This window comes from Malania oleifera, chromosome 3 (genome assembly GCF_029873635.1).
Source record: "Malania oleifera isolate guangnan ecotype guangnan chromosome 3, ASM2987363v1, whole genome shotgun sequence".
Classification (NCBI taxonomy): Eukaryota; Viridiplantae; Streptophyta; class Magnoliopsida; order Santalales; family Ximeniaceae; genus Malania; species Malania oleifera.
In genome coordinates this window covers 115,866,910-115,927,857 of record NC_080419.1, presented here as the reverse complement: position 1 = coordinate 115,927,857, position 60,948 = coordinate 115,866,910, and the positions used below count along the sequence as shown (strand labels likewise).

The following is a 60,948-nucleotide window of genomic DNA, read 5'->3' as shown; positions in this document are numbered from 1 at the left end:
AACCCCCATTGAATAACCCATATATTTTCTCCCAAAGATATATTCAAAGATAAGATGGGAGAAACTTAGGTTTTATTTCCTCAAGGTGATTGACCTTTGAAATATTAAATACAAGTTGGCTCTCAAGTAATATATATGGATGTGAAATATATGCTCAAGCCAAACTTGAATAACCCATGAAAATAATTTTTCAAAACTTGAATAACCCATAAAAATAATTTTTCAAAAATAAGATAAAGGAGTAGGAGAAATATAAACTTTGATTTTCAAAGCAAGGAGGCTTTCAAGCAATATATTATAAGCATGAATATAAGCTCAAGCTCTCCAATAAATCCTTCAAAAAGTTTTTCCCAAAAATATTTTTCAAATGGAAGAGTATGGGGAATTTTAATATTTAAAAGCATAAGAAGAAAGGCCTTCAAGCAATATATTTATGAATGAAATATAGGCTCAAGCCTCTTTAAAATCAAACCCCCAAAATATTTTTCTTCAAAAGAAATTTTCAAGAAGAGTGGGAGAAATAGAAATTTAAATCTCAAATGGGGTGTAAAAAAATGGATGGGAATAAAAAAAAAATTATATGAGCAAGTATGCTCCCAATAATTTTCCCCACCTTCTCCAAGTGTTTTGGGTCCATATTTATAGGCAAAAACCAATTATGACTGTTAACTAGCCGTTGAGCATTTTTAATATTATTTTATTTCAAAAACTGATTGTTTTATGCCTTGAATTTCAAAATCCTGAGAGGTTCGGTTGACTGGCCCTAAGGCAATTTTCCATTTCAGCGAGAAACGGCATGCCAAGCTTAAGATCCGGTCGGGCGGATGAATAGTGCCGATTGACTGGCCTTCAAGCATTATAAATGCGCCAGTCGGCTAGGCCTTTATATTCTGGCCAATTTGAATTGGTCGGTCAACTGATGCTAATCAGACCTTAAAAGACTGTTCGGTCAGGCAATACAAATTCGCCCATATAGACTTGTTGGTCGACTAGGCTAAAACCTTCATGTGAAGGCTGATCTATCGGGCCTCTATAAATTTGGTTGTAACACCCCAAAAAATAATATGCATATAAGTGGATATATATATATATATATATATATATATATATGGACATATTTAATTAGACGGCGCTCAAAATAAACCCCTTAATGATGGAACAATAAGTATATTTTAGAAAAGAATGGAGAAGGTTTGGTTTAAGATCAAACCGTAGACGGTTTTGAGTTACCGAGACCCAGTAAAGGTAAAACAGTTAAAAAAAAAGGGTTTGGTAAAAGACTAAACCGTCGACGGTTTCACAAAACCCCTGTGGGATAGTGTTTATATAAATAGGGGTCAGCTCATTTTATTTGAATAAAATCTCATATTCTCTCTCTCTCTCTCTCTCTCTCTCTCTCTCATTTCTACCCCAAATCTCCACCAAATCGACGATCAGACGCTATATCAAGGTTTCAACTTCAATTCTCGACATTTTAATCAGAGTAAATTTGTAGTTTGGGGGTCTTAGACTCCACTCTGAGGCTAAGGTAAGAAAACAAGTTATGTTAGTTATTTTAAGGAAATTGTATCTGTTAAATTATAGCATGTGATTTTGGGATTACCATATATGAATTTCTAGATAATTCAGGATATGAAATTATGGGTATGGAGACTTATGATTTTACATGGGATATATGTATTTAGGAAAAACCTAGGTTTCGTGCTCCAATTGCTGCAGATATTATTTTAGGATCCCTGCAGGCGTATCTTCAGTAAGCAGGTAAGGGGAATAAATTATGTTAGATATTTTCAGAAGTTTAACTAATTAAAAATAAAGCATGTGATTATACAAATATTATATATGATTTTTTAAAATTATTAGGCTTATGGAAATAGAAAGTTTGAATTAATTAATATGTATGTTTTGGGAAAAATTAGTTGTTGAATTTAAGTAGGTCTCCAGAGTTGAATATATAATTATTTTCAGTAGAAGAATATAGTTATTCTAGACATAATATTATAAATGAATTATCTCTCAAATTGTATGACATGATTAAATAAATATAATACAACATAAATAAACTCGTTAGCATATTTTATGAATTTGTACAGTAAAGTATAATTTTATACAGTATAATGACATGATAGTTTTTACCCAGAGATGTGATTTTATACGGAGTTATGAATATATATAGAATTGTGTTTTATGTGGAGTTAAGAATATATATATATATATATATATATATATATAGTTGTGGGTATTGTGAAATCATGAAATATGGTTTAATTTAGAAATTATGCTATGACTGTTCAGCCGGCTTTATATCGTGTTCAATATACTATGACAGCTTAGCCGACTTTATGTTGTGATAGTTCAGTCGACTGAGTGTCGTGACAGTTCAGCTGACTTTATGACGTGATCAGTTGTGAATGACGGCTATCTATAGAAATATGAAGATGAGTATAATTCCCTCCTTGTATACAGACCAGCATGAGGTTATCCTCCTCGTATACCAGTCAGCATAAGGATGAGTATAACAGAGTCAACCCTTCCTATATACAGGCTAGCATGAGGTTATCCTCCTCGTATACCAATCATCATGAGGATGAGTATAGCAGAGTCAACCCTCCCTATATACAGGCCAGCATGAGGTTATCCTCCTCGTATACCAATCATCATGAGGATGAGTATAGCAGAGTCCCTCCCTGTATACGAGCCAGCATGAGATTATCCTCCTCGTATACTGGTCAGCATGAAAATGAGTATAGCAGAGTCCCTCCCTATATACGGGCCAACATGAGGTTATCCTCCTCATATACCGATCAACATGAGGATGAGTTTGGTAGAGTCTCTCCCTGTATACGAGCCAGCATGAGGTTATCCTCCTCATATATAAGTCAGCATAAGGATGAGCAGTACATGATGATATGAATAACTAATCGGGGAAGATTCTATTAGGTATATATATATATATATAATAGATGGTCTACGTACACGAAGGAATCTATCTCGATAAAGTATGAGTATAGTAGTATTCTCTCCTCATATACGGGCTAGCCTGAGGTTGTATCCTCCTTGTATACGGGTCAGCATGAGGATGAACAATGTAGAGTATGATGATACAACAGATTATTACAAAGTCATGTTATGAAAGATTAATATAGAATTATGTTATGATAGTTTTGTGCAGCAATATGGAACAACAGTGTTATATAGAGTTATGATTATATATATACAGAAATGTGATTCTATACTAAGTTATGAATACATACAAAAATATGATTTTATACCGAGTTACAATTATAAAGGCATGTATGTAGATTTATGAGAATAGAGTATTTAGTGAGCTAAAATACGTTTTGAAATGGAAATATGTATTTTAGATATATATATATATATATATATATATATATATATATATATATATATAAAAGTGTGAGTACAGTATTAATGATATTTCAGTAAACGTGAGAACAATATTAATGATATTACAGTAAAAGTGCATTAATAAATGGTTATATCTTGCTTACATGACAACTCATGTCACGCCCCGAACTCGGAAATGGGCCCCAGGGTGTGATTTAGTAACCTAACTTGTTCCTGTATCATACAATCATCCATGATATTATACAATGTAACGGTTTGACCTCATAGGGTTCATGTATACCCTACACACAATCACATACACCATATACGCAGCGGAATAAATCAACTAATACATTCATAAATCATACTAGAGTTTATACAAAACAAGATCTAGTTCCCCCAAAACACATAACAAACCCCGGGTGTCTACATAACCCAAAATGACAACCTGTCAAAGGACCAGTACTTACACAAGTACTTCTACATAGCTAACTAACCACCACGCTCTTGAACCGCTAGGATGCTAGTGTCGGCTACTCGAAGGACCTGAAAAACATTTGTATGATAGGGGTAAGACACCTCTTAGTAAGGGAGAAACAGATTATATCAATGTGTGGATACATGAGTGTTATTTCAATAATAAAACATATATTTCACAATATCAATATTTTCATAAATACAGTTTTAGTATACATATGACACGAAAGCAATACGATTTGGTGTTGTTACACCCTTCGGCCTACGCCAGACTGTCTGCTGGTATTTCACACCGTTTGGAAAAATTTGGACGATTTGGTGGTATTTCACACCCTTCAACAAAAGTCGGTGCACCCAGTAACCTAGCATGGCATAAGCCCCCACAGTGTTGAACCGGTGCAGGTCTGGTGTTCTCATACCCTTCAGTAAAAATTGGCTGATTTGGTGGTATTGTGCACCCTTCGGCAAAAGTTAGACAACAAAACTTGCAGTTTTATTCCAGCTCGGTTCAATATCGCAGCCTACGGCGTTTTAATCACGCCCGCTTTGATACGTTCCCATCGGTATTATTCTACCAAGGCATTTTCACAAAACTTGGAACATTTTGGAACTTACATCCCTATATCTCATTTGAATAATTCACAGCCTACGGTAGTTAACCGGCACACTTTACTACAAAATACATTATTCAAATTCATCATCTCATTCCACACTCATTTGGGTAAACAAAAAATCACATATTAAGTATTCCAAAAATACAATTTAAAATAATCAAAAACATGGTCATCTCTATATCACAGTTTATAACAATATAAATTTTTCCAACAAAAATGGAGATGATACCCGAAACTCCCAATTTTTCCTAAAATTGTAAACCGAAAATCTCGTAATTTCACCCTATAGATTTTCCCAAATAAGTAACCAAAACATATGTAGAATTGTAAACTACAGTTTTACCGATTTAGATTACAAAAACTACTAATATAAATAGAAACCTCTTACCTTTCCTAAAAACCAAAACACGTACTTAATCGGTCCAAAACAATGACACGGGACCCCAAAACCTGCCCAAACCCGGTCCATCAACTTGTTTTGCCACCCCTAGTTTGGGTTGTCCCGTTTATTAACGAGTGATTAACATATAAACTCAAACCCGTCCTTTTAATTAACGGGTTATAAACAGGTACCCATTAAGAACCCATTTAAAAATATAATGTATTTATTTTTAATTTTTTTTTTAATTTCATATAAAGTGACCTAATTTTTTTTTTTTTTAAAAAAAAACAACACTCTTTTATTTTATTTATATTAATCTTAAAAAAAGTATATAAAATGTAGAAAATAGAACATCTCTTTAATTAATATTTCCAATGTACCCGACGGGTACCCAACCTAAATCCACCTAACTTATTTATTAAACGGGTCGAGTTTGGGTTGACCAGTTTATAAATAGATCACCTTATGCTAAATCCAAACTCGATTTAAATGGGCGAGTCACGAGTCGCTCGCCATATTTTGACCCATTTTGTCATCCCTATATGAGTACTTTAATTTAATATAATTTAATTTATGAATATTCCCAAATTCCAAGTCCTTGGTTCCCCGTCTTCCCAGTTCCCACTAGCTTAGTTGTCTACGTCAATTGGTACTTCATAAAATACAAAAAATGGTATAAAAAGCTCACATTACGATATCTCTATTACTATTTTAATTGAAGTAATTCATTACCTAACTTATTAAAGATATGACACTAATCAGGTAAGCAAACTTCCCATTATAAGCATGCAACAACATACTGTTAGAAAATTTAATACAAATATAACTAAAAAAAGAAGAAGAACAACTTAGAATTAAAACAAATATAAATAAGATTCATGCTCCCAAGGCATTACGGGCAATCTAGTAGGTGTTAGGGCGTAATGGATGAATCTAGCAACACGAACACAATCAAAATCACACAGAGAACACAAAAGAAATACGTGGTTCGGCCAAACACGGCCTACGTCCATGGGAGAGAGGGAATCTCATTATAATATCAATAAGAGAGATACAATAGAGGAGGAGTAACATAGCTCAACTCAACTCTCAGCACAAACCTCTCTGCCTCACACACAGCTCTCTGTTCTTCTTCACTTTGTATATTTTTCTCAGACACTTTCAACTTTACAAAGCAGTGTACATATATATATATATATATATATATATATATCAGAGAGGAACATTGAGATGGAGCAGCAATAAAAGGAATATGCATGCTCGAGGATGTGCATGCACCACAATGCTGCAACTTCCCAAGAAGAATAAATGCACCCACATGGGTGGATCAACAAATCACACCCTCCATACATGTGGAGGCAACCAAGTGTCCGCTACTTTGATGCTGTAACATTGTGACCTCGCCCTAGACTCAAGGAGTCCGCACTCCCTCGAGAGACTGCCCGCACCCCCTTGTTGAGGTGCACATGTAGGGATCAACTTCTGGATGATTTCAGTAGATCTAGGAGACCTATTGAATCTGAGCATAACTCCAATTTCTCTCTAGCCACTGTCTTTGTTAACATATCTGCTGGGTTTTGACTACTAAGGATCTTCTCAACTGCTAATACCCCTTCATCTAAAAAAGATCTGATGAAATGATAGTGGATTCCAATGTGCTTGGTCTTTGAGTGGAATGCTGGATTCTTCTCCAAGTGTATAGCACTCTGTCTGTCACTATACAAAACACTTTTCACCTGCTTGAAACCCAACTCTGTCAACAAACCCTATAACCAAATCATCTCTTTGCTCACTTCTGTCATGGTCACATACTCTGCCTCTGTAGTGGATAGAGCAACGATTTTCTATATTTGTGATACCTAACTAACGGCAATAGCACCTACTGTGAATACATATCCAGTAGTGCTTCTTCTATAATCTACCTCACCAGCAAAGTCTACATCTACGTATCCCTGCAATGTTAGATCACTTTTTCCAAAGCATAAACATTTGTTAATTGTACTTCGGAGATATCGAAATATCCATTTTACTGCTTCCTAGTGGATTTTTCCTAGATTTGACATGAATCTGCTAACGGTTCCCACTACATGATTGAGATCTGGTCTCGTGCAAACCATAGCATACATTAAGCTTCCTACAGTTGAAGCATATGAAATTTTGTCCATTTCTTTCTTCTCTTCCTTTCACTCTAGAGACTGAGTCTTTGATAACTTGAAATGATCGGCTAATGGGGTGCTAACTACCTTAGCATCACTTATGTTGAACCTTTTGAGGATCCGCCTGATGTACTCGGCCTAAGATAACTACAAAGTTCCCTTCTTCTTGTCTCTAGTAATTCTCATTCCAAGCATCTATTTTGCTAGACCCAAGTCTTTCATTTCAAATTCAGTGGACATCTACCTTTTTAATTTTTTGATCTCGTCTATATCTGATCCTGCAACAAGTATATCATCAACATAAAGTAAAAGAATTATGTAAGTTGATTTATACCTCTTGAAATAGCAACAATGATCAGCGTTGCATTTTCGGTAGTCATTCTTTTGCATGAAGCCATCAAATTTCTTATACCACTGCCTTGGAGTCTGCTTCAAACCATACAGACTCTTATTCAACATGCAAACAAGTTTTTTTTTGCCTTTCTCTGCAAAACCTTCAGGTTCGTGCATGTATATCTTTTCCTCTAGATCACCATGGAGGAAAGCAGTTTTTACATCTAACCGCTCAAGGTGTAAATTCTCTACTACAACAATGCTCAAAACTGTCCGAATGGTTGTGTGTTTCACAACTGGTGAGAAGATTTCTGAGTAGTCAATACCTTCTATTTGTTGGAAACCTTTGACCACGATTATTTCTTTGTATCTTCTCGAACCATCATGCTCTTCTTTTATGCGGTACACCCATTTGTTTTGAAGAGCTTCTTTTCCCTTGGGTAATCTAACTTGCTCCCAAGTCCTATTGTCAATGAGGGATTTCATCTCATCTTTCATGGCAAGTTCCCACTTACTAGCCTCATCCACCTGACATGCTTCATCATAGCACTCTAGTTCACCTGCATCAGTTAGTAACAAGTAATCCAGATATCTCTTATTTGGTACATGTGGTATGGAAAACCTCCTCAGTGTCGGAGTAGGAGTCGAAGTTGGAGTCTGTGGTGTTTTAAATCACTCCTCTATGATAGATTCCCCTGTATGGGAATTATCGATAGTATGTTATTCCACTTTGCTATTAGTGAAATCATCTAACTTTACAATATTAGGGTTATATAGTGCATGATTACTTGATGATGTCGCATCTTTGTACATAACCTTTTCATTGAAAACAACATCTCGACTTTTGATTATTTTCTCGTTTTGATCATCCCAGATGCGGTAACCAAAATCATCTTCACCATATCCAAGAAGTGTGCATTTTTGAGATTTTGGATCAAGCTTGCCCCTAGCTTGATCACTAATATGTACACAAGCAACGCAACCGAAAACTTTTAAATGTGAAAGTCTTACCTTTTTTTTGCTCCATACCTCCTCTGGTAACTGGAACTACAATGGTACTGATGGACTTCAGTTGATTAGATAAGTAGTTGTGTTGATTGCTTCTGCCCAAAACTGCTTTGGTAAATGACTCACACTAAAAATGAGCAGCTCAGAAGCTATCCCAAGTATAGGAGTTTTGTCGTGTAATATTTAGCCCAAAGGCCAGATCGTCTCCTCAAGGAATGCAGTTTAATCTCAAATTTTGCGTAGTTCCAATCGAAAATGAAAAGTCACTGAACACAATTAAGATTTGGGTTTTCTGGTTTGTTTGAGATTCTTTTGATAAATTAAATGAACATGCAACTTAAATTTTAAATCCTAACACGCACTGAATTTAACAATGAGAAACACTGAGAAACAAAAATCCTACGTCTAACAATTGAACAAGAATTGAAACATGCTTTTGAACGTTAGAATAAAAACTAAAGACGATAACTTTCATACGTAATTAAAACACGCAATTCTAAAAACTCAACCAATCACAAACTCAAACAAGAAAGAATAAAAAAAACAAATTTTTGCAATTAAGAACTTAACCAAAATTAGAACTTTAACAACTAAACAATAAAATAACCACAATGAAAATTCAGATTTTAATTAAACTAAACTTAATTTAAAGAGAATCCAACAACATTTAAATTTTAAAGAAGACAATCAACCCGAACTCTAATCAATAGAAAAATTAACTCAAGCAAGATTGAATCTAACACTAGTATTAATTAAGAAGAAAAAGAAAATCAACTAACTTAATTAAAAATAAGCAACAATTATTCAAAATTTCATAACCTCAACTCAAATCCAACTAAAAAAAAAAAACAAATATTCCACATATCATTTAAATGCAAACATAAAAAGAGAAAGGAAGAAAAGAAAAAAAACTAGAGGGCGAAGCATATGGCTGGCCCGTGGAGCAGCAGCAAAGGAAGGGGAGGTGCAGCAAAGCAGCGACAATGTTGGCTTGGATGGTAGCTGCAATAGAGAGCTTGGCTGGAGGAAGAGGAGCAACCGCAGCAACGCACACAGCAATAGCAGGTTCTGGGCAAGCTGGGGCAGCAAAAGAGTTCTCACGTCCTTTAGCAGCAGCAACAACTGGGAGGCTTCTCGGGTTCGTGATAGTAGCAATAGCAACTAGGGGACTTCTCTTCGTGACAGTAGCGACAACAACTGCGAGGCTTCGGTTGTAGCTAGAGGGAAAGACAAACCAGGGAAAAAAAAAGAGAAAAGAGGAGAGCAGGGAGACGAGAAGAGAGAGTTAGAGAGAAGATAAGAAAAAGGAGAAATGAGGGTTGGTGGCTTGGCTATGGCTTCAGGTCTGAGGGAATTTGCAGTGGGGGAGCAGCGAAACAAGAGGAAAGGAGAGGGAAAGGAGAAGAGGATAGGGAGAGAGAAGAGAGGTGAGAAGGGAAGAGAAGAGAGAGAAGGACTGGGAGCAGAGAGAACCGAGAGGGAGAAGGAGGATAGGGAGAGAGAAGAAAGGAGAGAAAGGAAAAGAAGCTATGAGTAAGAGAGGGAGTTGGGGCCTGAGAGAGAGGAAAAGAAAATATATAAAGGGAGAGGGGGGCTAGCCCTACCCAGCAGCGCACGATGAAGAAGACCCAGGACTCGTCTGCATGGCCGGGTCAAATCAATGTGTATATATATTTTTTTTCTTTTTTCCTTTCCTTATTTCTTCTCTTTGTTTCCCAGCAGACAAGGGCGATTTTGACCATTTTAGAGCCTGTATCGCTCAAACCTTAAACACTAAAGTTGTAGATAATCTTCTCATATTTCTCTAGAATTTTGAATCGTCTTGATCGGAGCTTAGGAGAAAAAATTATGTGCGAATTACGAAGCGGTGCCAATTTTATCTCTCGATAATTGCCCTACGATAAAAAAATACAAAAAATTCATAAATTACTCAATAAAACCCAAATATTATAAATAGGATACAATATTAAATTATTAAGAGTAATTAGGTATTTAATTAAAAATATAACCCTTAATGTATGAATTAAAACACCTAATTACTCAATTTAAGCGCATAATCAGTAAACCTGCTTGTAATCGCATACTTCTGGCTCTCTCAGTCAAGGTTATGTTCATACATTCTGCTAAGCCGTTGTGTTGGGGTGTACTTGGCACGGTTCTTTCAAGTCCGATCCCATGCTCGTAGCAAAACCTTTTGAATTCTCTATCTTCAAATTCACTACCATTGTTTGATCTCAGCTTTTTGATTTTTAAGGCTGTTTCATTTTCCACCATGACCTTCCATTTCCTGAAAACATCATACACTTCATATTTATGTCTTAAGAAATAAACTCATACCTTTCTGGAATGGTCGTCAATAAAGGTGATGAAATAGGATTTCCCGCCAATGGATGAAACTGGACTTGGTCCCCAAACATTGGTGTGCACCAGCTTTAATTTTTCTTTCTTTGGAGTTTTGTCGAATGTCTGAAAGCTGACTTTTTTTGTTTGCCGAGGATGCAGCTTTCACATTGGTCAATATTAGCTGACTAGAGACCTAGTATTTTTCCCTTTGAGTTCATGATTCTCAAACCTTTCTCACTTATGTGACCGAGTCTCTGGTGCCATAGGTTTGAATCTTCATTCCCTGCAGCAACTGAAATTGACGTGCAAGCATCTGTGGTCATATAAAGAGTACTAGTTTTCTTACCGCGCAAGCATGTCATTGCGCCTTTGGAAATTTTCCAACTATCACCACAAAAGGTTGTAGAGTAACCCTCACTTGCAAGTTGTCCAACAAATATTAAATTTTTCTTGAGATCAGGGATATATCTGACATTAGTCAAACTCCAGGTGGTACCTGTCAAATTTATTTTTGCTTCTACTTTTCCTACAATTTCACAAGGTTTGTCATCACCAAAATAAACATTGCCAAGATTTTCAGGTACATACCTGTTAAGCATTTCTTTATTGCCTATTGCGTGAAACGAGGCTCCAGAGTCTAATACACAAGACTCTCCATTCCTTTCCAAAGAGCATAACAGTGCATCTCTTTCTCCTAAAGAAGAGGCGACATTTGCTTTGGTCTTATTTTATGGCTCCTTCTTCTGGGATCGACATTGATTTTTGTAGTGGCTAATCTTGCCACAATTGCAACACTCGATCTGCCTTTTGTTCTGAGTATTGTTGGAATTTCCTAGAGCTCTTGATTTGAACCGTCTGCTTCTAGATCTTCCACGATTTTAATTTCTATTTTGATTTCTGCTCCTGGTCAGTTTCTCACCTTATGTGACCAAGGCACGCCCTTGGAGGTTAACAATTGGCTTTCTTTAGGTGTTAGTATCCTATAGTGAAATCATCACTTATTCCAAATTCAAAGTTTCCTTACCAACAAGCAATGCTGTGACAAGACTATCATAAGAAGGTGGTAGAGATGTCAGGAGAAGAAGTGATTTATCTTCTTCTTCAACTTTTACACCAAAGCTCATTAATTGGGTAATGATCTTGTTGTTGTCATTTATGTGGTCAAAAATATTTACCCCTTCTTCCATTTTTAGTTGATAGAGTTTCTCTTTCAAAAATAGCTTGTTTGTTAGAGATTTTGACATGTATCTCTGTTCTAATTTATTTCATAGCTCAATAGGTGATGATTCATCTAAAACAGAATATTTAACTTCATTTGACAAGTATAAACGAATAGTACTAACCGTTTTCATTTCCATCTCTACCCAATCATCATCTTTGATATTTTCTAACTTCTTCCCGATTAGCAATTTGATCAAATCATGCTGAATCAAGATATCCTTGATAGTACTCTGCCATAAACTGAAATTGTTACCACCATCAAATTTCTCCACGCTGAACTTGGATAAATTGTCATTCATTATAAAATAATAACTTAGAGGCCGATTTTGGAAAAATCGACTGCACCAATGCGTCTGGAATGATCAAAATAGTTAGGAATAAGTCTAAACTAATATATGTGGGCCCCACTGGTGATGTGGACAAAAATTGGAATTCTAGGGTGTGTCAGCAAACGCTTCTGCATGTAGCTTCTCTATTGCAAAATGGACTCCAAAGCAGAAAAGTTAAGATGTGACCATTTTTTTTTTCAAACTCCTTTGTTGTTTAATAATAATAAAACCTTTTGTGACTTGCTGGGGAAGATTCAATCTTCTCTTCACCTTTCTCCGTCACTACTTAGTGAAAAAAAAAATGGAGGTCTTCGTAGGACCTCACTAGGCAACCACTCTCGCGGCTGAGAGATCCGACACGATCAACACAATCAGCAGCTGCGCGCGATCTTTGCGGGGAAGCAACTCGAGGAGCTGGTATGGCAGTGCGTGAAGCCTTTGCGACAACTGTCCCAACTTCGTTTCGACATCGCCGAACCCGAAGGTAAGCATAGATTTTTTTTTTCATTTAAAATAATGCTCCTTATCCTTTCCAAGCTCTGATACCAGTTGTTAGGGGGTAAGGGGATGAATCCAGCAACACAAACATAATTAAAATCACACAGAGAACACAAAAGAAATACGTGGTTCGACCAAACTCGGCCTACGTCCACGGGAGAGAGGGAATCTCACTATAAGATCAATAAGAGAGATACAAGAGAGGAGGAGTAACACAACTCAACTCAACTCAACTCTCAGTACAAACCTATCTGCCTCACACACAGCTCTTTATTCTTCTTCACTCTGTATATTTTTCTCAGATACTCACAGCTTTACAAAGCAGTGTGCACATATATATATATATATATATATATCAGAGAGGAACATTGAGATGGAGCAGCAATAAAAGAAATATGCATTGCTCGAGGATGCGCATGCACCACAACGCTGCAACTTCCCAAGCAAAATAAATGCACCCACATGGGTGGGTCAACAGTAGGAGCATTAAGGGTTAGAGTCCTGGTTGATGCACGCAGTTGATGCTCCCAGTTTGATGCAGTGCAACTGTGTTTTGGGGTACGCGCCCTGCGATGTGTCATGGGAAGCGAATTGCCTAAATGTCTAACCTAACTGTGACTAAGTTGTGTCCGCATCCGATTAACTGGGCAGCAAACCAGAGAGAAAGGCCGCCACCCCGTGGGTTTGGTGCTGCATCAGGGGGTCTGAAGGGCTCGTCGATGGCAGGAGTTCCCATACCATCGAAAAAAAAATATAAATAAGATTCATAATTAGCTAGAGGTACATATATCTCACTTTTTTTTTAAGAGATTCAAATCCTTTCTAATTTTTCGGCTTAACCCACAAATCGGTGCATCAAAATTCCACTTTGATTGGTTTGTCTGCCACAAGATACAACAACCTGATTTGAATCGTATAACTTTCTCTAATTCTGCACAAAACAGAACAATCCAAAACTCCACAAAAAAAAAAAAAAATCATTTATTAAGTTATCAAACTCTTTAAACTTGAATGGTGATGAAAATAATGTGAAGAGGTTGGTGTGTAGAAACTATGTTTGTATAAAGTCAAGACTATTTAGGTTTATTTATAGGTACGCTAAATTTTTCATTACCCATGTATTTAATAAATAGAATGTATCTAAAATGAATTCTATATACCTAAAATCAAAGTGCACTCACATAATTGACTTATGGATTAATGAAATACGTTAATTAAAAATTCATTTAAATGTACATATATCTCTCAATCTAAGATTCATGTCCTATCCAAAATTACATTCACTCCATATATAAATTAATAATATTAAAATATTGCCCCCCGGACATTGGATCAGTGGAAAGGGCGTGCTGGGGATTGCCGCTTGACGGTGAGGTCCTTGGTTCGATTCTTATTGCTTGATCAAATTTCGATTTATTCCTGAAGGGCTGTGGAGGCGGCTTCCGTAGGAGTGGGCATAGTCTGTGCACCCCAAAGACGCTGCCATAATTGGATGAGCTGGGAGAGCTACAACACCCGATGTAATCTTAAAAAAAAATAAAAAATAATATTAAAATATTAGAATACATTAACACATAAATTGACTCCTTTCTTGGTAGGGCAACAATTTATACTTTTAAATTTTTTATTAAAAATCTATGAATTATTGTTATCATAGATTGCAATATGACATAATGTAAACATAATACTCAAAGCATGGATATAGATAGGGGTGAGCATAATTCGGGGAAACAAAAATTAACCGAATTAACTAACCAATTTTGGTCTGGTCGGTTCAGTTCGGTTCGGTTAAGAGAAATTTTAATTCAGTTAATCGAATTAACCGATTTAATAATTAATTAACATTTAAATTTAAATTAATATGATATATATGATATGTCTACATAAGTTATTGACGCATAATGTTTGTCTACATAGGTCACATCCCCATGCTTTGGTGTTTATATATATATATAATAAAAGAAAGTATATTAGTTTGGGAAAACATTTACAATATTATGTTTTTAATAATTAATTTCAAACTATTCCGGTTAAATTTGATCAACCAAATTACCCGAAAAGGTAATTCGGTCAGGTGCGGTGCGGTGAGCTCCCTTTGTTCGGTTGGTTCTGTAGTGACTTGGAGAAATTATGGTATTTAAATAATGAAAGAAGGGGGACAAGGAAATTGTATTTTAATATTTAAACAGGGTCTTGTCGATGAACGCAGGGGATTCGTCGACGAGCACACATGAGGGGATCGTCGACGGGGACGTGTCTCGTCGACGAGAAGATACCGAGAGATATATCGCAGTTCTGAATTTCGTTGACGAGGAGTAAGCATTTTTCGATGAATTTCCTTCTTGACCTCGTTGACGAAGGTCAGTGTATATCCTAAACTTCATTTTTGGCTAAAAATTCATGCACAAACTTCTCTTTCTTTCTCCTCTTTGGTTCCCCACCCTTCTCTCTAAGTTTCTGGGTTCGTTCTTCGTCGGATCGAGATCCGAAGCCGTCATGACACTCCTGGGGAAGTTATCTTCAAGTCTGTTGGAGTGGATCGTCAGTAGGGCTAACTTGGACTCCATCCCAAGTTTAGAGTAAGACTTTTTATTCAGTATTTGACTTTCTTGTAGTTGTAGAAATTGTAGTAGTCAAGAAAATACTAAAGTTTTGTTCTGGAAAATTTTGATTTCTGGGTGTTGAACAGGGAGGCTTGCAGGTGCAGGACTGGTATATTTTAGGGGGTCTTCAAGAATCAGGTAAAGGGATAAACTAAACTAGTTGTTTTCATGAAAATATATGTATAATCTTACAACATTTAATTTCAGGAAAATAAATATATATATACATTAGCATTATGTTTCGGAAAATACTGCTCTAAATAATGATATGATTTAAATATGAATAATACCCATTTTGTGTGGCATGAGTAAAATTTATTATGGTTAATTGTTTTTGGGAAAATGTTTAAATGATGCAAAGTTTTTATATGATATGTCGGCGTACGTGCCGAACCTTTTATATAATATGCCAGTGTACGGGCCGAGCCTTTTATGTGATATGTCGGCGTACGAGCCGTGATTGATAACATACGAAATGCCAGCATAAGGGCCGAAGATTTTCATGTTATGTGATGAAATGATATGATGATATTAACTTGACAATTATTATTATGAAATAGCCATGTATCACAATTTGAAAATATGTTATATGTTATTAGAACCTGGTTGGCTTGTTTAGGCTTACACGAGTACGGTACCGTAGCAATATGATCACGATCATGATATGTTAGTACTACCGCTAGTCGTTCGGAGCAGCGGGAGAATAGCAGTCGATGTGGTTTATTGTAGTGTTGGCGGGTGTACGAACCAGTAGAGGTAGACCCATCGTACTTACAAACTTTTTATTTTGATTCGGCAGTGGTCGGCCAGCCATTGTCGGATCCCGCCTTCAGATCGCATAACCCAGTCATGTGGGAGTAAGACATGACACCAGCCAGCTAACCTTCTAGGATGTTTTCTACTATTTTTCTATGAGATAAAATATGTTTATGAAAATTCATTATGTTCCACCACGATATGATTATATACATGTTTATCCCAGATATGACATAGATAATTATACCAAGTATGTTTATGTACGATTATATGTATAACTCATGTTGCCACACATTGATATTAGTTTATCTTCCCTTACTGAGAGGTGTCTCACCCCAAATTATATGAACATTTCAGAAACCCCAGATAGAAGAGCGGATAAAGCTTCGCAACGCTAGTGTTTGATAGTCCTACCTTACCTGAAGGGTAAGTACTTGTTAGGGTCAGACGAATTTTTGGGTGGTGACCCTAGGACTATTTTGGATATTTTTGAGATGTGTATATTTATATGACGATTGTAGTAAACTCTGGTATTGGGTGGTATGATATTTTGATTGTATATGATTTCATGTTTCTTACTGCTTAGGTAATGGTGATGAATTTCAGGTTACCTTTGGTACCCTTGGGTCCAGGTGGGTTATGGTTTACCAAGATATTATTATTATGTGGAAAAAAAAAATCTATATGATAAATTAAGCAAGTTGTTACAGGTTTGGTTAACAAAAATCATTAATCGAAAATTTCAATTAATTCGGTTAATTAACCGAATTCGGCCGAATCAACCGTTTGCTCATCTCTAGATATAGATACCAAATTAAATTTTGTCATTGCAAATATTTTGAAAAAAGTAGATATATCTTTAAATTTTTTTTTTCTTAAAATTGATTTCAAAACAACTAGAAATATCTCATAATTATTATTTTAAACGAGTTTTCATGTTTTACAATTGTTTTATAATAAACTCGTTTTTAATATTGTGCAATATTTTTTTCTTATTACACATAACTAAGTAGTCATTGATCTAGATATCCTATTACATTCGTCAAATATTTATTTCAAAAATATTTTTATTTTTTTACTCTTGCAATGGGTAATATCAGCACTAACTTAACGGTCAAAAACTATTAATTAATCAAAATCACACGTTGTCCCAAATACATTTGCTTTTATAAATAATGATTTTATTGCCCACACTATTTTAAGCTAACAAAAAAAAAGTTCCAATAGAATGATTTTTAAATAATTTTAAGTAAAATAATATTATTTCTAAAACAGACTCATTATATGGGAGAAGTAGACCAGTCAACGGTCCTCCCTGATTTTTAACATTAGTTGAACCCGCACGTAACTGCTATTACAATCCCTCCTTCCATCAAACGCATAAAAATTCCCGGTTTTAGCGCAGCATTTGAACCATGAAGCGCCGGTTTGACTTTCGAACCATGGTTAAGCCAACCCGCGTGCGCCGCATCCGCAGCCAGAGAAGGAAGCACGCAAGGATATAGCGCCGCGCCACGCGTCAGATCCTGATTCCACCACGTTGACAGATTCAACGAGCACCTCTACCCCATCCTTCCTTTACCGGTAATCCTCTTCACTTCCGCCACCATTTTCATTTCCCCTTCTCTCTCTCTCTCTCTCTCTCTCTCTCTCAATGGCTACTGATATGCTAAGGATTTCAATCTCACCTTCGCCCAGACTAAGCTTCAGCTACAGAAAAAACTCAACCGCCTTCCGGCTTCACTCCAACATCCCTCTCCTCCGTAGACGGCGTCTGCAGATTTTCCGGCCAGTCTACTCCCGGAAATACCCCAACTTGATCGTCGCGAAGGCCATTGACCTCGGAACTTCGGTCGAAGGTTCGCCGCCGGAGCAAAAACGGCTGGAGAAATCGTCAGTGCTCCTAGATGTCACCGGAATGATGTGCGGAGCCTGTGTGTCCCGGGTCAAATCGGTGTTGTCCTCGGACGAGCGAGTGGACTCGGTTGTGGTCAACATGCTGACCGAGACGGCTGCGATTCGGTTGAGGCCAGAAGCCCTGGAGGGCGAAATGGCGGGGAATATCGCTGAAAATCTCGCTCGGAGACTGACAGAGTGTGGGTTTCCGGCGAAAAAGAGGGTTTCGGGGTTGGGCGTGACGGATAATGTGAGGAAGTGGAAGGAGATGGCGGCAAAGAAGGAGGCCTTGCTCGTGAGGAGTCGGAACCGGGTGGTTTTTGCTTGGACTTTGGTGGCATTGTGCTGCGGATCACACGCTTCACATATATTGCACTCTCTTGGGATTCATGTTGCTCATGGTAATGCATTATTTTTCAGAAATATAGTAACAAAGGCTGTTTATTTATTTATTTTTATTTGCTCGTAAAAACAAATTAAGTTTTCAACAATAGATGTTGATTTATTTCTATTTTTGTTTATATGCATATAGGATCGTTTTGGGAGCTACTTCACAATTCATACGTAAAGGGTGGCTTGGCTTTGGGGGCGCTAATGGGACCTGGACGAGGTTAGTGGGCATCTGTTTTCTCCCTAATTCATATGCATCGAGGAATGCAATTGGCAAAAAAAAAAAAGAAAAAGATTGAGGCCGGAGCACTTCCTGACCTGTTTAGGAGTTACTACAGATGTCAACTGACATATATTATCACTGTTGAAATCTCAAATTACATGCAATCTCGGAGCCTTAAAATGATTTTGGTTTTAGGTCACTGGAAGCTGCTCCAGACAAGCACTTGGATGGACTGTTCATTAATCGTTTATATTAATAGATTTTATTAGTCTTAATTGCTAAAAATTATGCTATCAGGAATGCAGGATGTAATGTGAATGGATAGATATATAGTACGTATTGAATTTCTTGAACATAATGTTTGCTTGTGTAATTAATGTCTCATCCACCAACTAATGCTCTATGAGTCAATAACAAATTCTCATTTTTTCCAACAATTTTGTTTGTGGAGTTGAAGGAAATCTTCTACTCATCATTGGTTTAACTGTTCTGTTCTTACCTATGGAACATGGTATCAGAGCTCTGGTTACCAAGAGGTCCTCGGTTCTAGTCTTATCGCCCGTTTTTATTCTGTGGTGTTATTTATCATTTGTTTATTTCTCCATGTGCTGTTGAGCTGCATGTGTGGGGGAGTGTTAAAGCTTGATATACATTGTTGGCTACAACCTAGCAACTTAAGCTTTAAGGTAAAGTGGTAATCTAACATCTTCTTATCAATTGGCCTTCTACGGTTCTACCCCTTTTGTTGTCCTTGCTTGGCACCCTCAGCTATTTCTTTGGAATATGTGCCTTGATTCTAAATAAAAGGGTCTTGGTGATAGCTGTTTCCTTTCACATTCTCTTTGGAGATCCAGTCACAACAAGAGAGTGTATGAAGATTCAGAGGACACACTTTAGGCCATGAATGATGAATTCTAGAGACGCTCAACACTCTCAGTTCTCATAGTCATCAATACGAAAGTTTTTTTCTCTTATTGTGCATTTCACTCTGCTGGATTGCCTTAAAATATTCTAAGTAACATATTTATTCGCATCATTTTGAGTGATAATTTTAATTTTTATTCCTGTTTGAATTGGATATATCTATGCAATTCAATTTTTGCCTTTAGCACAGGTAGCAAGTTGGTTTGTTCCTAAATCTGTTTTGAGATGTATTAAATTGCTCATTGATCTTTTTTGTTAGTATTTTCAAATGGCCCATTCAAATTGGTATGCTGATTAACTAAGAAAATAATATTTTTGGCAGACTTGCTTGTTGATGGTCTAAGGGCATTCACGAAGGGATCTCCAAACATGAATTCTCTCGTGGGATTTGGTTCCATTGCTGCATTTATCATAAGCGCGGTGAGGCCTTCCTAGAGCCCCTATCCTTGATTTTGTTTTTTCTCTGCATTACATAATAGTTTCATCTTGGTTTTTGTTGGAGATTTTTTGTTGTATTCATAAATTCTTGTCTCTTGTAGGTCTCCCTTATTAACCCAGGGCTCGAAGGGGAGGTGTCATTTTTTGATGAACCGGTGACTTGTTATCCCTTAACATTTGCTTTACTTCTCTGTGAAGTCTTCATGTGCTTTCTGGATGCCTATACAATAATATAAAATTTTTGTTATGTTATGAGATGTTATATCTTCAATTATAATTATATTAATATATGTATACGTATATACGCCATCACAATTTTTTCTTGCTTAAAGGATGTTATTTCATTGTTGAATAGATAGCAATTTGTGAATTCACTTTTTCTTTTTTTGGGGTGATCGTCCTGGCAGATATGCTTTTGGGTCTAAGTTTATGATTCATATAACTTTGCCTTCCTGTTACATTTTGTCTTTACTACGCTGTTGCTGCTAGATAGGGTAAGTTTTCAGAACAAAAGGAAAAACAATAAATTAAGCTGGAGATTTTTGAAGCATTGTTCAATTGCTTATGGATCTGGTGTGACATTTTATGCTCATAGCTTCTTAACAAGGCCTTTTCACGACGATGCTGTTAGTCTTTTCTTTTTGGCTTGATTCTCCACTAACACTTGATCTTGAGGATCACCCACTCATCGACACTAATAGCGCCACTAGGAATATTGGTATTGTCAGTTGCATCCTCTTTCTGTAATGTGAATCTTGGATTGCTATTTTTTTTTGTTGGATTATCAAAGAAATTTATTGACAAAGGAAGATAGAGATTACAATAGGGAGGAACAAAATTAGAAACTGTTAATGCAACAATGCCTGCCAATGACATTGCGCCAGCACAGAAGCAAGAAAAGAAACTCAACTCTGAATGTTTTGGAGATGTTCTTTGTCCTTTGAGGAATCTTAGCATCCATTCCTGTCAAATGCCCCAAATAAACATCAAAGTCGTGCACTTTCAATGAAGCTTTCCTTCCTTGCAACTGCTAAAAGCCACAAACTTTTGAAGAAAGAGACCTTCCAAAGCAGATAGGCAAACCCAATCCTCACCAAAAACTTAACAAACTACTCCCCATGGACCAAGAAAAGGCACAATACGACAAAATATGATAGCATTTGATAGCAAGGAACACAAATTTTTAGGAGAGGAAGTAGTGCTACTGATTGCCAAGAGAGAGAAGAGAGGGGGCATGAGGAGAAATCACATGATTACTTCATTTGATTTTCAAATAAAAAGCCTCCTTACAATAATTCAACCTTCTCATACACATATATATTGGAAAATTAAACTTAAAGAAATTACTGACAAATCCCTTACTAATTAAATTAAAAACCCCCAATACATTAAAAAAAAAAAAACTCACAAACATAATCCTAATTAATTAATCGTAAGTCTATTGGGTTAAAGACCTGATATCTTTCTTGGTTCTTCTAAATCTGCCTCCAAAGAGGGTCCATTTATTTTCCAGCTCCTTTGTCTGCATCACAAAGGTTTTTAGGGCAACAAATCATTACTGGTTATCATGTTAAAGACCACAAACCATGTAAAGTTCATTTTTTTTAAAGATATTTTAACTTTCTAAATGAAGGAATTCAAAGGCAAAAGATCACCACTAGATCTGTGTGTTAAATAACCAAAGAAAGACTCTCGTGAGAAAATTTCCATTGCATCCAGGATCCAAACATCTTCTATCCTGCCTTTGAGAAGTACAAACAGAATTAAGAATGGTCAACAATTAGATATGATCATTTGTTCTCTCATTCAAAATTCTTTTAAAGAATAAATTCCTAGAGATATTTCTCCCATCCCAAACAAAACAGTAGGAGAAAAGAGCATTATAACAATTAGAGAGGCAGTATGATTTAGTAAACCTGTTGGGAAAAGGAGCATCCTCTATCTGTGATCCTCCCAAAAAAATGAATATCCTGCCCATTGCTAATATGAAAATTTAGCTCTAAGGAGCTAAAGATGAAAGACTTGAGATATTAATTTCAAAGAGCTCCCATGAGTGGCATTAACACTGGAAACCCTCACCGTTTGGAAGGGCCCCATATTTAATAGTCACAAATCACAATATGCCAAAGGGACTGAGGCTCCAAAGAAAAATGCCAAAGCCATTCACCAACCAGAGCAATGTTTTGGACATCAAATTTCCTAGGCCCAGCTCCCTTGAATGCTAAGGCTACAAACTTTATCCCAAATAACATGGTTATCTTTCTTCCCATGGTTTCAAAATTCAAATAGCATCTGAGACCATTAAGTAACACCATTATGTAACAAGTTTTTTTTGGTTCCCGATTCTGTCCACCAGCTAAATCGACAGGAATAAAAGTCACAGCTGTCATGGCTGCTGTGGACTGCTAGCGTTAGGTAACGGCCACTCTGACGTCCACTACAAGACTGTTGTGGGCCTTACGGCAAAATATTTTTAAATTTTTTTTTACTTTTTGTTCTCTTTTTTTTGTTTCCCTTTTCATAAATTATTCTCGATAAGCTATGTGAAGGGAAAGGAGGGGAGTTTATAATGAGGATGATAATGATACGAAAAATTATTATTTTTTAATATTCACAAGATATGCATTAATTAACAATGATATGAACTTTATTTTGTTAAAAAAAAATATTGATTTTGATTATATTAATAATTTGATATTCTTTTCTATTCAACTTCAGCTCTCTTTACTTTTCCAGTTCGTTGTTCAACTTTTTAGAACTTCATTTATTTAATGATAAATTTTATGGTTATATATATTATAATTTAAAGCTTACATTATAGATATAAAATATAATTTGTTCTAAATTATTTTTTTGTGTATTACTTCAACAAATAAAATAACATAACTTGTTTACATTATTGTATTATTTGTATGTTTGATGGGTCTAACGGATAACTAGAGTGTTTACTGTATTCTGTTTTATTAATTAATTTATCACACATGAAAAAAGGGGCTGCCTGTGGCACCAAGCTCCTACATTTGCAGAGTCCAAGGGGCAGACCATGACGAGTCTATAGTACATAGCCTTATCTTGATTAGTGAAAAAGTGAAAAAAAATATAGGCCCTGATTTGTTGTGAAAAACATTTTTCATTCCCTATTTCTTAGTTTTCCAAAGAATTATAAAAATTTCAACTTATTTTTTAGTTTTCTAAAATTTGTTTTAAAAACTTAGAAAATAAATGACTTGTTTAGTTGTGCAAAATATTTGTTTTATTTCTAAATTTCAAAATAATTACAAAAAACACAACTTATTTTTCAATTTCCCAATAATTACAAAAGTTAATATTTGTGGCTCATGGAATTTGGGGCTTGTATTTGGATTTATGTGGATTTGGAAGAAACTCATACATAACCCACATGAATCAAAGTCCAATATCTAAATCCCATGCTCCCATATGCAAAGTAAGAAGTTAGAAATCTAGAAAATAATAAAAAGATGTCTTCCAACTTTTTCATTTAAATTTAGAGAATTAGAAAATAAGATGGTGTTTTTGTAATTATATGAAAAACTAGAAATGGAAGATTAAACTGTTTCCATGAGAAAATAGTGCCAAAACTTTTTATTGTTCATTTATTTTATACAAATGCTGCAAAACTGAAAAATTAGCCAACTTTATTGTAATTCTTTGGAAAGCTAGAATGGAAAATGAAACCTGTTTTAAACAACCAAACTGGCACATAATTTTTCTGTCAATAGTAGTTTAAAGCAAATGCAAAATTTCTTGCCCTTGCTAAACAATGTTAGTAAGTTTAACTAAAGGATCCAAAATACATTATCTCTTCTTAAGAAGGGTTAAGAGCTTAATGCATGCAAATATACCAATGTGTGTAAGATTGTGTTTGCTTTAGAAAAATTCGTGGCTGCTTCACCTGCTTCCTGTTATGTAAGACCTGCTACATTAGTTACTGTTATGCTACAGCACCTGCTATCGAAGAAATTTCTCATCAACCTCTCCAACATTGCAGCAACCTTTTAAACAAAGAATGATAATATAAAGGAGTTAATGACAAACAAGCATGAATAAGACTAATGTGACCCCCAACATAAAATAAGCCCCCCAACCCTGCAAACTTCTCACCAAATGGATTCCAAAAGATGGCTCAGGGATTGCCCTCTAATAGAACGCCTAAACCTCTCACTGCTGTGACATGCCTAAATAGGATTGTATTTCAATTTGATTCCTAAGTTATCAGGTTTTTCTCACCAGATCATTACAAGTTCTTTCTGGCCTTCCGCTTGTCCTGCTTCAATTTGCAGCATGTTTCTTGAAAGTATGTGCAGTGGTTGTTGCTTGCAGACTAGTGTTAGCTATGTGCTATGCATGTCCAAGTTATTATATATCTACTTCTGGTTTATTGAGTTCTTTTGATCTCCTCTGAATTTTTACGTCCTTGTTTGTTCTTTTTGCTTTATGTAAATTTTACATTGTTTCTGATGATTAGAACAAGCTACTGTATGATTTTCTAAAATTTATGTCCTCATAAAAATAACCTAATCTATATGTATTACTTTAATAGTGGCAAATTCTATTGATTTGAAAGCTACTAGGACACTTTTATTTTTTTATTATAAAATTTTTAGCAAATGCTTTTGTACTTTGAAGATGCGTGCCTACTACATGTAAAAGGGATGAAGTCATGCCGTGGTTTCCAAATTTCCTTAGAACTCCACAATTTATTCTTCTAGGCCATGAGCATCGACTAGACTAGCTACCTTGAACTTGGTGATGCATTTTAGTAGTTTATGTTAAAGTTTGATATACGTTGTTAGCCCATGACCTAAAAGCTTAAGCTTTTGGGTAAAGTGGTAATCTAACATGATATCAGAGCTGGTTTCTAGGAGGTCTTGGGTTCTTGTCTTGTTGCCCACATTTATTATTTGGTGTTTTAAAATTATTGTATTCCCTGTAATGGGTGTCATTTATCATTTTTTTAACTCTCCATGTGCTATTGGGCTGCGAGTGCAGGGTAGTGTTAAAGCTTGATATACATTGTTGGCCCACAACCTAAAAGCTTAAGCTTTTAGGTAAAGGTAATCTAACAGTTTAAACCACATATCGCGCCATTGATAGGATTGTTTTAAAGTTCTGGTTTATTGATAAAGCGCCTACATATGTATACTTAGGCAAGAGGGGTCAAGTTATGACATTGTGCAAACAACAAAAAACCTTAAATCTTTTATTTAAGAATCATTTTTCTCCTTTTGCATATAAAAGGTTATATTTTTTTTGTTTATAAATTTTCCATTTATCAAGGAAAAATAGCCGAAGATTGTAAATTTCTCATACAGGGCTACTGTTGTTTAGTATGCAGGTCATGCTTCTTGGTTTCGTGCTTCTTGGACGTTCTTTGGAAGAAAAGGCAAGGATCAGAGCATCTAGTGATATGAATGAACTTTTAGTAAGTTTGAATACAATTCAAATATATATTTTGAAGGGATAAGCTTGATGCTACTAATGTCCCATTTCTGTGAAAATTTTCAAATTAGGCTTCACCACAACCTTGTATTGCATCATACTTTTGTCAGCTTACAAGCCAGTTGATGAAAAGGACTGGATGTTTGAGGTTTTGCTGGATTATACTTGTGTATGAAGATGGCATATGCATAAGTGTAGAGATACGGTACCATAATGCAGTAATCTTGACAATTTCATACTCTGCAGTTGGAGTTTATCAGAAATATGTTCTTAGGATAGTACAAGATCAGTGTGACAGCCTTAAATGTCACACTGGGATGTGATAAACAAGAATTTATCATTTTATGGTGCATGGCATAATTACTTGGGAAAAATTTATAGGTTCAACTATATTAGCTAGAGATTTTGAGACTGGTCTTATGTTTAATTTACTGAATCATCTTCTTTGGATATGCCCAATTCATGGTTTGGCATGGAATGCTCATATGGCTGTGCATAGAGCAGGCCTGACTCATGAAAGCTCAACATTGGATAAGGTCAATCATGACACATTTGAAAGGCTTGGAATGCATGGACTACTTGCAATGCTTGTTCTTTCATGTTGCTGTTAGTCATTTCACTTTGCTTCCAGACTCTTTTGTGACTTTAAGGATTACTTGCATCTGTAGTGAAAATCCATCAGTAGTGTTCATGAACTCGTAAGCCCTGGTGTGTACCAGATCAGAAATGTTTTGTCCGTTAGAAAAATACTTGATGTCATGCATTTTGGTCCATCTGTCTATGGTTAGTTTGTACTGAATAACCCTTGCTTTCTATGATGGATATCCTACCCTATTACTAGCTTCACTGCTCTAGTTATTGGTTATGTTAAAGAAAAATATGTCAATATGATTTATATCCTTTAACCCCAATCACATTTAGGTTTTTTGGGCCTTCTTTTTTCATATTCATTGTTTCAAAAAATAACTCATTACAAATTTTGCTGTCCTACATGGATATGTGATTTGATATTCCGTGCACATTCTAGTTAATTATAGAATGTCATTACTTTGACACCTTTACATCTTCTTGTGTATCTAATGACCATTAACTACTTAATGTCATTGTGAGGATCAGATTAAAATCATAGACTAGATCCTGAATAGTTGCAACCATATATTTAAACCAAGTTACAGTTCATTTTCATTTGTCAGTGTTTCTGTTACATGTAGACTAATGCTGGTTGTTATTGCAGTCTCTTGTATCCACTCAGTCAAGACTTGTGATTACTTCCTCAGAAAGTGATTCCTCTGCTGATAGTATACTCTGCTCTGATGCAATTTGTGTTGAAGTTCCAACTGATGATATTCAAGTTGGAGACTCTGTGATGGTGCTTCCTGGAGAAACTATACCCGTAGATGTAAGTTATTTGATTTCTGTATTTGAATGTTTCAAATTGTTTGCAGCAAGACATGATGAGAAACCTTGCCTCTACAGAGTTTGTAACATGCTTTCATATGCATTAGTATAATAATATTATTATTGGAGTTCTTCAACATTTACACCAAGACCTCATTGCTTGGCTCAAGTTTTTTATCTAAGTGCTTTGTAATCTGTTTTTGCATGTATAGGGTTGGCACCCCTTTGGTGCTTTTTGATTCACTTTTCTGTTACCCTCGCGGTTCGCACCTTACACAATACCAAGCAGAAATGCCTGAAATTCCCTTAATTATTGCCGTGTTTTTATAAAGCATAAAATGACTTTGCTATCTATGTTTTGAAAATGGCAGGCCTTTGTTGGTTCATGGCGATGACTCTTCCCCTTTTTATGTATGTGAAACTTTATTGTACATTTTTCATTGTTAACTAAAATTATTAAATTAAAATTGCTCATATAGGGTAGAGTTGTTGCTGGAAGAAGTGTGGTGGATGAATCAATGCTCACTGGGGAATCACTTCCCATTTTTAAGGAAGAAGGTCACACTGTCTCAGCCGGAACAATAAATTGGGTATGACTTTGTTGACAGAGTGATACATTTTTTATTTTTTATCCTTGAGTATGGTTGATAACAAGTTTGAAGTTGTGTGTGTGTTCAATTCTTTGTGGGAAGTGAAAAATGATGGTGTAAAGTAAATTTAATTAATAAACTTTCTAGGTGATGTCATAAAGATGGCTAGGTGTTCTAGCTTGCTATATCCAGTTATGAGTAATGAACTTCAGAAGAATATAAAAACACAAAAAGATGTTGTGTCTTTAGTTAAAGATATAATTACTTCAATCCTTTTCTGCCTGATGTGGCTGCTGATCTGGTCAAATAATATTTTGAATAAAATAATCGAACTCTTCTGCTGGCAATCACATGTGCTTGAGATCAGCTTTGATGGTGAAGCAATCAACTGAAATGAAATTATGTGCAGGATTGATCTCCATACAAAGTAGTAAACAAAAAGACTGAAGAGAAGTCAATGCTGTCTTGCATTTATGTTCAGCTCTTTTTCTAAATGCCATGATAGAGATGTTAGGAGTCACAATTCTGGGTAGATTCTGTCTCCTTCTAGGTTGAGTTTGTATGTCTTTTGTAATTGTTGTTTTGTAATTTGTATTGGTTTACATACCTATCTGTTTCAGAAATATATCCTTCTAATTGAATCAGTCAGGCAGTCTCCATCTTCTTGCCTTTACATAGGCAGGGTGGGCTAGTCATGAATTGCTGAACCCTAACTTTCAATTGCTCCAGGAGGTTGGGTTTTTACTATGGGTGGACAAAAATTGCCGAAAAACTGAAAATTGGTCCAAAACTAAACCATTTTACATTACGGTTCAGTTTTTCAGCTTCGGTTTTGGTTTTACAAGGAAATTTAACCAAAAATTCAACATATAAATATTATTTTATATTTCCAGGTTCATATAATTGTTTGGTCATAATTTATTCACATTTTTACTATTATATTGCATTTTTATACAGTTTTAATTTTTAAAAAGTAATTTCTGGATAAGAGTTAGTTTTAAAGAAAGTTCTAGGGATCCCCATATTCAATTTTTTCTTAAGTGGGATAAAGGAGTGCACAATGCCCAGCATGCTTGCTAACCTGGCGTACTTCTGCTTACTGCCCTTGTATTGCCCATTTGTCACACATCGGTTGGAAATGAGAAGGCAAGAGCCTCCTTATTATAAATACCCATACCCCTTCATATATTTCAATCGCATATGGATCACAGCCCAATTACAATTTATACACGTGGGCTCAAATATGAATGCCTCAAATCTAAATGGATATTATTAAAAAATGTTTAAAAACCCGATAATTAACCGAATCAACCAAATAAACCAACAGTTTGTTCTTTTTTTGAACCAAAGGTTTTCAGTTTGGTTTTAAGTTTGAAGATTACGAAAACAAAATTGGTTCAGTTTGCTCATTGGTTTTGGCTAAAGCCAAACCGCACTGAACCAGTTTCACCCCTAACTTAAACCTGTTTGGTTGAAGTCACCACCTAACAACCCAGTTCATGGCATAAATAATTGAATTAGAATTCTACGTTTACGGTTTGGCATTCTTGATTGTTACTTATATATTCTTTGACATGTATGTTTTGGGGTGGTGGGGGGAGAGTTTCACGTGGACTGTATAGTTGGTTTATATAGTTGGAATACGCATCCAAAATTTTAGCTTGTACCCAAATTCCTCTAGTTACCAGATCATTTTGACAGTTTAGGCCAAGTGTAGAAGTTGTATTCACATTCACAAATTAGTGAATCCTTGTGAAAGAGAATTTTATGCTGTACCTTTCTTTTGATGTTTACTTCCAGCATTATTTAAACAGAAACCAGAAACTCAAATATTGCCTTGATTCAGGATGGTCCTCTAAGGATTGAAGCTTCATCAACTGGCTCCAACTCAACCATATCCAAGATTCTTCGCATGGTTAGTGCCATTTCTCCAATGACATGTGTAATTATGGCAATGTAACTTATTTGAAAGATCATAAAATTCTCGTAGTTAATGCGAGGAGCAATAGATGGGTTGGGGTAGACCTAAAGTAACTTGGAATGAGATAGTGAGTAAAGATTTAATAGCCTTGAATTTGTAGAAAGAAATTGTCAATGGTTGCATAAATTGGCAATAAAGGACTCATGTTGCCGACGCCACCTAGTGGGACTTGAGGCTTGGTTTTTTTGTTGTTGTTGTTGTTTACCTTCAATCACCAGCTATCAGGTGGTTCTGGACTGGATCATAATTTCTGATTATATTCTTAACATTGCACAGAATAAGTGCACCCATATATGCTCGGCTTTGAATATGTTATGAATCTGGAAGGCAATGAAATTTTTTGTTTAATTGTATTTTCTTAACCAAAAGCAAGACTGGTCCAACTGCAAGGTTGTTAGTGCTACACTGAAGCTTGTGGCCACAGGTTTCACAGAAACAGTCCTAGATGTAGACATAAGGCCATGTACATCATGTTCTTTCCTTCCCAGACCACTGATGTGATGGCGCAACCTCTTGCATGTCGGTGTTTTTTCCTTTCTTTCTTCTGTGTTTTCTTTAACTCATTATTAATGAACCGTAGCAGCTTTTCCCCCTTTATTATTGATTGCAAAGGGTTAATAATATGTCCATTTTAACTTTGACAAGTACCTTTCGTACTCGATGAAAATATGGAGGGGATCCTAGATGTTTTCAGTGAAAATGGAAAATTCGCCTCTCTTTCTTCCTCCCTCCCTCAGTATTTCTCTCAAGTTTTCTTGGGAGGAAGGGGGTTTTGACGTGTGGGCCGAGGAAAGAAAACTGCAATAATAGGTGTTTGTTCAAACCTCATCGATAATGAAATTTTTTTTTTTTTTTTTTTTCGGGGTGGGTGGGGAGGGAGTGGGAGTGCTGCATGCAGGTGGTGGGGCAGATGGGAGGCAGGGATGGATACTGCAGTCTTTAAGCATTCTGTCCTGAACTGTTCATAAATAAGTCCTCTAGTTGTGCTTGCCCTTGGTCATGTATGAAGATTTGACTTGTCACTCCGTTGTGATGGGTTAATGATTGTCCAAGCTAAAAATTTTATTTGTAATTCTTTGGGCTAATTTCCTGAATTAATAGTTTAAGTTTTTGCTTATTTTCCAATGCAAGTATTTACCATGACTTTTATTCCCTGTGGTAATGAGCTAGCTACACAATAGCTGTTAAAACCTAATCCTAGGTAAAGGAGGGACTAATCTGGGGTTATGGTTTCGACCATCAATGACTTTCTTATCCAAAAAAAGGACTTCACCGACAAGCTTGCTAGACCATATATGAACTATGTAACTGGAAAACACGCATTATAATGGCATGTTCCAGGAACAACTACTCTTTGTGCGTAAGTATTTAGTCTAGTACATTGGTGAGAAACTAGTATTCATGGGCTGCCAAGGTTAAATACATAGACCTAAGTGTTGAGAGTGGCCCCCTTGTGCCAAAATATCAGAATTTAGGACAATCTTTAGTTCATCCCTTCAGGGGATGAGCATTGAGTTAATGTCCTTGTTCTGTTTATCCAATTTCTGAAATCAATCTCATTTAATTTTGATCAGCAAAATTGTGTGCAATTTATGCAGTTATGATTTCAAAAGACAAAATATAGCAGTGATATGAATTTTTTTTTCCTATTATAGTATGCCAGGAAGCTTTCATGTGTTAGTAAGAGCTATCTGACATTTTTAACTAACCACACTTGTGAGCTCGAAGAGGCTTACCTAATTTGATACAGCTTTTCTGAGATAGGTGCATAACTCTGCAGCTATGCATTTGTGCTGATGGTTTATCTGTATATCAATGTTTTAAACTTGGTATAGAGACTTGAAAATTACAATATATGATATTTATATCAGCTCTATTTTGTAATTCTTAGGTTGAGGATGCTCAAGGACGTGAAGCACCTATACAAAGGCTTGCAGATTCAATTGCTGGTCCATTTGTGTACAGTATAATGGCTTTGTCAGCGGTGACATTTGCTTTTTGGTATGTATTTGCTTCTTGAATTATTTCTTATTTGGTGGAACTAGGAAAAATTTTGGGTGAAGCGGGAGAGACTCATGCTACGTTCCAAAATAGTTGGGATGATTATGATATTAGTAATGTTTGTTAAGTTCAACTCTATACTGACTCATAGATGCTTCATTATCAACTGGTTTCAATCATGGACCATCTCCTTTTCTTGTCAATTAAAGTTCTTGTTGAGTTGTAGCACCTTGTCTTATCTCATGTTCTTCTCAAAGTTACATTCATTTTTGAGTCTTTGTTTAATAAATCTCTCTTGGTAAACAATGACAGCGATGAATGTAGTTTCATTTCGCTGATAATGTTGTTTCATTTCTTAGTCAATCCTATAATTCAAGAAATCAACTGAAACGGTAGTAATGATGTTGATGCCTGTGATGATGATGGTGGCAATGTGCATGTTTATGTTTTTATAACTTCCTTTTTTATTGGCTTACTATTTGTCTTATTTCTTTAAGGTACTACATTGGGGTGAATGTATATCCAGATGTCTTGCTTAACGATATTGCTGGACCAGATGGAAGTCCTTTGCTTTTGAGTCTGAAACTTGCTGTGGATGTCTTGGTGAGTGATAGTCAATTGGTGGGCCACTTGCTAAAAATGTCTTTTCCAACTGCTCTGACACAATTACAAAAGCATTCTGCCGGATTGTCAATACTGTTTTTTTTGCCTGAATATGGAATTTTTCACTAATGATTTGATGGATTCTTCTCTTGGACCCTTCTATTTAGTTGGTCTGTGATACATAAAAGATAATTATATAGTGGATTAAGGCAAAGATTTGGTTTAAATGACAGTTCCCTACTTTAAACACACTAGTTGTGAAACTTGTGATGGAAACTATTATTGTATATAACAGTTCCCTTCTTTCCAATGATGTATTCATTTGAGCAAATTGACACTGATATAGCATATAATTTCTTTGAAAGTTGATGAAGCATGCTCCACACATCTCCTTATTCTTTTCCTTCCATTCATCTCAATCTCAACATGCATATAATGGTTAGATTTTCAGTTTTATGGTTTTCCCCATGAGTGTTTTAAAGTAAAATATATATTTAAAAAAAAAAAAACCAATTTCACATGAATCATTTGTTGTGCTTACAAACATTGGTTTGAACATTTTCATCTCATGGGTTAAAAGATATTTCAGCTTTTAGAGTAAATTAGAAGGTGCTGTACTTAGTTACAAGGATACTGATTAGTGATTACAGATAAAAGAACAATAGAATGGCTGCAAACGATGGAACCTTTGCTTGGCCTGCATATCACTGATTTTCAGTCATTCTTGAACTTCCTTTCAGGCTGACTTATTCGTCTTTGATATATTATAGCAAGTAAATGATTTAGGCTTGTGTCATGGTGATACAGTAGCAACTCAATTGAAACCTGGCAGCTCTCTCTTCCTCCCCCCCCCTTCCTCTGGCATGCTCATGCATTTGTGCACGTACACACACACACAAACACTTATACACAGACATGAATTATGTTTAACAGTCTTAGCATTCCCATAGACAGTTTCCAACATAGAAGTGGCAAATCTTGGAAAAATTAGGAAGTTGCTTTTTATGTCCAATGTGTACTTCTTATTAATAGCATTAATTTTTTTTTCAGGTAGTTTCCTGCCCATGTGCATTGGGCCTTGCCACACCCACTGCGATCTTAATTGGCACCTCACTTGGTACATTTTTCTGTTTTGTTTACTACGTTTTTTGAGTTCCTTATTTTATGATGTAAGATAATGAGAACCACCCCCCTCCCGAAAAAAAATATTCTGGAAGAGAATTTTGCTGCTGGAATTATGCATGTGACTACCCTACTACATTTTCAAACTCTTTTTTTTCTCAAGATATTTATTTTATGTGTTTAAACTTTCACTGTTTCTGGTTATTGTTTCCCATGTTGGAATTTGAGATGAGTAATGAGTCAGTTGAATGTTTACATATTAACCATTAATTTGAGGATCTCTTTGGTGTTTCTAGAATCAGCTAGTAATTGTTTAAATGAGAGAATCATGGCTTGCTCATGGCTGTAGTGATAATTTTATGTATCAATGGAAGAACCCATTTTGGAACGAATCATTTCAAGAATATTTTCCCTTCTTCAATGGGAATCATTATTTGTGGTTATTGGTTTAAAATAGCACGATATGCTATAAATTAGTTCTGCCGACATTGCAAATCAATGCATAAGGTGTGTGCTGTGTCCTTCAGTGCACTTGCAATTTAAGATTATTGTTGTAAGGCAGTCAATAGATAGCACCAATTTTGCTGTTGGTTCTTTCAGAAATGCCTTAACCTCTAATTACTTTAAGACAGCTTACGATACTGCCTTGTTCAAAGCTCAGACTTCCATTTGTTGCATTGACTGATAAGCAGGAGCAAAACAAGGACTTCTTATAAGAGGAGCAGATGTATTGGAACGTTTGGCGAGCATAGATTACGTTGCTTTAGACAAGGTTTATTAAATGCAGAGAATTATGTTTTTTTTTTCTCAATCTTGTTATCTTTTTATTGAATGAATTTAATCACTTGAATGATAGATTTTTGGGAATTTGATTTTCAGACTGGGACTCTCACAGAAGGAAAACCTGCTGTTTCTGCTGTGGCATCTTTAATCTATGAAGAACCGGAAATTCTTAAGATTGCTGCTGCTGTGGAGAAAACAGCACTACATCCAATTGCAAAGGCTATAGTAAATAAAGCAGAATCATTGAATTTGGCCATCCCAATAACAAGAGGGCAAATAGCAGAACCTGGATTTGGATCCTTGGCAGAAGTTGATGGGCGCTTGGTTGCTGTTGGTGCACTGGAGTGGGTTCATGAATGCTTTGAGAGAAAAACAAACATATCTTCTTTAACAAATCTGGAATGTGCTGTGACATCAAAGGGGATGCAACTATCAAATTACTCAAAATCAGTTGTTTATGTTGGACGTGAAGAAGAAGGCATTATTGGAGCCATTGCAGTATCTGATAGTTTACGGGTTGATGCTAAATCTACTGTAACAAGGTAATTTTCTCCAGTAAAATATGATATCAGTCTTCATCTACAAATATATCCAAGAGCTTCTCCATGACCTTGTACTGCCAAGTATATGAGGACATAATTTTGTTAGTAAAACAGGCTATTTTGAGTTGGTTATTGCCTTGCCTTGCCCTGTTGGCATATATGGCTACGTAAATTTTCAATATTTTCTGCCATTAGGATTAAAAACTGTTTGCCATTTTTTTTTTTTTATCTTTTTTTTTTTTTTCATTAAATATGATGTTTGGAATGCTTTGATATTTGAACTGGACTTCCCCTTGAACTTGGCAAGGCTTTTCCTTTCTTGTTTTGAAATTCTCTGTTGATTATATTATGATATAGATTGATTGTGATTCTGTGACAATGTATATTTTTCCCATACCTCACTTTGAAGAGAAGTTTCTTTGTGTTTCTTCCCTTTTCCTAGACAGTAATTATACTTTGGACCTACACTAGCTTTGTAAAATTGGTTTATGATAAAATTATATTTGCTATCTTGCTTGAAATCTTTTTCGCTGTTTGTCCTCCAGCTATCAACATGGCATTGTTCATCCTGACCCCCAATATTGCTAAATTTTGTTCTGTTTTTACTACAATGTGAGGTTGCCATGTGAGGTGAAATTGATGGCTTGTGCGAACTTGGAATCACACATAATTGAAAATTTGTCATTTTGACTCGTTTTGGTAGATATTGTTTTCATTAAATGACATCCTGACTGAAAGCTTTCCATTTTCTATTCTTACCCTATGATTACCTCACTTTTTTGCTTGCTTTGTTCTTCTGATTAAAAGGCTTCAGCAGAGGGGAATCAAGACAGCACTCTTGTCAGGAGACAGGGAAGAGGCAGTTGCACCTATAGCAAGAACAGTTGGAATTGGGAGTAAATATATTAATGCCTCATTGACTCCACAGCAGAAAACCAGTGTTATCTCTGCTCTCCAAGCTGCTGGACATCATGTCGGAATGGTAGCCACCTCTGATCATATCACTTATTGCTTTATTGCTTTATAATCATATATGAAGATATACCTTCTTATTCATTCATTGAAGGTTATTAGGAATCTTACATGTTTTTGTAACTTTGGTTTTTTTTGAGAGAAGTGAGTTTTAAATATTTTGAGTGAACCACTGTTGCCGAGCTATTTGGTTGCAGCCATGGCATTTTAAGTGCAAATATCTAATGGTTTATATTGTGGCTGCAACCATACCAGCTCCACTAAATTTTTGAGTGAAAATGAGCTTGGAAGATATAAGATATGGTATGCCTCTGTGTAGTAATCAATGCCTGGTATTCCAATTTTTGATGTGCTGATTTTCATCTGGTACTACATTTTCTTTGAAGGTAGGTGATGGCATAAATGATGCACCCTCCTTGGCTCTTGCCAATGTTGGGATTGCTTTGCAAACTGAAGCTCAAGAAACTGCTGCATCAGATGCAGCTTCCATTATACTTCTTGGGAATAAACTTTCACAAGTATGATTTCTTCTTCTGTTGTTTACTTGTATTGTTCCTGTTTAGTTTATGCAACTCATGCTGCTATTGGTTTGAACATTGACCCTGTATTCTTCAATAAACCTTTAGTGATAAGAGGGAGTGGGTGTTTGCTGTAAAATGATAAAGATAAGCTGTACTTTGAAATTTTTTGCAAAATCTTCTACTTAAATAACTTGGAGTTCTTATGAATATATGCTTATTAGAATGTCACATTCATTTCATAATGTGAAGATTTTGGATATGGGATAGATGGAGAGAGGGTCAGTTTGTACTCTTATGCTATTTGCTCAGATTCTGAAGTTTACAAGGGTAATCAAGTTGGTTGATTGGACAATTATTGTTCAATGTTATTTTAACATTGTAACTTGGGAAATTGAGAGAACTACACTTACATATGGAAGCTGAAAAATGAATCTGTGTCAGGGAATGACATATCTATCTCACACTAGGTGATGGGGGGAAAAGTCTTGGACAACCTTCTAAGCACTTCCCAATGATAAACTGTCCTTACTGTTGGTTGCCCAAGTGATTTCATCCTTACAGCCAGCTTTAGAAATAGTATAGCTTCAATAGCTTGCCATGGTAAAACTATTGGTGGATGCGGTTGAAAGCTTCATAATAATAAAAGTGCACCAAATCAGTAAACGAGTTATCTCACCTCAAATCTTCCATCAGAATTAAGGTTTGGTCTTTTCACTAACATTGTTTGATACTACTTCCCATGCGTTTGAATCATGGTGGTCCTCACAATAGTTGTTAAGCAACATCATGATTCATAAAAGTTGAATGATTATGCAATTAAGCCCTGTTTTTGTAGTTTTGTTGTAATGACTGGTTACTTCAATAGAAAAAACTAAATCTTTGATGTGATGTTGTGTCACTGGGTTGTCATAATAAGGGTGATATTATACATCTGAAATTCTGAATAATATGCATAAATGTGATGAATTTGTCAGATATTTTGTATGGAAATTGACATCTGGAGTTCAAAACGACACCAGTTTCTGTTATTTTGAATGAGCATAAGTTTTTTAACAATAAAATACATCCATGCCTATACAGCTTGCTGCAAGCACACAGTAATGGGGATTCTTACATCATTTTTAGTGTCTATGCTTCCCAAACACCAAGTCTGAAACAGTTTCTATTTTTTCATTCATTCTCACTAGTATTTGTTACTGGCAGGTGGTAGATGCACTGGATCTTGCACAGGCAACAATGGCGAAAGTGTATCAAAATTTGTCATGGGCAGTAGCATATAACGTTGTTGCTGTCCCCATTGCTGCTGGAGTTCTACTTCCACATTTTGATTTTGCCATGACACCATCACTTTCCGGTTAGTAAATTTTTATTATTAACCACAATATGAGGATTTCCATGAAATGTAAGAGTTGGTAAGACTAGCATGTGGATGCTTTTATGGGGCTTACCTTGTGCTTTCATCAGCATGATTTTCACACAGCTGTCTAGGTGTGCAGTGACCATTCTCTGTTTTATCCCCAAATAAACCCATATATTTAAGATCCACGTCAGAATTTATTTTGTTGCCAACTGTATTTAAAAATAGGATGTGAGAATTTGCAACGCACATTGGAGCTCCTCAAACTGACATAGGGCCTGAAACTTCTGTTGTAGGACTCGTGTTCATTAATCTTTTAGTCTCTCTTCAGCATGCCATTTTTTTTTATTCGGTGTAGGATATTTTCTTGCTTGATTCTGCAGTATGGTCATGGCTTTTGTTGGGAATATCAAACAAATTCCCGAAACCTGTGAGAAACAAAATAAAGAAAAATAACGCCAAAGAAAAATCAATCACACGCACAAGACAATATTTACGTGGTTCGACAATTTTGCCTACGTCCACGGAGTTGCAGGGATTTCAATATTATCAGGAAGAAAACACAGAGAGTGCGGCGATACAATGCTCTCCCTCTCGCTCTCTCGCAGATACAACCACACTAAACCCTAATCACCCGAAAGCAATCCTTTTTATATGTTGCGCCTAGGGTTCCGTTCCGAATGGGCTCCAAAATTTTCCCGGGGGCATTGCCCCCAGACCCCCACGAGTACGGCTTGTAGGCCCAAGCCTTCGCTCCATGGACTAAGCCTTAGGATAGAAATCTCTAATTAAATAGGGGTCGGGTCGTCATCCAAATTAAAACACAACTAGGCTCCACAAAAACCCAACAGGCTTTAAGTGTGCGCGTGCACACACACACACACACACATATATATATATATATATATATATATTAATTAACAGCAACTATTACTCTGATTTTAATTTGACAGGTGGTCTGATGGCATTGAGCTCCATATTTGTTGTCACCAATTCCCTGCTTCTGCAGCTTCACAGATCTGACAGGAAAAGCAAGAGCTAGGTTTTGCCAGCTCAACAGAAGTTTTTGCCACCTAAATTTTGAAATTCTGGGTTGGTAAGTTTTCTTGTAGCAGTGTATACGAATGTAACTCGAAGTTAATCAAAAGGAATAAATATTTCATGTAGTTACATGCCCCTCTTTTTGTGCTATTTTTGACTGTTTCTATTATTCCTCCATCTGCATTGACATTTAATCATTGTAATGGAAAGACATTCTGGAACTGTAAATAGTGGGTGCTGATTTAAGTGAAAACCAGAACAGTTTTAGCATCAAGCGTGTGCGCATGCTTGAAAAAGCGATTTGATTTGTACTTTACTGCTAACCCACCCTTGCTTTCATTTCGAAACCTCAAACTGAAAGGCCTGGGACTGATAAACTAAGAGGGATGTGGTTCCTATCTTATACAACTGAACTTCATTGAGAACTAGTTTTGAGTTTCCAATGATTAAATATACGATGTAGTTGCTTGATTAAAGTACCATGAAATTGATCTTTTTTAGGAAATAGAATTGTTTTTAGGTTTGATACTCGAGAGATTAAAGGAGTGCCTCTAGAGGAGAATGAATGACATAAATGTATGAATGGGGAGTTGGATGCTTCGCCACTTGGTGTTAAGGCTTGATATACATTGTTGGCCTACAACTTAACAGCTTAAGCTTTTAAATAAAGTAGGGTAATTTAATATGGTATTTGGGTCATGGTTTCCAAGAGGTCCTTGGTTCTAGTCTTGTTACCCATATTTATCATTTGTTTTTCTCTTCATGTGCTAGGGAAAGTGGTAATCTAATAGGTGTAAGGGAAAGATCTTCGATAACTTATTTGCATAATTCTGTATGTGGGTACTGCCGTGAGTAATGTTTTGGCAAGGATGTTGTGTTTTAGTGCTTGTTTAGTGTTATAATCTGAAATTCCTTCCTATGACTTGCATCGGGGTACATACTTCAAGCTAAAATGGGTTTTTGAAGCGGGGCATTAGAGCACCCATACATGTCATGGATGAATCGATGAACCATAGATTTGATGGCAGTGTCTTGGACAAACATTGGATGCTAATACGGCATGGTAGCATTAATGGTACTTTTGTAAGTGAGTAAGAGCAAAAAGTTTGATCTAGGGGAACACTTGATGAGCTTCCTACCACCTTAGTGCTACAATGACCTTTATGTGAGAATCTACTGAAAACTTGGGGGTGGGCTCTAGGCATCGTTAATGGGTACTGGGGCTTACTTGAGGGATTAGGAGCCTCATGGGCCGCAGCATGAAATATTGTGTTATATTTAGTGTTATGGGTGACTCAACATTTACCCTGTTTGGAGAAATCATGAATTGAAATTGTTTTGGAATTAGATAAAATGTTACAAGTTATATTGAAATTTATCTAAATTCACTCAAATTCAAATTCAAGATCCAAAATTCACGCTTCTAAACACTACTTCCCTATCTTTCAAAATACAATGTGTGGTGCTATATTGTATCAATTGAGGGGGCTAGGATCTTTGTGCGTTTTTCTCGTATAGTGTAGCATGCAACTCTTGTCCTAACTAGAATGGTCATTGAAGAAACGATTCCCATGCCTTCCTCAAAGTTGCCTCGCAAGTGTGCTTTGTTGTGATATTGGAGTAAATCAAGGCCAACTTTATCCCTATGCTATTGGAATTACGGGCCTCTGATGATTGCTATTGTAACAGGTTACTCTTTTGTGAGGTCGAAACAACACTATTGGCACCAACTTTGTGGTTGAAGCAGTGACATTTAGTGGGGTTGATTAATTAGCCCTCGACGAATTAGCTAAGTAATGCAGTCATTGAAGAAATTGGGATGCTTGAGATTTGCACCTAGAAATGGGCGAGGCAACATTTTTAAATTTCTGTAATATTGTTTAAGAAAGATAATCATGACATTATATTTATTGAACTTAGTGTATAGTTTTTAGTCTCACATCGGAATGTTAGGATAACCTTACTCTCTTGTATAACTATATATATATCTTAAAGTTATAAGTTAAGTACACCAAGTGGTATTCACTTCTTCTTGTATAGTTCTTTCTCTTTTACTTCTATATTTTAGTCATGCAAATTTCTTAAATCCACAAATGCTGCTTGTAAGACTTGGATGGAACTTCAAAAGCACCCAATGGTGTGAATCCCTAGAAGAATATGTTCGCAAGACTTGAGGAATTAACAGAGAGAAATGACTCACTCTAAAAATGAGCAGCGCGAAGGCTATCTCAAGTATAATAGTTCAATTGTGTAATAATTAGCTCAAGTACCAAATCGTCTTCTCAGGGAATACATTTTAATTCTAAATTCATGTAAAAAGTTTACTGAACATGATTCAGATTCGGTTTCTGGGATTTTTGAAATTTTTGCAATAAAACTTAAACACTAAATAAAAATTAAGCACACATGGAATAACTAAATAAATGCTAAACTCAAGACCAGGATAATGAAAGAAATAAATCCTGTAATCATTCAACTGAATAAGAATCAGTTACGTAAAATAATAAAATTTAACTAAATAAAAATACTAGATTTAATGTTGAGATCAAGTAAAACTAAATTTTCGCAAAAATACTGAATAAAAATACAAACTTTATTAATAGAATGTCCAAAGAAGTTTCCAATTGAATCCTAAACAAGACAAGTTAAATTAAGCAGTCCCAAACAAACTTAAAGTAATAATAATTAATTAAAGTAGAAAAAAAAATTAAAACTTTGCGGCTGCTAAAAAAAATTAAACTTTAACAATACTTCAAGAAGAAATTAAAAATAAAAATAAAAATAAAAATAAAGCAAAAGTAATAAGAGAGGGAGACAGAGAGAGAAGATGAACAAGTCGTGAGATATGGAGAAGCTCCTGCTGCGCACGGCCTCCAAGGGAAGAAAAGAGAGGCTAAAAAAGAAAAAAAACCTATTCTAAAACCCTAGTCTAAAAGCTACAAAAGTTGTTCTCGCTTAAAGTAACCTAACCCCCTTTTTAATATATGAACTTCGGCGGCCAGGGGACTCCAGCGCATGGCTCCCCGGCGCCCCTCTTCATTGACCTTACGTGCATGTGGCCCGAAACTCAGCCATTGTTCACGACTTCTCTTCTATTTTGCATGGCTCGGCCCCCTGGCTTCTTGCATGTGCATGCGGTCCACGTGCATGTCTCACAACATGGTTGGCTCTCTTATAGATTCAAGGCTTAGCTCCTCAACATGAAGCTCCACAGCCCATTCCATGGCCCAACGCCCAGCACGACTTCTTGCTTGTGGTCTGCATGGGTGGGTCACATCACCATGGGTGAGGCCCAGCTCACCTTTCTTTTGAACTTGTACACGGCCCGGCTTCCTTCAATTTTCAAGTCACACATGGCTTCACACGGCTTCCCACGAGCACGATCCAAAAATCCATAAACATTAATGTCCAAAATTTATCCTGCAATGACTAAATACCAAAAATCCATAAATTATCAAATAAAAATTTAAATATTATAAATTAAACGCAATATTAAAATATTGAACATAATTAGACATTAAAACTAAATTTGGATGGAAGCAGTTTGGGGAATCCAGGGTTGACGGGTGGTGGTGACATCCTTAGAGACAGTATAAGTTCTTTTATTTTTGGTTTTTCAAAATATTTTGATTTTTATTCTAGTAATGAAGTTGAATTGAGAGCAATGATGAAAGAAATAAAACTTTGCAAACAATTGGCCCATACTAGTATTGACATTGAATGTGATTCGATTATTATAGTAAATTGGATAAGATCCAGTAAATGTTCCGTATGGTATTTGTGGGATTTTTGGGAGCACCTTATTGGTGTATTGGAGGGAGTAGATTTTTCTATAAATCATTTCTATAGAGAAGGGAATAAAGTGGTAGATGTGTTGGCTCGACAAGGTGCCATGGGGAGGAATGTTTGTTTACAAATAGTAGTCAACTTCCTAAAGTTATCAAATGTTTATATAGATTGGATAAGATAGGTACGATTTATATGAGGTATGTTTAGTTGGTTTCCTTTTGGTATTGGTATAGGTTTGTTTTCTTCTTTTGTTTGGTTTGATACATGGGGTGTTTTTTATTTGATTATTATGTAAGCCCCAAGTGTCCTTTTGTTTTCATGGTATTCTTCCGGTATAAGTGAGAGTTATTAATAAAATTGAGAAAGGAAGTGCCGCCTTCTTTTATATATATATATATATATATATATATATAAAAAAGCATGAATTTAAATGTTTAATTACACAACTTTAACGCGTAATCAAGAAATTTGTTAGCATTATAGCTAGGGAGCCTCTAAGTTAATTTTAGCAAAAAGCCATTCGAATATAATTGATTGAGGGCATTAAAATTATGTTGGTCAGAGGACCTTGTATTATTCTTTCGTGTGAAGTCATCTCCTCGTTGTTAAGATCAAGGGAGTTTTAATGGGTAGATTTGATATATATAGATGAATACCAAGTTAATCTAAAAACTTAAGCTATTATGTCTTGAACATGAGCATATATATAAATACTCATGCTTTACTATATTTTTTTTTTCATGCGAAATAAATTCACAAGCGAAATTGTCTATATTTACAAGTTTCATAAGGCACTTGACTTTAAGTTCAGCAAGTAATATATTTTGAATTACTAGCATCGTACAAATGGAAAATTCTTCTCTTTGTGATTTACACAAAGAATAGATGATTCAAGTCTTGACGGGCATTGGAAGTCTTGAAGGATAAGAACAACTTTAGTAAAAGTCAATTGCTTGTAAACACCATTGTTAAAAGTAATATCAATACTTAAAAATCTATTCTTATTGAAAAAGGTTTTACCATCTCTTTGAAAAAAGTGAGGCAAATTTTATTTATTTATTTTTTGCAGAGGAGTCTTTCATTCATAATTATGTCCAAATTAATTTTGATAGATTTTCATTTTTTTTTTTGTTTATATTGGATTTATTATAATTAAGATATAGAAGTATCAATCCCATTGCAGATGTCCATGAAACTTTAATTGCTACTTGTGGAGAAATGTCAACTTGTGAGTCATTTAAACCAACCTTAATTGTTTGAATTTTTGAAAAATCATAGAACTTACAAATATTTTGTATATTTTAAAATAAAATTTAATTTATTAAACTGCTTATACTGAGTGTATTTATAAATATTTTAATTAAAATAAATTATAAATTAAGGATATTTTAAGAAGAATAATTGAATTAAAAAACTGATTGAAAATTATTTAGAGGTCTTTTAGTTGAGAGTGTCTCTCTGTATCACATACTAATTTTAAATTACTTATAATGAAAATATACTATCAAGATCTAACTCATAATGAACATACTTATAACTATTCTGGTGCGAATGCGCAGCGAAAACCACACACAACTCGATTGTGAAACAAGCAATGCAAGCACTCAATAATGAATAATACGAAACAAGTAATCACTCACAAAGAGAATCAACGAAAGTAATAATCAAAGACGCAAGATTTACATGGTTTAGCAATATGCTTACGTCCACAAGAGTAACAACTGCATTTTTCACTATCACAATGTCAAGCTTACAACTAAGGTTGCAAATATTGATTAAATACGAACCCTAAGCATGCAGGAACCTTAGAACTTATTTAAATCATCCCTATAGGAATCCCTGAAGGAAAATCCTCCAATCCCCCAAATCTACTTGTCATGCCTTGAATCCGAACGGGTATGGGGTGCGACTTTCGATAAACATTCTATAAATGACACAATAAAGCAGAAATTTGATAGAACCTTGAATATTTTATACCAAAGTATTAAATAACTATATATACATGATATCTCCAATATTTACATTCTGGTGAAATAAACAAACATATTTAACTAGTATTACACAAATATTAGTTCTACACTACACTCTCTAATCCTGCCCAGATGCTTGTTATGCTCGATTCCCAGTACGTTCAGCATAGTTATCTATAATATGTAATAATGATTAGGGTGAGACGACGCTCAATAAGTAACGATTAGATTATTATCAGTGTGTGGTTAATATGAGTTTTACAGTGTAAACATTCATTTAATATTTAAAACTTAATATCGTAACTGTTAAAGACATCATTTGACAAGGCGCAAATCATTTTCATTTAAATAGTCGCATGCATATATCTATATATTTTTACTTCCTTTTATACTTTTTCAATATCTTATCATTTAACCCTACTAAATAGGGTTCTGTTCACATATATAGATATGTATCATCGTGTAGGCCTTTTCGTACCCATGTATAAATGATGATTTGAATGACTAAACTAAATTAACATAATCATAAGTGTGATTTTCCCTATCAAGTCCTGGTCCGACTCAGATGTGCACTCGGGAGAAATCTTCTGTCATTCACCAACACTTTCACAATAGTGTGGAGTGTGGTTGTACTCATATATAAGCTGTGGTACTGAGCATTCATAACATTCGCCATCAGGATTCTTAAAACATACAATTACAATTTATGCAATAAAATAGTATCATAAAAATCTCATCATTAAAAAGTAAGTAATAATTATAACATCTTAAAAATTTCATCCTAACTCATTTATGCAATAAATTAAACTCATGCCAAACAATTTGTGTTCTAATTATAATTTAATAAATTACCTGAAAAAATCTATAATAATATATTCAGGTATATTTAAATAAAAATGCGGGTATGATCAATTTCACATATTTTAATTTAACTCCAATATATTTAATAAAAAACAGATATGATCAAATTTGTGTAGTTTAATTTAATTTAGGTATTTTCGTAATTTTAGAAATTTCCTGAGGATTAAGAAATGAAATAAATAAATAAATAAATAAATAATAAAATATGAGACATAGAGACGGATCAGGTGGGGTGCTGCCTTCCTTATCTCAATCTAATCATATATATATAATTACAACTGACACATAAATATCCTATAACTAACTCAAAAAATATGAATAACTATTTCTTTTGCATTCATATTTTTGCATTTTTAAATATCACTATGAATTTTTATTATATTAATTAAATATTTTACTTAACAACTTACAATAATTTATAATAGGTTAGATAGTAAATGTTAGATATATAAAAATTTTAATTAATAATAAAAATATTTTTAAAATAAATATAGCTAATTATCTAACTTTATAAAAAATTAAATAAAGATACATTATACACCACGTACACGTGTCTAATTACTAGTGTATATAGATATGATATTCCTAAATTAGATATTGTATATATATTTTTAACTTATTATAGGCAACACAAACAGTATTAGGTAGTAGATAAGTACTTGAAACTAGCAGATAAATATTTATAACTAATTTATAACTAACTTATAGCTACAACAAGTGACAGATCAGTTGGGTTTTAATGAATGTTGGCAGTATTATACCATCATTTTTCTTTTGTGCAAAATTAAATATCTAAAAAAAAATAGCACATAAAAATTTGTGTAACTTTTTTTTAAACCATAATCCTTTTTTTCCAACACTAACATTTTTCAATTACATAATGCTATTAAATATATTTAAAAAGGTGGATATTATGTATAGTATTATCTAAATAAATTTTAAATTATATAAAAATATAAATAAACAACAAAAAGTATATAAAGATTTAATCATATAGATAAGCTAGGTTGAAGATTATATTTTTTTAAAAAAAAAATTAATTCCCTAATTTGAACTAAAAGAAATTTTGTTTTTTTGTAAGATTTCAGATGTTAATTTGTTAAGTTGACCCTCCCAGCCATATTTGGTTTGAACGCCACTTTTTTCTTTGTTGGTAATTTTTCAAGAAATAAAAAAAATATTATATTTTTGGATTTCTCACAAGTTAAAACATTTTCTAATTTTTGAAAAAAAAAAAAAGATTATTTCTCCAAAAAAAAAAAAAAAAATTCCGCCTTGTGTATTCTACCTACTTCCTGTCTCGACCAATTCGAGAGTATATTCTGCACCCTCGACTAAATACCACATTGTTTCTGAGGAGTAAAGTTCTAAATTTTAAACCAAAATTTATCACCTTTGTTGACTTTTTGAATCCGATTCCTATTAATGCTGACAAAGCACTTGGAACTATTGTGTGTGCCTAGTATTTGAACATGATAATAATTTAGAACACACACACAGAAGAGGGTCATGGAAGTCAGAAGGAACTTGAAGTTTATACAATCTAGCGCATTTCATGGAAGAGGGAAGAGCAAAACAAAAACAAGAAGACATTTGATTTGATTGTAATAACAGTTAGTTTTATATTTTGGTCTGTAATAATGCATGACATGCATGGTATGAATGAAAATTCAAATAATAGAAGACAAACCCTAGGGACTAATGAATTTGACAAAGATTGTCAACCGACGTTGGATTTTTTGGATTTAATTAAAAAGCCTAAGTTATAGTTTGACCATAGGGACCAAACCTTTCACCTAAAACTCTGTTTCAAAATTGCTTAAAACTTAAAAATACTTTAGAATATCTTTAGGATCAAAGTAAGGGCAAAATAGTAAATTTTTAATTCCCTTAGTCGACTGACCAATCTTATGTTATACCCCTTGGTCGACCGAAGTACTATTTGCCCCGCAGTCAAAGTGTGGCCATAGCTTGGTCAACCGACCACTTTTGAACGTAATGTCCTTGGTCGATCGGCCTCCAAAATTTTGACTTTCCACTATCCTAGGTTGACCGGACTCTCAATTCAAAATGACCTTGGTCGACCGAACCGTATGAAGTTTAATATAAATGTTAGTAAATGTTGGGTTGTTGTTTTAGGTTGGAGATATACCTAAGGGCATCCCAAAATTTTCTATCCCCAAAAATTTTAGTTATGTAAAGTCTTTGATTCCTACCGCAATGCTTATTACTGGTGTTGCTATATTGGTAAGAGAAGTTAGGTTGGCCATTATGATTTTTATTTTTTTTAAATTAAATTTGTGAAGTGAACCATTACTTTTGGAACTCAAAGGAATCTGTTGGAATTGCTAAAGCATTGGTTGCAAAGAATGGATATGAGTTGGATTCAAATCAAGAGGTATGTTGAAACTGTAAATGCTTATTGATCCCAGTCGCTGTGCATTATGCCCAGCTCAAAAAATGAACCTGTTGTCTTTGAGGCATGATCATTAATACTCTTATTTTATTTGAATCATCTTTCTTGTCCAGAAAATATTTGCCAATTGGGTATGTCAATATAGCATATGATGTGTTTGGCTTGGGAAAAAATAGTCCTTGTCAAACTGAGCCTTGCCTTGTTTTTATCTGGTCTTGCCTTTCCTGTATTTTGAACATGGGTCTGGCTTGGCTGCAATTTCAGTCCTTGTCAAACTCTTAGGACAGAAAAATTTTCTGATTTTTAGAACTTAAATACATTGAAGGGTCTTCTTTGTAGTTGTATAATCCACTGGGTGTTGTCGAGCACCGCAATAAGCTTGCCGGATTCAAATAATCCAAAATATAGTGCTGCTCGTTGAATTGATGAAAAACATTACAACATTTATCTCTTAATTTTAAGGTCCATGAATACTGATCAACACAACAATAAATCAACATTATTTTTATTTTAGTAATTACATATGGGGGGAGTAATTGTAGAGTTACAAGCCTACATGACAGAAGGTCGAACGAGTTTTAAAATAGTTCGTTGATTTACTTTTTGTCACATAATTCACATGTCATGAATATATGACTGTTACATTATTTAATGCTTATTATATGAAGCTCCTGTGCACTCGCAAAATTCATTACTAGTTGAATTATTGTAAACTGTTTATTGTAAACACTTAGGTTTGGAGCATATCTCTATGGAAAATGTCATATTTACAAGAGAAATGCTGCCAAAATTTTTCAAAAAATGTATACTAATTTTTTTAACTTTCTTAATTTGTAGGGTTTGCAACTGTGACAACGTTAGGACGATGTCAGGCACTACGGATGCAGCTTTTCACTTTTTTTTGTTATCTGAACAGATGAAATGTATTTGAATTTGAATAATATATTTGTATTTAAATTTGAATTTGTATAAATGTATTTGAATTTGAATTTGAATTTGAATTTGTATAATATATTTTTATTTAAATTTGAATTAGAATTTTAAATAATTTATGATTTTTATTGCAATTATGGTTTAATGTTATGTATGAGAAAATGTAATTTAATTACAATTTTTTACAAGAATTAATAATTGGAAAAAAAATTAAATTCACTAATAATTGTCCAATTTAAGTATTAGTGACGGTTTCAAAATCATCACTAATACTATGGCTTTAGTGACGGTTCTGCAGAGCAATAGTGACGGTTCTAAAACCGTCACTAATAATAGAGTAATAGAGTATTATTTTAAAACTACTATCACTAATAATAGAGTATTAGTAATGGTTTTAAAACTATCACTAATAATAGAGCAATAGTAACGGTTTTAGAACCGTCACTAATAATAGAGCATTAGTGACGGTTTTGAAACTATCACTAATAATAGAGCATTAGTGACGGTTTTGAAACTGTCACTAATAATAGAGCATTAGTGACGGTTTTAAAACCGTCACTAATAATAGAGAAATAGTGACGGTTTTAGAACCGTCACTAATAATAGAGCATTAGTGATGGTTTTGAAACCGTCACTAATAATGGAGCAATAGTGACAATTTTTAGTCGATCCGGTATAGAATCTATAGTGACGGGCTTAAGTTTTTAGTGACAGTTTTAATCCGTCACTAATACTCTATTATTAGTGACGGTTTGAAAAATTCGTCACTAATAAGTATTAGTAATGGCAGGTATAGTGACTAATTGAAAATCGTCACTAATACTCAGAAAACCGTCACTAATACTAGTAGTGACGATTTTGTGAGTAATAGTGACGGTTTAAAACCGTCACTAATAACCTTATTTTTTGTAGTGCTACTTGATTTCCACATTTTTTTTTCATATTACAAAATCACAACCCTCAACTCAGCAGATCATAATCCACCTGGACCTATGGGTACCAGGGGTACATCAGAACACATAACGGAAGCTTAAGTAGGAGGAAACATACAATCACAATATTATAAATACGAAAACATCCATCACATTACCATAAATTCCAGAGTCACTAAATCCACTGTATTTCAGTATATACATCCCAAAAACAAGATCTAGGGACATTTTCCATAAAATCCAACTGTCCTTACTAAAACTTACCCTTCAAAGAGGGCAGACAAACAACACTAGATCAGCGGGGCTTTTCCCGCTCTCCTTTTTAGGGCTCTTGAAAAGCTTATAAAATTTTGGTGTGAGACACCTCTCAGTAACGGAAATAAAATAATACCAGTGTGTGACAACATGAGTATTCTGTGTTATACATATACCATACCGAACATATTCAGTAATTGTTATGTCAAATCTGGGAAAACATATATATCATCAAAACATGGCAGAACATACTGCATTTTCATAAACATATTTCATCTCATATAATAATAATACAAAAACATTCCTGATAGGTTAGCTGGCTGTTGTCATGTATTACCCTCATATGACTGGGTTGTGTGGCCCGAAGGCAGGTCCTGACAATGGTTAACCGACCACTGTCAAGTCAAAAGTACAGTTTGTAAGTCTGATGGGTCTGCCAAACCTGATCCATATACCAAGGGGTGCTCACACACTTCTTAAAAACCACATCAACCATCCAATCTCACACCACTCTGTACAGCGGCGTTAACACAGATATCATGATTATGAAGACCATGGACACATAGCAACAATACCGTGCAAGTGCTAGCCTAGTCCAAGCCAACCAGGTTCTGATATCATATATCATATACTGAAACTGTGATACATGGATATTTCATATCATTAATTATCAATTGAATCATATTGTAAGAACCCGAACCATGAGATGTGGGTTTATATTGTAAAAGAGGGGTAAAAATGGAAATTCTGCAGACGTCGTCAATGAAGCCAAAATTTGCCAATGAAGATTAAGGCTTTTCGTCGAAGAAATTCAGAGGTTCGTCGACGAAGAAAATCCGAGAGGTGGAAATTGGAAATATCAGGCCTCGTCGACGAAATCTCTGATGGCTCGACTAAATCCCTGACTTTGCGTTGACGAAGGCACCTTTTCGTCGACGAAATCCCTTAGGTCAAAGGTCTATAGAAGGATCTTTTGGGTTTCTTCATTGCTAAGTTAATGGATTATCTCTCTCTCTCTCTCTCTCTCTCTCTCTCTCTCTCTTCGATTCCTTCGCCGTTTGTTGCCAGATTCACAAATCCAAAGTTACTACGAGGATTAGTGAAGAATTCTCTACGTTTCTACTGGATCGGAATCTCGTTTCGAAGGATTTCGGGTTTTGGGCCAAAATCAAGGTAAGGCTCGATTTTCGTTTCTGATTCAGTATATGTGTAGTAGTACGGATTGTAAGTATGTTTTGTACTATGGTTTGTAGGTTTCAGAGTCTCGGTTCATAGTTTTGAGGACTGTAGAGTTCGTAGTTGGTTTTGGGTTAAGGTAAGGGGATTCTGTTTATATCAGTCCATTTTTTAAATCAGGATCGGTAAGCTTGTAGGCTACGATCATATGTATGTTTTGACTACTTATTTGGAAAAATCTATCGGGTAAAAATGCAGGGTTTTCAAGTTACAGTTTTTGGGAAAATTGGGGATTTCGGGTATCATCTCTACTTTATTTGGAAAACTGTTGATTGCGTTAAAATTGTATTATTGAGGTGACCGTAATCCATATTTGCATAAACTGTATACTTGAAATTGTAAATGATATGATTTGCTGTAAACCAAAAAAATGTGGTATGTATGAATGTATGTATTTGTTCCAGGTATTTGTAAAAAATCTATGTGACGGCTAATTACCGTACGCTAAAATGTATAGGGACGTGAGTTCCAAAATGATTCCAGGTTTTGTGAAATCGGATAGGGGCGGCTAATTACTGTACGCCGAGAGTGACTGACTCTATATCCGAGGGTGTGAAATATCACCAGTCTAATTCTGGTTGGTCACCGAAGTGGTGTCAGCTATATGCTACATCGTATGTTGCAATGGATTCACTATTGGGCCTAGGTCGTCACAGCGTAGTTGTGTATATGACAATGTAATCGTGGTGAGACTAGGTGACCTTTGTGTAGTTGCGTATGTAGCAATGGATTCACTATTGGGCCTGAGTCGTAGATCTTCGTAGTTGCATATGATAATGTAATCGTTATGAGACTAGGTGACCTTTGTGTAGTTGCGTATGATGCAATGGATTCACCATTGGGCCTTGATCGTCGCAGCGTAGTTGCGTATGTAGCAATGTAATCGCTGTGAGACGAGGTGACCTGGTGTAGTTGCGAACTAGTGTGACAACACTGACCATATGTATGTATGCATGTATGTATGTATGTTGGGTATCGTATAAACTGGAATGGTTTTCTGAAAATACTGGAATTGTATGGAATTGTATGAAAATGTACGAATTGTTTCAAACTGTATCGTATGTATAGTGTTATGAAGTATGTAAAATGACACTGGTATGCCACACACTGATATAAACTGTTTTTTTCCTTACTGAGAGGTATCTCACCCCGAATATACGTACAATATTTTCAGGGCCTTCAGGTAGCGGTAAGTAGCATCCTAGCGTTTGGAAGCAAGGGTGACGTAGCTATTGTTAGTACCTTTTAGGTACGAGTTTTGGTATCCAGGTTGTTGGGATAGAATTGTTAACACCTGGGGTATGTTTTGTAATATGGGAATGTATATCCTAGCTTGTATAGTATAGACTCTAGTATGATACTGGTTATGTATAAAAGACCGTATTTCGCAGTGTATTTTGGATAGTATGGGTGTTTGTATGTATTTATGTAGGACATCCGTTCACCCTACGGGGTCGGACCCTCTTTGTATGTTGTATCAGGTATGTTTTTATTGATACAGAGACAGGTTAGGTTACTAAATTCACCCCTGGGTCCCATTTCTGGGTTTGGGGCGTGACACATATCATTTTGCATATATACGTATATCATGAAAATCATCGGCTCGTACGCTGGTATTACACATTTTACTATAGCTCAGCCCATACGCCAGCAAATCATATCATAGCACAGCCCGTACACTGGAAAATCACATCCATAGTTCGGCCCGTACGTCGAAAAATCATATACATAGCTCAGCCCGTACGTTAGCAAATCACATCCATAACTCGGCCCGTACGCCGAAAAATCATATACATAGCTCAGTCCGTACGCTAGCAAATCACATCCATAGCACGACTCGTACACGAGCAAAATAATATATGTGAATTTTCTAACTTATCGGGTATATATATGTGAAATGGTAGTTTTGGAAATATCCAATGTTTTACTGGATAATTATGATATGGTTAAATATTATTGGAAATCAGTGTGGCATAAGAAATAATTTTGATTACTGAAAATAAATCTGTGAATATTTTATATGAGGGAATGGGGTTTATGTGGGGATATAAACAGATATGATGATATGAGTAATATACTGATATGTTTGAGATAAATATGTTGAAATGGAATTTATACAAACATGTTTTTATCAAACATGATATGATAATATGTTATATACACAGTCAAGATAGTTTTATATTGATAGATATGATGAACATTCATGAGTTATAGATGAGATGTGTTGCATGCACATGGATACTCATGAGCTTGAGCGCCATGAGTTATAGACGAGATGTGTTACATATGGATACTCATATGCTTGGGCATGTTTATGAGAAATGAAAGCTTTTGGGAAAATAGATTTTTATATAAAATGAGTTATGGAAATGAGAAACCTATTGATTAATGATATGAGAGCATGGTACCATTACTAGAGATTGAATTAGTGCAACCACACAGCTCGGGGAACGTGTAGGTTTTGGAAGTCGATTGGGCATTCGGAGAGATGTTGACTGCTCTTGAGTCCGAATCAGGTTGCGGTAGGCCAATCATACTACAGATGAGGTATTTTGACTTAGCCTGGTAAGCCAATCAGGATTAGATCTCACCTTCGGGCCGCACAACCCAGTCATGTGGGGTTATTACATGACGATGATATGAATGGATCTCCTCATTACAGACGCGATACACTCATATGATTATACTTTGACAAATATGATACTTTGTATGCAGAAATATTTATTGAGCATGATTATATTTTCAAGAAAAGTATATGGTTACAAATATACATATATGTTTGTGGATATGAGTACAGATTCATATGATTCCTCAGTTAAATTAATATTTTTATAAACATGATATGATACACTAAAATTCATTGTCACACATTGATAATAATTTATTCTCACTTATTGAGAGGTGTCTCATCTCATAGATCTTAAACATTTCAGGAAATTCAGGGCGTCAGGCGAACTGAGTTCCGTGATAAAGGAGAAGTAGATTTCCATAAGTGAGGGTATGTTTTTATTTTGGAACTGAATATATGTTTGTATAGACTTTGGGGGTCAGATGACTTTCGGGAGTTGGTCTGTATATTTTTGGGAGAATGTAGTACTCTGGTATTGTACTTTGAACTTGGATGTGTTATGTTTTCCGCTGCGTAGACAATATATGAATGTAGACAGGTGTACCCGATACCCCATTCTGGGTCCGAGTTGACTTGGTTGACCTTATATTTATTATGGTATCAAAGGTATTTGATTGAAAAAAAAAATCAGGGCATTATAGGTAACCTGTGATCAGCCCGTTTAATATGAGGTAACATAGTTGTGACTCGTTTAATATTGACCAATTTACGATCCAACCTGTTTTCATCCCCTACTAAGGAGGGAGGAGGGGGTTTTTCCTTAGTTTACTTTTCGTTTTTGGATTCGAAGACTTTTCTTTTTATCTTTTTTTTTTTTTCCTTCCATGGCTACTGTGTATTGAATTAACTGCAAATTGCATTTAATAGTATAATATAAATATAATTTTTGTAAAAATATCTTTATTATTATTATTATTATTATTACGTGTCGGGGCAGTAATTTGCCCATTAATGTAGTGTGCAGAATTTGTAGTCGTGGGAGGGGGAAGACGACCATGAACGTGTGTTGCCTCCTGCTTGGCCCCTTTTCTTGCTTCCACGTGGCGACTGGCTACTTATTGGATCCTAAGACTCCGCCCAGCATCTGCATGCAGAAGAAATTTGTGGGTTGATTATGACACCTCATGTCACGGTCCCCAACCGGTTTCAGGCGGTCCCACCCACCGCAACCATTCGTGAAATTTAGGTTCTTACCCCCTCGAGAAAAAGAACTGACCAATTATTAATTACACAAAAAAAAAAAACTTTGTTCAAATGATTTGAATGCCATCCATAAGGCAAGGTTTAGTTTATGAATTTTTTATTTTCAGAAATAGATTAATTTTAATAAATTAATTAATAAAAAATTATGTTATCTGTATAAAGTAAATAAAAATTTTAAAAATTATGAATTCATAATAAAAAATAGATAAAAAAAATAATTATTCTCAAATTTCTTTAAGAAGAAGCATATTCCTTTAATTAGAAATGTATAAATTATAATTATTTTCTTAATTCTGAAAATTTAAACCCATAATTACCCAGCTGCATGCATGGGTGCTGTCCATATATATTCAAAATTCACAATTGCTGGATCCTCTTTATCATGGATCAGCTTTCGGAAGTTTATTTTTTTTATAATTTGAGAACTCCAATTATCATCCTGGGACACCATGGTGAGACATCAAGATAAAAGCCGTCCATCCATTAACGAATCCTAATAATTTACGGGCATTACGTCCCAAAGAAGAATCGAACCCTAATAATTTACGGGCATTACATTCCCAAGGAAGAATCGAATATCTACATCATAAGCCTTCCTTATCACTTGAACCGGCTAGCTTCCAGAAGTTAACCACCCCTAGCCAGCTCCTTCCCCGCTCCATCCATCTCCCTCTGCGCAAGCCCCGCTGCAGGCGGTGAGGGTGGGCGGTGCCTGCCGCTGCATGCATGCAAGCTGATTTATGAAAATATAAAATGCACATGGTCCCATCGCCACCCCCACTTATGGCGGAAAATGACCTTACGTTTTCAGGTCATGCTGCAAGGCCGTGTGCGATGTGCCTCAGATGAGGCCCCCCTCTCCACTACTATATATCATAACACTCACAAATAACAACATAAAGGAAAATTAAAAACAAAAATTAAAAAGTATTTTATTTATATATATATATATATCTTCAAGACCCTCATACTTCCTAGCTACTTTATTTTTTTTCCCAAAAATGAAAGTAGTAGTATGGTGGACCTTATTGATAGTTATGGTGTGATCCCGAAAGAGGGATGAATTGAGTTTTAAAAACTTCAAACTAATTAAATTTCTCCGATTCATCGAATTATATCCCAATTAAAATTAAATGCATATATGTAAAATACTTAGAACAATAAATGCAAACATACACGTGCAGAAATTTAAAGTGCGGTAAACATACACAAGATAGAGAGAAAGAGAGGGACACAAGATTTTAATGAGGTTTGGCCAATCTTGCCTACGTCCTCGCCTTAGGCAAACTATCCAAGGATTTCACTAACCCTACTCACTTAACCGGGTGGGGTAGAAACCATTTACACTCGTTACGAGGTCGAGCCCCCTAATTCCCTTAACCGGGCGGAGCAAAACCGTTACATAACTCCTTATAGAATGGAGACCCCCTAGCTCCCTTAACCGAACGGAGTCAAACCGTTACATAACTCCTTGCAGGGTGGAACCCCCCTATCTCCCTTAATCAGGCGGAGACAAACCTCTAAGTGATGTACCCTCACTTAGGTCATGATTCACAACCCGAACCGCGAAGGGCCTATTTCGAAAAACAATTGTGTACAATTTAAAATGTTTCTCAAAATAAGCAGATTTGTACAACATTAAAAACTAAATGTAGTCTCATATGATTGTAACATGAAGCTCAATAGAGTATATAGTTTTTCTCTCAAAAATATTTTCCAAATAAAAACATAAGAGTTATGGAAAATGATTTCTTTTCTAAACATGAACTTTTAAAATTTAAATGCTAATAGGCTTTCGAGCAAAATATATGAAAATGAATATATGCTCAAGTCATTATCAAGAAGCTTTCCAAACTAATATATATCAATAAACATATGCTCAAAGCTATCGTGAATAACCCAAACATATTCTCCAAAAATATATTCAAATAAAAGAATGAGAGAGATTAGGGTTTTCTCTTGAGATGATTGATCTTTGGAGAAATCAAATACTATAAGGCTTTCAAGCAATATATATATATATATATATATATATATATATATATGTGTGTGTGTGTGTGTGTGTGTGTGTGTGTGTGTGTGTGTGCGTGCGTGTGTGTGTGTGTGCGTGCGTGTGTGTGTGTGTGTGCGCGCGCATAAATATATGCTCAAGCCTTCAAGACAATTTCAAAAGAAATTTCTCCAACATATTTTCTAATAAAAAGTGTGTAAGAAATTTGATCTTTGAAGAACATGATAATAAAAGGCTATCCAGTTATATATATAAACTTGAATATAAGCTCAAGCCTTTCTAAATAAAACCTCCAAAATATTTTTCTCCAAAAAATATTTTCAAAAAAAGTAGGAGAAATTTGATCTTTGAAAAACAACAAGAAAAAAATGTAAAAGTCTTCCAGCAATATATATAAACTTGAATATATGCTCAAGTCTTTTCAAAATTACCTCAAGAAAAAGAAGTCTATGAAGCAAAAATATATATGAGTGGATATATGCTCCAAGCTTCCTTCAATAACCCACAAGATTTTCTCCCAAAAAGAATTTTCAAAATGCAAGAGTAGGAGAAATATGAACTTTAATGCACAAAGGGGTATAAAAATGAGGGGAGAATCAAAACATATTTAACTAAACTCTCCAAGTGATTCTCCAACATTTTTCAAATGTTTAAGGCTTGTATTTATAGGCCAAAAACACAATATAGCCATTATATGGTAGTTGGGGGGGGGGGGTTAAAATATTATTATATATAAAAAAACTAGTTATTTTTCGGCCTTTGGGGCGCTTTCCCGAGAGGTTCGATTGACTGGGGCCAAGCTCTGATCGACTGGGGCTTCAAATACTCAAGGTTCGGTTGACTGGAGTGAAGATCTGGTCGGCTGGACTTGGGTTTTTTTCGCGGACACCTTTCAGTTTTTTAAACATAACTTTTTATAAAGAACTTAAATTTAGAAGTTCTTAGTATCAATGGGAAGCTAAGAGAAAATCCCACAACTTTCATGTTGAACACATTTTAAGATAAGAAGTTATGGATTGATAAAAATGCTCATCGATGATACGAAAGTAACATGAAGGGAATTTCTGCTATAGACACCTTTCATTATTTTGGGCATTACTTTTTTTAGAAAAATCCAAATGGGATTGTTAGCTTTACTGTCACGCCCCGAACCCGAAAATGGGACTGAGGGGTGAAAATGTGATCTGACCTGTCCCTGTATCATACAAACCATCCAAAGACACGGGACAATGAATGAGGGTTCAACCCTGTGGGGTTCCCAAGCACCCCATACACATTCATACACAATAGAATATACGTAGCGGAAAAAGGTCATTCTATACATACATGGTACCATACCAAAGTCTATACAGGAAACGGAGTCTAGGCTCCACACATACAAAATGTACAACCGGGTGTCGAACATACCCCAAAACAGCAACCCATGAAACAGAAGTCCTAACACTTACCCAAGCACTACCCGCAGTACACCAACCACTACGCTCCCAACACCAGGACGCTAGTTCTGGTTACTCAAAGGACCCGTAAAAATGTACATACAGTAGGGGTGAGACACATCTCAGTAAAGCAAACACAAGTTACATTAGTGTGTGGCATTTGAGTGTTATTATGATTGCAAAATATACACAATTAAAAGCATTTCTAGTGTTTTCACAATGCAGTTCCAGTACAGTGCATACACGCGCACACACACATACGCATGCCCATTATCTACCCGGTGTCGTCACACCCCTCGGCTCGAAGTCGGTTCCCGATATCCGGTGTTAGCCTGTAGTCAACCTGCGATACACTACACCACCGGCACATGGCTAGTCCCAGACTCCCATGGCATCGTACCAACACAAACTAGTGGATCCACACCCTTCGGTGATCAACTGATATAAGCTCACTCCCTCAGATATAGAGCCGAACACTCTTGCTTACATGGCAGGCGATAAACACACGCCCTCGGATATGGAGCCGGACACTCTTTTGTACCTAAACCAATTTAGAACCTAGTTCCTACTGCATTTCAACAAAACACAACTATGCATGCTCATATAACCAAACAAACCACACTCATTTGGTAATCTAAAATCAGTTTTTCAAACACATACAACTTAAACAATTCAAGGCACGGCCATCCTTATATCATAGTATACATCATCATATACATACGGTTTTCAACAAAACCAAGGATGCGGCCCAATACCCACTCTTTCCCAAAACTGTAATCATGAAAAACCCATAGTTTTACCCGTTAAATCCCCCCTCCAAATAAGTAACCAAAACGCACACAGGACCATGAACCACAGTTCTACCTAGTCAGATTTCAAAAATGACCAATATAAACTGCATTCCCTTACCTTTCCCCTAAAAGACCAATCCCGAACTCTACAGCTCCTAAACAGTGAACCGAGTTCTCAAAACCTACAAAATGCAGTACAGAATATACTCACGACTTCGTTCTCTACCTAACTACCTGATTAGAAACGAAAATCGAGTCTTACCTTGATTTTTTCCAAAACCCGAAAATCTCCGAAACGAGTTTTCGATTCGCAGAACTTATAGAGAATCCTTCATTGATCCCCGTGGTAACTTCGAATCATCGAATCAGATAATAACCGGTGAAGAAATCTAGAGAGAGGTAGTGTATGGAGAGTTTCTAGAGAGATAGAGAGAGAGGATATTTAGATTTATTAGTTGAGAAGTAATATAAATTGATATTTATAGCTCCTTTGACTCAGCCGCCCTCATCGACGAATGGCGTCCTCGTCAACGAGGCCATATAGTCAGCTCGTCCATGAGATGATAGCTTCGTCGACGAGCCTGAGATTCCTGGTTTCCCGAAATCTCTCGGCTTATCCTCGCCGATGAGCCTCTAAATTTCGTCGACGAGAAATACATGGACCTCATCGACAAACTCTGGCTTCGTCGATGAAGCATGCTAAATTCCCAATTTGGCCTTCTCTTATTTTAATTAAACCCACCTATCACGATTTGGGTTCTTACATTTACCGTAATTCCAAGAGGGGGGTGAATTGATATTTTCAAATATTATCCCCTTGGTCAATCCCCTAACAGTAGTATTACACAAGCCTAAGGTCAATCTAGTGTAGATAAAGTAAATCAATATAAATATACAGTGAAAATTAAATTGCACAGATAAATTAACCAAGCATGCACAATAAAGTAGTAAAAGAGACGACACCAAAAATGTTATCGAGGTTCAGCAAAATGTCTACGTCCCCAGCTTGGCTAACAAACACAAGGATTACCATTATAAGTGCACTTAATGGGTGGAGCAGCACCTAAACAACCAGGTCAATTAGCATAGGACTGATCTCAACCTTTACATACAATCCTTACCGGGCTGGATTACCGCCTCTTCAAGCCACGCCTGGAATACAACACTATTTTTACAATACAAACAGGGTACAATGATTATGCTTCTCAATCAAGCAGATATGTACCAAATGTAATCAATCAACCACACATCAACAGTATAGGTAATGTAAGCTCAAGGACGTGATTTTGCGCAAGCAAACACTCAACATGTAACGATCCAAATAATAATGAGATTTATATAATAAAGAGAGAGGAAAATGGAAACAAGAACAGAAGGAAGCAGTAGACTTCGTCGACGACATTGCATTTTTGGAGATAATATTAATAAAAATAATTTTAAGGAATTGCCTGGATTCGTTGACGAATACAGGGGTTCGTCGGCGAGTGCATAAGGAAATTCGTCGATGAAGGCAAGATTTCATCGACGAGAAATTACCGAGCAAGGAATAGGCTATTCTGAATTTCATCGACGAATATAGGGTTTCGTTGACGAATTTAATGAAGGACTCATCGACGAGGTGACGTGTCTCGTCAACGAATCTGGTCGTATAAATAGCTAAAAATTTGATTTTTATCACATTTTTCCGCTCCTCTCTCTCTCCTATCTCTCTCTACGTCTTTCTCTCACTTCTCTCTTCGTTTTCGGGTCTATTTCTCGCCGGATCGAAGATTTGAGGCTACCACGGTGCTCCTGGCGAAATTCTCTACAAGTCTGCTGGAGCGAATCATTGGGGAAACGAAGTTGGATTTCATCCCAAATCCAGGGTAAGACTTTCTATTCAATATTCGGGTTTTTGGCAGTAAAGGAAAGTGTTATACGCATTGAAATATTGAACTTTAATTCTGAGAAATATTGTTTTCAGGGTGTTGAGTTAGGAACCCTGCAGGTGCGGGACAGATTTTCTTAGGGGCTTTTCAAGAATCAGGTAAGAGGATAAACTAAGCTAGTTCTTTTGAGAAAATGTATATATACATACATATATATATATATATATATATATATTTATAGCATTTGATTTCTGGAAAGTAATTTTGTTTACATATATATGATTTATATTTGGAAAAATACTGTTGAA

General features: G+C 35.5%; 1 protein-coding gene across 2 annotated transcripts; it reads left to right on the top strand.

Annotated features, from left to right (window-relative positions):
* Positions 1-17,661: 17,661 nt before the first annotated feature.
* Positions 17,662-40,339, top strand: LOC131152043 (copper-transporting ATPase PAA2, chloroplastic). Of its 2 annotated transcripts, XR_009135827.1 has the most exons (18): positions 17,680-18,365; positions 18,497-18,574; positions 19,824-19,921; positions 20,041-20,094; positions 25,296-25,382; positions 26,634-26,798; positions 27,277-27,387; positions 29,234-29,302; positions 31,260-31,369; positions 31,867-31,972; positions 33,023-33,089; positions 33,787-33,866; positions 33,974-34,419; positions 35,227-35,401; positions 35,778-35,909; positions 37,116-37,266; positions 38,223-38,365; positions 40,000-40,339. XR_009135827.1 is itself a non-coding variant. In XM_058103626.1 (17 exons), exons 1-17 carry the CDS (start codon positions 17,723-17,725, stop codon positions 38,309-38,311), a joined length of 2,661 nt encoding a protein of 886 aa, XP_057959609.1. In that variant the 5' UTR covers positions 17,662-17,722; the 3' UTR covers positions 38,312-38,584. The 2 variants fall into 2 exon arrangements, 1 of the variants encoding a protein (XP_057959609.1); XM_058103626.1 differs by lacking the exon at positions 40,000-40,339 and having other exon boundaries at positions 17,662-18,365; positions 38,223-38,584.
* The last annotated feature ends 20,609 nt before the right edge of the window (positions 40,340-60,948 follow it).

Bases quoted from the DNA above. Each gene is read 5' to 3' on its own strand.
- LOC131152043 (XM_058103626.1), top strand. From the start codon at position 17,723: ATGGCTACTGATATGCTAAGGATTTCAATCTCACCTTCGCCCAGACTA. The intron at 31,973-33,022 runs GTGAGTGATAGT...TTTTTTTTTCAG, and splicing joins AACTTGCTGTGGATGTCTTG to GTAGTTTCCTGCCCATGTGC. The intron at 33,867-33,973 runs GTTTATTAAATG...TTTGATTTTCAG, and splicing joins ATTACGTTGCTTTAGACAAG to ACTGGGACTCTCACAGAAGG.